The sequence below is a fragment of the Gobio gobio genome (genome assembly GCF_949357685.1).
Source record: "Gobio gobio genome assembly, chromosome: 2".
NCBI classification, from domain to species: Eukaryota; Metazoa; Chordata; class Actinopteri; order Cypriniformes; family Gobionidae; genus Gobio; species Gobio gobio.
In genome coordinates, this window is record NC_137098.1 from 63,666,979 (window position 1) to 63,739,067 (window position 72,089).

Sequence of the window (72,089 nt, forward strand, 5' to 3'; positions counted from 1 at the left end):
ATATGGTTTGAGTGATCTGAACGTTATATTTTCATACTTTTCAAAATATCTTTGAAGTAGACATCCTATTGAGAAGTAGTTTGGGCAGTAATGTTAATATTTGATTTGAATTCAATCTCTAAAATGCATAATGCATATAAAAAAAACATATGGACAGAGTCAAAACGTGCGTTATAGTTTGGTACCGCATCACAAATGACAAATCTATTGCTATTTATCTCCTGCTCTGTCATCTCTTTTGAAAATCAGTCACCAAATATGACAATTAGAGTCTGAAAGCTTTAAAATGCTATATAGTTGGTCAAGATTACTTTAGGTTTAGACTAAGATAGTATTGTTCTAAATGTATAAAGGCAAGTGTCCTAAGGGCCAATCTTAAAAATAAAAATGGTTAAAAGTATTTTTTTAAATCGTAAATTCAGATTATTATTCTTTGTAATGTGTGAAAAGTATTGATATTAAAAGTTAATTGTTTGTACCTGATTGTATGTGCTTTTTCATAGTGTGAGTTTTGGGGAATTGTATTGAATCCAATTAGGGTCAATTTGACCCGGACCATAAGGGGTGTAAGCAGAAATCCAACAGTGCACAAGGGTTAACCAGGGAGTCGCCTGTCGATGGCGTCATATCTGCGTTTCCCTCGGTTTCTGGTTTTATTCTGCAGAAACGCTTTACTCTAACTGCAGTGTGAACAAGTATCATAGCAGCCGCTGAGAGAACGCACAGAGTAACGTCATAACATCAACACACTCAGATGTGTCTAATTTGATAAACAGAGCTGCGTTACCTCATACTCATGACCAGAAAAGCAGAAGTGGTGCCGGTGACTGTGGCATAATAAAAGTCCCGCCGCTCTTCTCATTAACAATCAGAGATGTATAAAGTACTAGAGACACATACTTGAGTAAAAGTACAAGTTCCTTATCAAAAAAGTGACTTGAGTAGAAGTTGAAGTGCTCTTTAAGCACCACACTTAAGTAGAAGTACTAAAGTATTCAACATTTTTTGTACTTAAGTATTGCAAGTAGTTTATTTTAAAATGTACTACTCAAGTACTGAAAGTAAAAGTACAAGTATTGTGTTATGTAGTTATTAAAGAAAGTAGTCAAAAGTTTGAACATCATATTGTTTTTATTATTTCAAATGATTAAGCTAAAGGACAATCACAATGTTGGTAGGTAATTTTTCTACATATTGTCATATAAATAACCTGAAAATACTGTAGTTCATTAACATTAAAGGTCCCATGGCATGGCATTTTTCTATTATTTTATAATGTTTCCTGAGGTGTACTTATATTGTTAGTATGACTTTTACATCATAAAATGTCATAATTTAGAAATAAAAGGCATTTTTTCTATACTGCTGTTTGCCCTGTGGCTGAATGCCCTGCTTCAAGAGGCGTGTCTGCTGTGAGACTTCAGTAAAATCGCCCACTGTTGTGATTGGCTGACATCTTTGCATTTTAAATGAGCGGAGGGGGTGTGGTTTAACGAGGTCTACGAGGCACGAGCAGGCACGAGCTGCTGCCAGAGAGACGGATGGACCTGAGTTCATTTCACATCAGTTCTCAGCATGTCTGAACTGTTGTAGTTACAGCATATACTTCAGGTTATTAGTCTATTTCTAGTCGGAGGGACTGTCACTCATGTCAGAAAGTTAGTAACTTTAGTAAATTATGGATCAGCGCTGACTGGAGACGCGAACCCTTTAGAACGATTCAGTCCGATTTGGTGAACTGATTCGGTTCAATAAAAAAAACCGATTCAAAAGAGAGATTTGTTCGCGAACCGGACATCACGGAGACGGAGCGATTGCTAACAAAGTTATTTATAGTAACTACCGAGTTGTGAGAGCGCTGTCTGTCAGCGCAAGTTTATTGTGTTTGTATCTGAGAGTTCTGAATAAACACCAGTCCCAGTCACACCGAGTCCGTCTTCATCATTATTACCAACTTTGTAACACATGCAAAGTACCATTACAGCTGTCGAGATGAACGAGTTAAAAGTAAGTGTTGATAATAGCATTATTTGTAAAATAAAAGCGTCAGTGACGCGCGTTGAGTACACAGCGCAAACAAAGACACAACAGCAGTAATCGAATGTAATCCAGTTTATTGTGGGGCTAGGCTGGCTAGCCCGAATATGCTCACGCTTACCCCCCTTCTGCTTAATCTCACGCCGCGTTTGGTGCCTCTGCTGTGGGCCAGATGCAGTACTGGGGGTCGGGGATGTTGAAGGCCGAGTCAGTGCAGCCCGAGCTTCGGCGTGTGTGAAGTTTATCTCTAAAGATCTGACTCTGCCGATGTTGAGCAGAAACTCATGACTGTATGCACATTTTAGAACCGATAGACGCGACGAGGACGTACAAAAACACTGACTCACAAGATAGAAATCACCGTTCTGTCTGGAGAGAGAGAGAAGCCGCAACGTGTGCACGAATAATAAATAATTAGCTACACATCAGAAATCACTGATCACAGATCTGAAGGAACTGAAAAAAGACTTCTGTTTTCATTTGTACATCCAAACACTGAGAAACTGCCAGCGTTCACTTGTTCACAACCCATGATATCTCTCGAGCGTTTGCATGGGCGTGCCAGATTCTCTGGGCGGAGGAAAGGGAGGAAACCGTTCCTGCTTGGACGTCAAACCAGGAGACTTGAGGATTGGCTCGTCTGGCCTGTCATTTTCTCAAAGGCAGAGAAAGACAGCCAGAACTCGGGTTTACACCGATCAACATTTCTATCCACTTGGGGACAATATTCAGGCTAGGGGAACACATATTAATGTTGAAAAACCTCATAAAATGATAATTTAATGCCATGGGACCTTTAAATCTTACTATAACCACTCTTACTAAAAAAAAAATGGGGTAAGCACACTTATATTCTCATTTCAAGAGGTGTTCTGAGTAAATGATTTGTTTGTAACACTTTACAATATGGTTTGATTTGTTAACATTACATTAGTTAATGTATTAGACTAATAACTAACATGAACTAACCGGGGCTCTCTCGCGCGCTCTCTCTCTCTCTCTCTCTCGCGCTCTGTCTCTCTCTCGCACTCTCGCGCGCGCTCTCTCTCTCTCATGCGCGGTAATGTGGGTTTGGAATGGAATGATTCGTAACATTTTTATAATTGTAACGAGTAACGATGCAGCACATAAAAAAAATATCGGAGTAAAAGTATTAAACTCATCGAAAATATGTACTGAAGTAAAAGTGGAAGTAGGAGAAAAAAATAATACTCTAGTAAAGTACAGATACTGCCTTTTAGTACTTAAGTACAGTAGTGAAGTAGTTCTACTTCGTTACTATACATCTCTGTTAACAATCGCTCCAGCGGTTCCTCAGCTCCACAACACTCGCTTCTGCTCTGCTTCATATTACAGTAATGTTAATAAACCACATCCATCAACATGTTTCTGCCCGAGTCCTATCCTATCCCGGCGGTGAGGTGAAGACCACATGTCCCAAGAGTCTGCACTCAAACATGCGTCATCAAACTACGCCTTTGTTTTGAACAGGCGACTTCTAGTGGACGGAAATAAATGTTTACATAGTGCAGCGTTAAATGTTATTTAAAATTAAAAATGATGTAGTGTAAGGTCGCTGGAATCGCTCCAAGGATCGGTAGCGATAGCGACTGAAGGCCGTTTGCACGTTTGTGTTTCAGCTGGGCAAAATTGATTTAATTATAATATTCTCTATCTGACTCCATTTATCATATTGTCGAATTTAGGATAGAATGCCAATGGGTTGTTTGGTCATTTATATCTAATAGTTAATCATACATTTAATCATTCCGTTTTAACCTTTTGTTGCAGCTCCGTTCTGGAGATAGTTAATTATAATAATTACAGAGTAATTCAGAAAGGATCAAAATGTAACAATTGTATTAACAGTCAGGTAAATGTATAATGCCAATTCCATAATCAATTCAAAAGATAATTCATACATAACATCAAATATTCCGAAATAGCTTAAAGAGTGAAAGATTTCCTGACTTTTTGATTATTACGTAACGTTTTCTGTGTTACGGGACAACCTTGTTAATAGTATTGAGCCCCGAACTCATTGCTGCATCGATTTAACGCCGACCAGACCAAAAACTGTTTCAAATGGAAATACATGAAAACAAAGGGATTTTAAATTGAGTCTAATTCACATTTGGTTTGATTGAAAGGAAACCAAATGGCTCCAACAGCCACGCCCACCATCATAAGTAAAATAGGTCTAAGCTCTAAAAACACGTATTAACTTATTGTATATTTCTGTGCTTATGAGATTTTTGTAGACATTTCAAATGATACCAAACACATAATATTGTATAGTGAGAATTGACATTGAAATATACCCAAAATCTATTGGATTTTGTGAGCTCCCAGGAGAGGAGATCAGAGGCCCGTTGCACAAAGTAGAATTAAGACATCCAGGATAAATGACTGAGCTGAGCTCAATGAAGCCAAAACAAGTGCATCCAGGCTTAATTGGTTGCACAAAGACCAAGCCAGGATGAGCAGACACGGATTCATCAAGCCAGGTTAAACCAATCTTGGATAGGTGCGCGCTCACGGCTCACTCAAATAGACCCGCCACAGATCACAGATTCACTGATTCACCATGGCAACTAGAGCGGCGTACTTTTCCCCGTTGGAGGCTGGAGGCATACGAGGAGGTAAAATACATAATTAAGAAGAAAGGCAACACCGCCACAGTGATAAAGCAAAGAGAAAAAGCATGGCAAAGTATTGCAGACCTCCTGAATGCGTAAGTAGTGCACAATTCTACACACTCACCGCTCCGCTGAAACATCACAATTACAATCCAAATAGTTAATTCACATCTCCAAAAATGCAGTTGTACTCTGATTATGAAACAGTTTAACTTTTAATTGAAATGGACAACAGATATGAGTGAAATTGTGTAAAGTAACCCCATCACACGGTATAAGGCTTTGATAAATTATTATCAAAGGCTTACATAATTACTACGCTCAGTAGTAGCTACAGTTTAATCTTAGCCGTTGTACTCTGCTTCTTGTGCTGTCCACCGATTGTTTTTTTTTTTTTTTTTTTTTGGCCTCTTATGATGTTTGTGCTGTATACTGTGTGTAATACAAGTTTGCAGGGAGGCTACTGCATCCATTCATTTGTCTGTTCAGTTGATGTGTATGGATTTGTCCTGCATTTATTTCAGTGTGCAGACAAGCGGGGTGTGTTGATTTTATATATATATATATATATATATATAATCTCTATCTTTGAAAGTGTTATTTATCTTTTGTTGTATTGTTGAGTCACTGTGTGACTTCAGTTTCGAAAGGAGCTGATGGTTTACCTGCTTTGTTTTATCCTTATTCAATAAAGGAACCTAATGTTACACTTTGTGTTTTTATATTTATATGGAATGTGTATTTTATACGACCGAGTATTAGGGCCACACTGAGGAAGAAGGAAAAAGTCATACATTTATGAGGCTGGTTCTTTCTGCGGAAAAGATGCATATTCGTTTTACAGTCCTGATACTTATGACAATGTGACGCTGATGTGCCAAAAGATTAAGTATGTCCTTGTTTGTGAAACCATACTGAAGAACAATTCCACGAAATGCCCCACAGCTGTCATTTTAACAACCGTCTTCCTCTAAAACAACGGGTTACAATATTATGACTTAATTTTTCGAAGTCTGTGACTTTTCTTTTTTTTCCTCTGTGGCCCTAATATTCTATCATTTTTATATATAGCCTTATAGTCTATGGGAAACCGTAAATTATCTAATGATAGCAACATCATCTAAAAATCATAATTTCAATCATTTTGGATAAATTATGACCACAAACGTTTAAATAATGACAGTGGGTCTAGTTATATGTGATAGCAATGTATAGTGGGCAGTAGAATAACTATTGGTTTCCGTTTGTGGTGACTGCTGACTGACATAAGGGATGAGATTAAATAGATCCTGGAATTTAGCCTGGTCTGGATAAATCTCCATGGTAATTTATACCATAACATCCAACTGCCACCCTATCCAGCTTTAGTGCAACCGGATCACGGATAAATTGAGCCAGGATCACCAAGATATCCCGGCTTAATCCCTTATCCTAGTTTTGTGCAATAGGCCTCAGGAGTTTGGGGGAAGCTTGGGACACGGTAAATGCATGCAAATTAAGCCATTCTCAGTTGATTCACTCAGTGGGACGTTGTGTCGGATGAGAGTAATGATTGTATGAGTGGATTCAGAGGTTAATTTCTTTTCAGACAGTCTTTATGATCCAGACAATTTGGCCTGGTTCTTTACATTCTTACAGTAGTGTACATTTTAAACAATGTTTCATATAAGTCGGGTAGTTTACATTTGTCAAATCAAAATTTTTTTTTGCTTTTTTTTGTTGGTATTAATCTTTGCCGTTTTTTTTCCACACACTGTTAATATATTGTCCGTCATCATATTGCGATTTCATCAGCCCATTCCAGGCACGCTGTTATCTGCTGGCGAATATTTATCCTTGTTTATTCATCTCATGTTGTTTTTGTGTCAGGCTCATCCCTATCAAAGTTCCTTCCTGTACTTTACTGACGTGGGTTCAGAGGAACCAGAGCCCGTGGACTTCAGTGACCAGCTTCCAGCAACAGGCCCGATCACTAAACTTTGATAGAAGTAAAATGTCTATTTATCTGTGTAAGAGTGGGCTGGACGTAACGGCTGCAAGAGTTGAAATGATGGTCAGATACATCGAGCCGCTCACAACCACATCAACCACCAGGAGCTCATTTCAACTGCCAACAAACTATTTTGTAAAACATTATAATTCATAGTCAGGTATTGCAGAAATGTACTCCCGTGCAAATATGTAAGCAGACACGCATCCAAACGGACTTTGCAGTGTCGACACAAACTATTCAGGAGTTGGAAAAGGATATGCACTATGCAGAGGTTAACGTGGCGGATTTCCTACTTCCTGTAAGTACAGGAAGCTCTTTCCACCCCTCCTTTAACACATTGCTCAGTCTTTCTCCATTCAGAAAGCCAAAATGCAAATGCAAAGCTTGTTTAATTGATGCACACTAGTCTAAAGTCAAGGCGCTGACTGTAGTGGACTCAAAATTGTGCTTGCAAAGACATTTTTAGCCTAAAAAAATATTTATATGCAGTGGATACAAATATTTACAGCAAAAGTGATATTTTTAGGTAATCCTCAGACGTCTCAGTCAATCTCAAACACACTTTTATTATCATAAATCTCTTCACTCTTCCCCTGGTTAAGTCCTGTTCAGTGCTGAGCATTGCATATTTGCACAGGTTTTCTCTGTTCATTTTACCCGTCATGACCGCCCTCTTGCGTGAGGTCAGAGGTCAGCACCCAGAGGTGCAGAAACACAGTAAACACTACATCTGACGGACATGAACTGATCGGATCTGTGATTTCTACCAGAGACCGGCTCTTATCCGTGACGCAGCCAGCATTTACACCATCCCTCCCATCTGCAAACACTCCCTCTTCTCTTCATCATGAAGGAGAGCTGCTCCACTCCATCCTTCTTTCACATCTCGCAATCTTTCCTTGCCATCAGTTGTTTGTGATCTTTTCTGTTCTTTTCCCATGTGGCCTACAAAACTGCAGTCTGGATCAGCCAAATGTTCAACTCTAAACCATGCTAACCTTTAAAAGATATCCTTGGTCTGGATGAGGACCGTTAACTGGAAAGCTGGTCTTGCTCTTAAATATTTTTTGATAAATTGGTCTACAATAGTGGCCAAAAGTGATGTCCAGCCTAGGAACATTAACATTTTTTAATAATGTTTGAATTTGTCAAAGTTTTGTAGCATATTAGTTGTGTCAATTGTTTTCTGTCAATTGCTTTATTTGTGATAACGCAATTTAAAAAAATGTTGGCCAGGCTGTAAATAAAGAAATTATGAATATGCAAAAACCAACAAAAGAGAGAACCAACAAAATATTAATAACTGATTATGTTGCAGTCATTGTATGCTTTATCCTATGAGCTTTTTGTTTTTCTATGCATTTTTTAATTAAATAAAATCTGACTCTAGCTGTAGTTTGCCTTTTTTTGCCAACTAGTTTTGTCAGCTACATACCTTAAAGTTTAGCGTTTTAAACTATATAAAAAAAAGAAAAATAATAATATTTTTATATAATATATATATATATTTTTTTTTTTTTTTTTATTATTATTATTATTATTATTTATTTATTTAATCTCATATTTTAATCAAACATGTAGGGTCATTAACCCTTCTCCGGTCTTCGGGGTCTTTTCTGACCCCAAAGGATGTTTTGCTCAAATAAAAAATGTTTTTCCCTTTGTCCAAATAGCAAGAGACTTTGTACGGTGGTCAACACTCTCTAGATATACAAATAAAAAAATGAATTGGATTGATATCTGTTTTTACGTTTGTGTGACAAAAAAAGTCACACTCAGGGTCTTCTTAGAAAATGGACAAAATTCATCCTCAAAAACAGAAGCAACACAGAACACGCTACAGAAATGAAGTGGCACACTTCCAACAATGCATAAAACATCCACAATGCAACACACACACACACACACACACACAAAAATACATTTGATATTGTTTGTCATTGCTGTTCAGTTAATTTTGATGTTCATGTTGTGTATTTTTTACTCAATATGTAATATAACTGTTCATTTCTGTAATTTTTTGTTCTGTTAAAGTCCCTGTAAAGGCAATTCTGAGATTTGTTTCTAAACACATTATAAATGTTAGAAATGTATTGCTGAAACACATTACAAAGACTGTGAACTATGAAGTACTGAATTGTGAAGTTAGACCGTTAAACAGTTTTTCACCGTTGCTGTGTTCAGGATTTTCTGGGCGGGGCTAAACGGTGTCTCGATGACGCACTGGAGCCCCTGAGCCCGGCTCCTCCCCTAACACGATCATAACTAGAGCACATTCGCATCAGTTCGATCGCGAGTTACTGTTAGTACTGTTAGTTACTATAGTCAACAACTTACATAACAGCTTACAAAACAAAAACGATGAAGTGGATTAATTTTGTGAACAGCAACCTTGATGGAGAGCTGAGGATCATCAACACCTGCCTCTGCAGTGACTTTACACCGGATCGTTTTACAAACTTTCACCGGAGACAACCGGGATTCACTGATGATCCACTGCAGGATGGGGTCGAACCGACTATCCCCCGCCCCGGCCTTCATCCTCCCGTCCCGCCGACATCTGGTGCGTCGTGATCATAGACGCTCGTGATCAGTGAGTGTTGTCTTGTGTGCTACTGCCGCTTTCCCGCGAGTGGGTGTGGTTTCGGCACTGACAGCCGACACACCCCCAGCGTTTGAGAGCAGAGAATGCTGCTCATTTTTTCAGGTTTTTGATAAGCTATTTTATGTACTTCCCGGATTTTTTTTATGATTCAAATTTGGCTGGGCGGTTAATAACACATTTATCTGTGGTGTGAGGAACTCCGAACACATGTTTAGTTTTGACTTTACAGGGACTTTAAAGTAACTGAAGTGTAGATTAAATTTGTAGAATTATAAGAAAATCAGATGTTTGAAATAAATTATAAACTCTAAAGAACTCCAACTTTTCTCTTGTTCAGGTTTGATTCTAATCATAACTTAACATCATTGAAAAAATATTTTTTTCAGAACAAAAAAAAAAGGATTGCATTTTTAATCAATCTCTTTCTTTTCCTGCATTTTGTTAGTATACTTGTTCAGTTTCGGTCAGTGAACCGTTTCTCACCTCTATACAGATCTATTCGTTTTTCTTTCTTTTTTTATTGTACATTTTTCTTTATTTAAAATGTTCTTCTATTTATTGGATATAAAATGCTCTCCCTGCCTCAACATGGTTATCATAGATGTATTAAGGGTTTCTATTGTTATTCTGTAATATTTCAAGGGTGCTGATTTTCTTTGTTTTTGTTTTATCTTGGTGCTTGCCCCTTTAAATATCTTTTAATATCTCTAAGATTTTTTTCAGAACAAATAAAAAAAAAGCTAAACTTTGACAAAATTAATTAATCTTAATTGTTATAAATCTGATTTCATAACATTTAGATATGAATCCAACTAAAAAATCCTTGTGAAAAGATGTCTTTTAGTCAGTCAAATAGCACATATAGTGGAGCTCTGCAGCCATTTACCGTTATTTTTACTGTATTTTCCAAAAGATGGGCAAAAATCTTACACTAAACCATGTAAAATTACCCACGTTATCCCCACAAATAAAAGTTAGAAATTTGGGTCTTTTATAAAGTGAATTTTAGATTAAAAAAAATGATTTTGTGTGAAAGTCCATAAAAAAAAACCTTAATTATTATAAATACTCCAAAAACTGCACAGATGTTGAGTAAAAACATTAATAATCAGAGTAAAATTACATTTGTTATAAAATTACAAAAAAACAATTGTTTTGTCACAAAATTACATATTGTTGCCTGGGGTGTCAGTGGAGACCCCAAAGACCCTGAGTGTAATTCCCAAGCGAAGGCCGGAGAAGGGTTAAAAACAAACATCCCCTCCACACATCACTTTTGGCCAAAGACGAGAGAGAATAGAGGCCGAAGAGATTTAAGACTGGAAGTACTAGCGGTACACATGTCGACTTGCAGCAGTTATATGATGGATAGATGCACTTTTATGGACTTCATCAACAACCCATCAATTCACTCCCATTATAAAGCTTGGACAAGCCAGGACTTTTTTAATATAACTCTGATTGTGTTCGTCTGAAAGAAGAATGTCATCTACACCTAGGATGACTTGAGGGCGAGTAAATCATGGGCTAATTTTCATTTTTGGGTGAACTATCCTAGCTATACTAGCTGTGTATTTTAATTAAAATAGATGAGATGAATTGGTTCCAGGGCTACAACTTTCAAGTAGTTGAGGTTTCTTAGGGCCGTTTACACGACAGCGATTTCAACTAAAAACGGATAACTTAAGTGTTTTGGCCATTCATAAAATTAAAGCGTTTTGGGGGCCTGAAAACACAAACATTTGTAAATGTGTTTCAAAGTGCAATTTTTTTCAAAACGGCATTGTTATTGTTGCCGTGTACACTACAGAAACAAAAAATGGTGAAAATGGTGACATCATGCATCACATCTGTATGCAAAAAACACAAAGTACTACTGTTTTTAGTACATCGTTGTCATGTAAATGTAACCGTAATATTTTGGAGTAATCAACTTAAAAATTTGAGTTCATACATGCTATGATTTATTAAAGAAAGGGTTAGCAATAGCGAGCTAGCTTTGAAAGCATGAGATCTTCAGAGCGTCTCCAAAGCCACGCCTCCTCCAAAACACATGAATGCACACAGCAGGGAGCAAACAAAACCATCACGAGAGACGGCGTTAAACTACCTCGTGTCTCAAAGCACATAACTTTACAATAATAATGAACATAAACCACTTAAAGTGCACTGACCTGTCCCACCTGACTGCTGCAGATTCATGTCAGCGTTGATAGCGTTGCCTTTGAAGCGCATGAATTCGAGTCATGAACTGCTCCGAGTCTAACGTCACAGGTTTCCATCTCTTCCTAATAACTGTAGCTATGGTGTGAAGAACGCAGCACAAGCTGGTTGTTTTGGTTCAGGAGGAACTGTAAAAGGAAATACATATGTTGAAATACATAGGCAGGCAGGATTGTATAAATATATTAAGTCCACTTAGCTTAGTGATGGCTATCAGGATGTGAAGAGACTTTCAACCAGCAAAACAAATGTTTCTAGAACAAACAAACAAATAAGTTTCTCCAAGTCAGTCGTTTGTTGGTTGAGCAATTTCATTAGTTATCGTCATAACTCCAAAAAAATGTTTTGTTTTGTTGAGAGGCAACACATTTAAAAAAAAAAAAAAAAAATAGCCCTGAAATGTCCCCTAAAAGACTGATTGTTGCATAACAATTGCATTATGCGTGGAGGATGATGGATAGCATGAGTTTACACACAGATCACTTGGGCAATATCAACCAAACCACCACAAGACTACAGGACAAACAACACTTGGCACCATGTGGTCAGAGCAGTTTACGTCTTGAGCAGAGGAGAAAGGAGGTGTGGAAGATGTGGTGTAAATGTGAGGTGGTTTCTCTATCCATCAGCAGTAATTAAAGTCTTCACTTCGGCTCTTTAAATAAACATTCCTTCCCCCACACAAAAGTAAAGAAAGGGAGTGAGAGGAGAAGAGAAGGGTAAGGAAAAGGGGGAGGGGGCATGAGGGAGGCACAGAAAGGCACTGCTATAACTGCCAGGCAGGATACATCCATATCTCAGTCTGCCTCACCAAGAGAGAGCGAGTGGACTAACACACAGCCGACCCGAGATAAAAACCAGCCACACTTCACTGAGGACACAAGACATGAGAGCACGGATCAGCCGAAAGCGCTTTTAGAAAATAAAGGAACTTTTTGAACAAGGAATTCCCGAAAACAACAAGACAAGAAAAACCAACAAGGAGTGCATGTTGAGTTAGACAAAGACAAAAAGAAGAGGACTACTGGACTCACGGCATCGGGTGAGTGGGGGGGCAGAGGGCTTGATAAGGTGCATGTGAGACTGACCTATCAGAGCAGGGGAATGTCTGGAATTCATGCATCTGTTTGATTGCTTTCTGAATATTAATTCACATAACCGTTAGATGTGCACTTCTGCACAGTGTTGAGTGTTGCAAGTGCATACCTGCTACCTTTCATTAAAAGACCATTTCAATCATGGCAACTCTCGGAGTGAATTATTTAACCAGCATTGATTGGCATGGGCATGCCTGATTTTGGCGGCTTATATTAATAGTAGGGCTGGGCCATATGGCTGAAAACTGTATCACAATTTAAGGGTTTCATATCGGTCGATATCGATAATAATTGATATGTTTTATGACCCATTTAAAATAAGGACCAGGAGAAAATATATTGCATTTCATCATTTTTATTTTAAACGTAACCTTCCTCTGATTATAATCCCCTCAGTTATAAAGGCATAAATCACAACCATGGAAAACACTAAAATATATAAACAAGTCTAAAATCACAATGAACACTTAAAATTATCTCTTAACATTAAGGTGCAGTGCCTCCGTTATTTCTTTGTAACAGTTATCGTTTAGATGCTTTGTCATAAGGCACTGATGCAGAGTAACATTACCTCTCCATGTAGTTTCAAAGGCTGAATCCGAAATCGCCCCCTATACCCTTAAATAGGGCATTATTTGAGGGGACAGCCATTTATAGTGGTGTCCGAAACCATAGTGAACGTTTTTGAGTGCACTCATTCAATCCCACACTGCACCGCAATAACGAGTGCTCAGCTGATGTACAAACAATGGCTGTCCGAATTCACTCACTCGTTTTCATTCACTCCTTCAAGTGAACTGTATTAATGGACTAAAGTAGGGAACAGTGATTGAGGGTTTAGGGGGGCGATTTTAGATTCAGCCAAAGTCAAGAATAGCACAAACGAACGAGGCGCGCGCGCTGTCAGCGGAGGCGCGCGCTGACCAGTCTTGGTGGGGACGGCGGTCAGACTTATAAAATCCAAAAAACTGCCATATTGGCGAGCTGACTTGTTTTCCTGTTTTATCAACAATTTCCTCGCTCGCAGTGGCACTTATTTTCCACTGGTCACTCCACAGCGGTTCGGTTTACTGAAGAATGAATCCAACACAAGACAACGAAATGGCGCAACCAAACAAGATACAGTTACCTGATTGGCTGTTAGCCTGTCACTATGTTGCTTGGTTACCACAGAGCAAGTGCCTTTGTTCATGCAATCAAACTTGCTTCGCAACCTCTGGTTTCTCCCAACTAAAAAAAAATATTGAACCTTTTATCGAACGCATTTTTTATTGATATCGATTACGTGTCTATGGCGATACATATCGTTATAATCGCCCAGCCCTAATAAATATAATATAATATATATATATATATTAAAACCCCCATAGCAGAGTCTACAGGTGGTGCTGGGGAGGAGGAGGGGTAAACAGACGTTTTCATAATCTGCAGCAGGGCGATAGCAGGCTAAGTTATGAATATATGGAAGTTAATGGTTGGCTAATTTAATGGCAAGGGACCAATCAGTGCTCAGTTAGAGTTTCATAACTGAACTATGTATTTAACAGTGAGTTATGGTTTAATCAATTAAAATACCCCATCAAGTAGAAACAGGCATTGATAAAAAACCTTATGAATCCTTCATAATAGCAAAATAAACCAATATGAACTAGAGTTTAGATTCTCTGCCCGAGCCCAAGCCCGAACTTGGCCCAAACCGACCCGCGGGGGCCGGGGCCGGGCCCTTGATCAAGCGTTTGTGTTTTTTTCATCATTACTTTATTAGCCTAATTGGGTGGGCAGAAAGCTATGCCATAATCAGAAATAATATATATTTTTAGCAAAGTAAGAACTAATACTACAACTAAGAAACAAATGTGTCAGGAAAGTCAGGATTAGTCTAAAATACGTGTTAACTCACAGCACAGTGATGGAGCGCGCAGGACCGCACTGAGACGGCAGTCATGAGCTCGCGTGAACACTGCGCATTGCTTAACTAGCCTATTTCTTTTCGTTTCGAATTGTTTCGTTCAAAAGTGGACATTTCAAGCTTTCTATACACATATTTCTCATGTCTGTGAGGTAAGTAGATGCTGAGTTTGGGTTTTTTAATGAGATGCGCTCCAGTTCATGTGCAATGAAAGTGATCGCCTATTTGCTTCTTATTTATTAAAATCCAGGCAATTGGCAGACGAAACCTTGATTAAAATCAAGATACAATTTATACAAAACGAAATTCACTTTAAAGAAAGGCGTTCTACAAAACTTAATATTAAACAAAATATAACCATCAAAATCATTTCTGACCCCCTTGCATCTTTGCACTTTTCATTATCAGATGAAATGTAAAAATAACATTATTTAAACATAAATATGAAGAAAAAAAAAAACATTGTTTAATGGCTAGAACAAGTATAGTAGACTACAGTACAGATAAATGTCATGTCTGAGCGGGATTTGAGCGAACACCATTTTACCGGTGAGGGTTCATGAGTGGAGCGCCTGCATGTAGCGGATTATTGAGCGGAGCGTCACACCGGTCATTACAGGCTCGTTATCGTCAGAACACCCACATATTAAAAAATGGTCGGGTTTAAATTGGGCTCGGGCTCGGGCTCATAATTACAGATAATGTGTCGGACACAACGTGCACGGGCTCAGGTAGGGTCGGGCTTGATTTTTTTTTTTAGCCCGATCTAAGCTCTAATCTGAACCTATAAAGAGTTTTGAAGTTGCTAAATATTGGTAGCTCATTTCTGCTTTATACATACATAAACATGGTTGCGTCCAAGTAATATTTGCTCCAGGTTAATTCTCAATTGTGCGATTCCCAGAAAAGTGGAAACGGAGTTAGCGGGTGGAGCCGTCTGGTGTTCTCCAGGTTTGGCATGGTGTGCGCTTGTGTTCACGTTTCCTGTGAGTGGCGATCGAGTGTTTGTTATATGCGGAGTCACCTGCTGTACAGGCGCTAACAAACAGAATACAAAGGCAGGAAGACAAACACAACGGTCAGCAAGCGCACAAACGTGTGCATGTCACTCTCATCATGCATCACTGATGGCATATTCAGGATCTAGTGTTTAGGGGTGAGAGTGTATGTGTGTGTGTGTGTGTGTGTGTGTGTGTGAGAGAGTCGTAGACCATCCTGTATCCATATTTAGATGATTATCGTATGGCATTGAGGCCACAGCTGTCTGGTGTGTAAAGTATTTATGTAGTATGACCTCTGTCTATTGTTCTGGAGTCCTATCTGGATGGTGGTACTGGAGCCTGGATATGACCTCAGGTTCAAACAAATGTGTGATCCTGGACCACAAAACCAGTCATAAGTCGCACGGGTATATTTGTGGCAATAGCCAATTATTCATTTTTCTTTTATGTCAAAATCTTTACAATATTAAGTAAAAGATCATGTTACATGAAGGGATTTTGTTCCCGTAAATATATCAAATGTACTATTAGTAGTAATATGCATTGCTAAGGAATTCATTTGGACAACTTTAAAGGCAATTTTCTTAATATTTAGATTTTTTTGCACCCTCAGAGTCCAGATTTTCTTTTTATAGTTGTATCTCGGCCAAAAAATAAATAAAAAAAGGTTAAAAAAAATTATCAAAAGGTTAAAAATTGACCCTCATGACTGGTTTTGTGGTCCAGGGTCACATATTCAGTCATGCTCAGAATTATTTCCCCCCCTTGGTAAATATGATCAAAAATGGCTGTAAAAAATAAATCTGATTTGTTTATCCTTTTAACCTTTCATTGAAGTAAAACAACTATAATTATGAAATGAATGTTTTCTCCAAAACACATTGGACAATTATTGGCACCACTAGAATTTTGATGAGTAAAATATCTATTAAGTTTATTCCCATTTATTCCTCATTCCCACAATAGGAGCATAAAATTGTCCAGCCATGACGTCTTGTTTCACAGGAGTATAAATATGAGGAAACACACAGGCCAAATTCCCTTAAATCACTCATCACAATGAGCAAAACAATTGTAGAGCTTCACAAAATAGAAAGCGGCTGCAAGAAAATAGCTAAAGCATTGAAAATCCCCATTTCTGCCATCAGGACAATAATTAAGAAGTTCTAATCAACTAAAGATGTTATGAATCTGTCTGGAAGAGGACGTGTGTCTACTCTATATCGAGAGGAGGAGAGTTTGAGTGGACAAAGACTCTCCAAGGATCACAGATGGAGAATCGCAGATTAGTTGAGTCTTGCGGTCAGAAAGACTAAAGAAAAAATGTTCAAACAGCCCCTACATCACCACATGTTGTTCGGGAGGGTTTCAAGATAAATCCTCCTCGCTCATCCCAAGACAAACTCCAGGACACGACTGGACCTTCAAATGGGACCAGCTTCTATGGTCAGATAAAACAAAAACAAAAATAGTTGGCTTTGGTGCAAACAGGGATAAAGACGGTTAAATATACGGCTTTTGCTAGAAATCTTATAATGGGCCGTGGTTGGATCTTCCATCACGACAATGATCCAAAACAAACATCAAAATCAACACATAAATGTGTCACTGAGCACAAAATGAAGCTTCTACCATCGCGTCCCAGTTCCCAGAGTTTAGCATTGGGATATTTTCTATTTCTGTATTCCGACAAAATCTCATTCCCATTACCAATGAAAACAAGACATTTTACGTCACAGTAGAATTTGTTGTTCCACACATAATTAATGCTGATTTTATTTTTCAAACAATCATACTATTTGACAAATTATAATTATTATAAACTATTAAAAAAAAATAACAATTATAAACTAATTTAAAAGCGAAACAGTGATTGGGGGAGGGTGCTTAGTTATGAATAAGGGTAAACGTACCTATTAAGCTCACCAAAATCTACAGAGACATTTTTGAGTACAAGAAGTTATGTTAAAATAAAATATTAATCTCTCACACAATAATATTTTATTTTATTTTAAATGACAAAAGCATTTAAATTAATATAAACCTCATTAAATGCAAAAAGTCTGGCTGTGCTTAATGGGGACATGTTTTTTGCCATTAAACTCACATGTTTTGGGAAAATTCTTGTTTATTTTAAACAACATTTTTAAAGAATAATTTTATTATATAAAAATAATAAATATTTCCGTAACACGACTAATATGCAGAAACATTTTACGCGGTTACACTCAGAGCTGGAGAAACAGTAAAGATAAACTATGGTAGGCCTAGATGTTGAATATTTAAGTTCGTATTTAATTTGTCCCGTGCCGTTTTTCTTCTGCATTAGCCTATGTTTTAAAGAATTTTTTTTTAACTCTCTAACCAGAGAACAGCACTTTGGCATAACTCTTTTAAATGTGCTATATAAATAAAATTTGACTTGACAGTAAACTTTTTTTGTTAAAATATTCTCAAGAAACTGAAAAATAGTCACACTTGGTTGTAAATCGAGAACTGTTTTTCTTAATGATTGTTCTTTGCAATTGTATGGCTTACCATGTTTCATTCAGAGCTTGTTAATCCTGAATATAACTTTGTTAATAAAATAAAAGTATTGAAAGAAATCTTCATAATAATTTTTAATATGGCAATACTGTCAAACAGATATTCTAACTATAAACAAAAAGCAAAGTAACTCCAATTTTGGTTGAAATGTAAAGTCCATGTATTTGCACAGCATGGATAATTAGTTAGTTAAGTATGTTAAGAATCGTTTTGGGAATCGGATCGTTACTCCCAGAATCGGAATCAGATCATAAAGTGCCTTAAGATTCCCACCCCCATGACCCTATATTCATTATTTTCTTTAGAGACAATATAGTTATTTTTTTTTACTTTGGGACATCATATACATGATAAAAGACTGGAGGGAAAAGTGATGAAATCTCCAGAGGTGTGTGTGTTACTGCGATGTCAAGGCCTCCCGCTCTTCATCTCTTCATCATCTCGCCTGTGTTGTTCCAAACTCACTGAAACACCAATTAGTTTCCGCCACAAAGGGCCAATTGCCTTTCAGATAACAATCAGTCTCTGATTAAAGACCTAATTAAAAGATCATACAAAGCTAGTTTCCTGGCGATAAGTGATTTAACCTCGCACTGAACTTCAGGAGTTAGTAAACAGTGCAGAGCAGATGTCAAAGTCAACTCCACTGACAATACTTTATGCAACAACCTTTTTTAGATCTTTAAACAACTGCTCAGAGTGAAATAACCTTTAGTTTCTACAGCCGCTGTAGTTAGCAAACACAGATCACAATCACAGATATTTTTCAGGGTGTTGACAGCAGTTTAATCTCAGATTTGAAGAGGTCAGGGCCACATCGCTCTCAAATATGAGCTAGTTCACTGTTTAAATGAGGCTTGTATGATTAAATAGCGACACAATAAAATTAATAAGAAATGTTACAATTAACCAATTAATGGCTGAATGTTTTTAAACTGCTTTGCACAATAATGTGGTTCAAGCCTACAACTAAAAATACACAATTTATTTAACTTTTTTTTTTAAAACACAATTTAACCCTTAACGCATGCTGGGCCTTTATCGACCCGGGACATCATTCACTAGCCTCCCCTAATTTTAGACATTAAACTTCTTAGTATTCCTCAAGCTATTCATTATAAAGAATATAACAAGAAAAAAATATATAAAAGTATGTCTGTTTTCTTATTTTATCCAAAGCGACTTACAAAAGAACAACAACTATAATCAGTTAACATTAGTTGGCCGATTGATTTTTCAATTAATCGGATTTTAAAAAGCCCTATTTTCTTTTTTATTTTAATGACAAAACACACTTTTCCACATCCTGCACAATGCTGTCCTTCAGACAAGGAATGCTATGAAAACATAGTGAATCTGTATCTATGCTACCTGCAAAAGAGCTATAAAGCTAAATGTCACTGTTTAAATCCCTACATTTAAAATTAAGATAATAAAGAAAAAGAAAAACACAAACTGTTAAACAGATAAGAGGAATGTTCTGCAGGACGACACACAATCACTCTTCCTGTAGTTTCTTTATCCTGTAAATGTAGGAAACATTTATATTCAATTACACGCTGTTATCACTTTACAGTTACCACTCAAAATACTTGAATTACTTGTAGACTTTTAAACTTAACGTAACGTCGAACAACAGATATTTCAGCAAAATTTGCATTTTTGTCGCTAGTCTGTTTGACGCGCATGCGCATTTAGTAAAGTCTGAAGTTTTAACTGACCGTCAGGCAAAATGGAAATACTCGCGTGAATTTGTAACACTTAAAGATAAGGATATAACCAAAACATGAAGGTTTCACGGAATCACACCACACATTAAACAGCACACGCATCTGCCAAAACGCCTGACAGGACAAGCCCTGTTGTTAAACATTACGCTAACAAATTAGCTTGAAGTTTGAAATAAAGCTTGGATCACGTACCTTTCCAACAGCAGCTGACTCCGGTTCCTCCGCTATTTTTAGATGCATTTTGTCCAAAGAAATGCGTTATTCAGTGCTGTAATTTGACGCGACTGGCGACAGCTTTCCGTGCACGAGTGGCAGACGCGACTAGTGAGTCTCATTCACTACGCATGCGCACGCACACATTTGTGCGTGAAATGTGCGTACGAACGATTTTAAGAACTAATCACAGTTCACCAAAGTTTTCGTAATAATTTGTTTTCTAAATTTACGAAAAAAATACAGGAACAACAGAAACCACATGTACACAAAAATAACTTACTCGGAATGGTTTTAAAAACGTGTTAGTAAGTTATATTTCATCCTAACATGACTATAATTACATTGAAGTATATTGCATTAATTGTATTATATAACCCTTACATAAAATTATATAATGAAATTATTAAATAATACAATTTGATTTAATCTTAAATGCATTCGATCATATACAGTTAAAGAGGAAGAAAAGCTGCGTTATAGCTTCAGCTGTGAGGTTTCTCCGAATAACGCAGATATACGCGTATGTACAGCTGGCTAATAATCTGGGTCTGTATAAAAGGTATATTATGAGAACTGGTGAGAACGGCACACTTGGCATTGCTCGAGGATCCGGAGGAGAGCGCGACTGTGAACAGCGGCAAGTTTGACAAGAGTGCGTAAAACCCTTATATGGAGATAGTTTGTGTGGAAAGCCCTTATATGGAGATGTGTTTTTGTGGAAAGCCCTTATATGGAGATGTGTTTTTGTGGAAAGCCCTTATATGGAGATGGTTTGTGTGGAAAGCCCTTATATGGAGATGGTTTGTGTGGAAAGCCCTTATATGGAGATGGTTTGTGTGGAAAGCCCTTATATGGAGATGGTTTGTGTGGAAAGCCCTTATATGGATATGGTTTGTGTGGAAAGCCCTTATATGGAGATGGTTTGTGTGGAAAGCCCTTATATGGAGATGGTTTGGGCGTGTTTGTGTGGAAAGCCCTTATATGGAGATGGTTTGTGTGGAAAGCCCTTATATGGAGATGGTTTGGGTGTGTTTGTGCGGAAAGCCCTTATATGGATATGGTTTGTGTGGAAAGCCCTTATATGGAGATGGTTTGGGTGTGTTTGTGCGGAAAGCCCTTATATGGAGATGGTTTGTGTGGAAAGCCCTTATATGGAGATGGTTTGGGTGTGTTTGTGCGGAAAGCCCTTATATGGAGATGTGTTTGTGCGTACGAACGTTTTGTGAATCAGGTGGAGATTTTTCGAGAGAAGTTCTGCTGTGCATAAAATATGAAAGAATCCACGCAATTGTTTGTGAACGAGACCCAATAATTAAGTGCTCGTGGAAGAGGCGTGTCTTCAGCAGCTTCATAAAGTCCCCCTGTAGTCAATAATTTTATCCCTTCAAACTCTTTTTTGATCACCAAAATGACATTAAAAAAAAATTCCTACGAAAATATCTTCATGCCTTAAAACAACTTGAATGTAACTCTACAATCTTGCTTCATTTAGTAGCTATTTGCAGATTCATGAATATGCAAATGAGCCCCGCCTCCACTCACTCACACCAGCTCTCAGATCCACTCACTCAACTTTACTGTAGTAAACACCGCACAAAGGTATCACTCTTTACAACGTCGGACACATAGCGGTAATTAATTTGATTAGCCTTTTGCTTGACTACGTTATCAAACAGCTAATAATGTGTTGCTAATGTTACTAAAACCATGTCGGATATAGAATATAGGGATATAGAGTCATATCATAATAAACATAATATACATAATTCACCCGCTATATTGCTAAATGTACAGGGATAACCAGCTTCTCTTGAGACTCCTCTGCCTCAGAGAATAGTTAATGATATGCTAACGCTTTGCCCACATGTTGACGTTATTGGATACCAGTTAGTTTGTGACGTCAGAAACACCAGCGATTTCAAACCGTGTTTTTGAGGCTGTCTTTACTCTTTAGATCACTTGATTCTGCACAATGGGAGCCAGTGGAGTGAGAACAGGAGGGGTGTGACGTGGGTTCCTGATTAATGATCAAGAATGTGGCATAGCTCGTCTTGTCCTCAAAGTTATGTCTTTTGTAAAGTCTTTCATTCTCTATCGTCTTCAGATCAGGATGAGCATGAATGGCACACTGGAGAAGGGGGCTCATCACCAGACCCTCGACCTCTCTGAAGAGCTCCCAACCAACAGCCATCCTCACCATCACCCCAGTTTCCAGCACACAAACTCCTTGGCCTCCACTGTGGCAGCCGGGACCCCCGTAGGATCAGGAGTGGTGGTGCCTCCACCGTACTCGGCTGCGGAGGCTGGCGGAGGAGACGCTCCGCTGGAGCTCCGGGGCTCTCTGGACTGCTGGGCGTGTTCAGTGCTGGTGACCGCGCAGAACCTGCTGATCGCAGCCATCAACGCCTGCCTGGCTGGCCTGGTTTTCGGCCTCATCCTCACTCCTGCTATTGTTATGGTGGTGTTCGGCTTTCTCTGTCATTCAACGGTAAGAGTTGAGAGAAGTGCATCGAACTGGTCATGATATCAAAATAATATGCGATATACTGTTTATGAAAAGGCTGTTTTTGCAGGATGTGACAGCGAATGACAGCAAACACGCAGCTCAAAGTTGCTAATTTCACGTGATGAGGATGTATAGACACAGGAGCAAAAAACAGCCTGAAAATATAAGGGCACTGTAAGTCGCTTTGGATAAAAGGTTCTGCCAAATGCGTAAATGTAAATGTAAAACTGTCAAAATAAATGAAACAGTGGACAAAGCATGAACTTGTTAAAATAATTGTAAAATTAATTGGATAAAAGTTTATAGTTCGGATATAAACACTGATGTCTATGGTAGCGGAAATCCCCTTTTTGAATTTGAAACTTCCAATAAAGACCAGTGCCTAAGTAACTAATTGAGTTACTTAGTTACTTTTTAAGAAAAGTAATGCGTTACGTTACTTTTGCGTTACTTTTTATCACCTGGGCTGGGCTTGTTTTTGTTTTTGTTTAATAACAAAAAAGTTATATTTTTGTGCAACGGTAAAGACCTCTTCATACCAAAATTGAAATAATAAGCCCCAGGCTGAGGTAAAAAGGCGAATTCACGCATGAACAGTAGAGGGCGCAGCTCTGCTGCCATTCTGGATAATGGTAGAAAATGATGCAGGAGAAAAAAGTTTTACTGATAAAAACAAAAAAATCTAGTAATTTTCATCATCAAAGGTCAGCAGCAAGACATTGGTAAATTAAATATCAAGGTAGATTATGCATAAAAATAGTTGTTTTATTTAACATTTAATTATTGGAGGTTTGCATAGTACTCTATGCCAATTTTGCATTTGACTGATTTTATTCATTTTGAGGAGTACAGAATCTTTATTGTGCAAGTGAGATGAATAAATGCTCACATTTAGTCTGGAACTACAATAACCATCATGTTTACACACAACACCTCTGCACTTATTTTTCTGAACATGGGGGCAGGAGAGCTGTCAGTCAAATGAATGTGGAAAAGTAACTTGCGTTACTTTTTGAAAAAGTAACTCAGATATTTTGTTGTAAATTTGAAAAGTAATGCGTTACTTTACTAGTTACTTGGAAAAAGTAATATTACGTAACTCAAATTACTTGTAATGCGTTACCCCCAACACTGTATCATTTACAGCATTACACCAGTAGGTGGCGACAATATTGAATCATTCAAGAGATTCATTCAAAAACTCCATTAATGAAACAAATTAATTATTTGATAAGAAGATCTGACAGAGCAAACAGTTTCACAAGATCTTAAGTGCTCTGCGAAATACAGGCGCCAAACAAACAATGTAGTGCTTTATATTCAATTAATAAAACCTTAAAATAAAGTTTAATTGGCAGCTAAAACTTGAGTAAAAGACCTAGTTTGTGTCTCAATTCTGCCAGCAGGATTTTAAACTAATTGTAAAAGTGATGAAGAGTGTTGATTTAAAGTAGAAAACATGGCAAAGTTAGAGCCATTAACAACAGTCATATTGAAAGTTTTCTCCCTGAGACAAACAGTGTCGCTGCACTAAAGGAATGTCCTTTATAATCTGGGAAAAAGACTCTGAATAAAAGCTAATCATGACTCAGAGATATCCTCCTAAGGATTTATGGGAGTTTGGCCACGGTTTCTCTTTGATTCACCAAGTAATCTCTTAATCTTGGGCATTTCTCAGCGGTTTGAGTGCAGGAGTATTAGCAGGGCCAGGTCAGGAGTTGGGAGGATGACGTCAGATGAGAAGCGTTTCAGGAGTGGATCACTGGATTTTGATTAAAATGTTTTTCTCAAATTGTACAGTGACTACCCTAGGGGTTCTTGCACTTTGAACCACAGAAGAGTAGATCTACTGCTTCAGCTCTATTGGTTTGTGAAAAATGTGTCTAATTTTAAAGTCGTACCAAATGCAATCACTCTCAAACACCACTAAAGAATTAACAGGCACGATCCTGTAAGATACCGACCCTCCATCAGCTTAAGCTATCGTCACGTAGAGCCCATGGGTCAGAAAGGGTCAATGTGTGTAAATAAAGGCCGAATTCTTCCAACCTCTCCAATTACCAGACCTTAAGATCAAAGATCAATGGCCACTCAGACCAATTAGTCCCCATGTGACACACATGAACGAGAGGTACATTCAAAGGTCTGTAAGGAACCGCAGACCACCGTGGAGTCAATAGTTTGTCACTTCACATAAGCAGTCAATAATAGGATAATTGAGACGATTTGCATTGTGAAAAGAGCTTTACAACTCAACGTCATTTCTGAGAAACACGGTTGATGCATGAAATCGACAACCAAACAAACATTGCTCCACCAGAACATCAGCAAATATTCACTAAATGATTTGTTTAGGTGTTGATTTAGATAAATTGCGGACTGCACCTTTAAGTACGGCTGTATTCAGCTGTGACTTTTACAAGCATCTCCTTGAGTGAACAAACCTGTCAGAGTGACAAAGTGCAGCTCCAAACACAGATGGGCTTTATCAGTTTTTTCACCCTCCTACTCTGTTTACTCAGTCACTCTTTTTTAACTCTGCTTCCCTCCATCTCGCAGGGGGATAGATAAAGAATGTGAGGGTCAGTTTCATCCCGCAATCCCCTTCCTCCCATGCAATGCCATTTAACCAAAGAATGTGATATCTTTCTGAACATATATTACTATTGCAGCTTTAGGCAGGTTGATGCATCATCCAATGATAAATATGCAAGTCAGGACAAAAGTGAGCAGCTCAAAGAAGAAAAAAAAAAGTGCCCCTTTTATGCTTTTTCGAATATTACCTTTAATGTGTAATATCACTATTAGTGAATGTATAAGGTCTGCAAAGTTTTAAAGATCAAAATGCACAACGTTTTGCACCGTTTTGTCGGGGCTGAACGCAGCCCTGACCAATCAGAGCAGAGTAGACCAATCACAACAGACTGGGCCATCTGACCAATCAGAGCAGAGTAGACCAATCACAACAGACTGGGCCATCTGACCAATCAGAGCAGAGTAGACCAATCACAACAGACTGGGCCATCTGACCAATCAGAGCAGAGTAGACCAATCACAACAGACTGGGCCGTCTGACCAATCAGAGCAGAGTAGACCAATCACAACAGACTGGGCCATCTGACCAATCAGAGCAGAGTAGACCAATCACAATAGACTGGGCCATCTGACCAATCAGAGCAGAGTAGACCAATCACACCAGACTGGGCCATCTGACCAATCAGAGCAGAGTAGACCAATCACAACAGACTGGGCCATCTGACCAATCAGAGCAGAGTAGACCAATCACAACAGACTGGGCCGTCTGACCAATCAGAGCAGAGTAGACCAATCACAACAGACTGGGCCGTCTGACCAATCAGAGCAGAGTAGACCAATCACAACAGACTGGGCCGTCTGACCAATCAGAGCAGAGTAGACCAATCACAACAGACTGGGCCATCTGACCAATCAGAGCAGAGTAGACCAATCACAACAGACTGGGCCGTCTGACCAATCAGAGCAGAGTAGACCAATCACAACAGACTGGGCCGTCTGACCAATCAGAGCAGAGTAGACCAATCACAACAGACTGGGCCATCTGACCAATCAGAGCAGAGCAGACCAATCACAACAGACTGGGCCATCTGACCAATCAGAGCAGAGCAGACCAATCACAACAGACTGGGCCGTCTGACCAATCAGAGCAGAGTAGACCAATCACAACAGACTGGGCCGTCTGACCAATCAGAGCAGAGTAGACCAATCCCAACAGACTGGGCCATCTGACCAATCAGAGCAGAGTAGACCAATCCCAACAGACTGGGCCATCTGACCAATCAGAGCAGAGTAGACCAATCACAACAGACTGGGCCGTCTGACCAATCAGAGCAGAGTAGACCAATCACAACAGACTGGGCCATCTGACCAATCAGAGCAGAGTAGACCAATCACAACAGACTGGGCCATCTGACCAATCAGAGCAGAGTAGACCAATCACAACAGACTGGGCCGTCTGACCAATCAGAGCAGAGTAGACCAATCACAACAGACTGGGCCATCTGACCAATCAGAGCAGAGTAGACCAATCACAACAGACTGGGCCGTCTGACCAATCAGAGCAGAGTAGACCAATCACAACAGACTGGGCCATCTGACCAATCAGAGCAGAGTAGACCAATCACAACAGACTGGGCCGTCTGACCAATCAGAGCAGAGTAGACCAATCACAACAGACTGGGCCATCTGACCAATCAGAGCAGAGTAGACCAATCACAACAGACTGGGCCATCTGACCAATCAGAGCAGAGTAGACCAATCACAACAGACTGGGCCATCTGACCAATCAGAGCAGAGTAGACCAATCCCAACAGACTGGGCCGTCTGAACAATCAGAGCAGACTAGACCAATCCCAACAGACTGGGCCATCTGACCAATCAGAGCAGAGTAGATCAATCACAACAGACTGAGCCATCTGACCAATCAGAGCAGAGTAGACCAATCACAACAGACTGGGCCGTCTGACCAATCAGAGGAGAGTAGACCAATCACAACAGACTGGGCCATCTGACCAATCAGAGCAGACTAGACCAATCCCAACAGACTGGACCATCTGACCAATCAGAGCAGAGTAGACCAATCACAACAGACTGGGCCATCTGACCAATCAGAGCAGAGTAGACCAATCACAACAGACTGGGCCATCTGACCAATCAGAGCAGAGTAGACCAATCACAACAGACTGGGCCATCTGACCAATCAGAGCAGAGTAGACCAATCACAACAGACTGGGCCGTCTGACCAATCAGAGGAGAGTAGACCAATCACAACAGACTGGGCCGCCTGACCAATCAGAGCAGAGTAGACCAATCCCAACAGACTGGGCCGTCTGACCAATCAGAGCAGACTAGACCAATCCCAACAGACAGGGCCATCTGACCAATCAGAGCAGAGTAGACCAATCCCAACAGACTGGGCCGTCTGACCAATCAGAGCAGACTAGACCAATCCCAACAGACTGGGCCATCTGACCAATCAGAGCAGAGTAGACCAATCACAATAGACTGGGCCATCTGACCAATCAGAGCAGAGTAGACCAATCACAACAGACTGGGCCATCTGACCAATCAGAGCAGAGTAGACCAATCACAACAGACTGGGCCATCTGACCAATCAGAGCAGAGTAGACCAATCACAACAGACTGGGCCGTCTGACCAATCAGAGCAGAGTAGACCAATCACAACAGACTGGGCCTTTTAACCAATCAGAGCAGAGTAGACCAATCACAACAGACTGGGCCATCTGACCAATCAGAGCAGAGTAGACCAATCACAACAGACTGGGCCATCTGACCAATCAGAGCAGAGTAGACCAATCACAACAGACTGGGCCATCTGACCAATCAGAGCAGACTAGACCAATCCCAACAGACTGGGCCATCTGACCAATCAGAGCAGAGTAGACCAATCACAACAGACTGGGCTGTCTGACCAATCAGAGGAGAGTAGACCAATCACAACAGACTGGGCCATCTGACCAATCAGAGCAGACTAGACCAATCCCAACAGACTGGGCCATCTGACCAATCAGAGCAGAGTAGACCAATCACAATAGACTGGGCCATCTGACCAATCAGAGCAGACTAGACCAATCCCAACAGACTGGGCCATCTGACCAATCAGAGCAGAGTAGACCAATCCCAACAGACTGGGCCATCTGACCAATCAGAGCAGAGTAGACCAATCACAATCGACTGGGCCATCTGACCAATCAGAGCAGAGTAGACCAATCACAACAGACTGGGCCATCTGACCAATCAGAGCAGAGTAGACCAATCACAACAGACTGGGCCATCTGACCAATCAGAGCAGAGTAGATCAATCACAACAGACTGGGCCGTCTGACCAATCAGAGCAGAGTAGACCAATCACAACAGACTGGGCCATCTGACCAATCAGAGCAGAGTAGACCAATCACAACAGACTGGGCCATCTGACCAATCAGAGCAGAGTAGACCAATCACAACAGACTGGGCCATCTGACCAATCAGAGCAGAGTAGACCAATCACAACAGACTGGGCCATCTGACCAATCAGAGCAGAGTAGACCAATCCCAACAGACTGGGCCATCTGACCAATCAGAGCAGAGTAGACCAATCACAATAGACTGGGCCATCTGACCAATCAGAGCAGAGTAGACCAATCACAACAGACTGGGCCATCTGACCAATCAGAGCAGAGTAGACCAATCACAACAGACTGGGCCATCTGACCAATCAGAGCAGAGTAGATCAATCACAACAGACTGGGCCGTCTGACCAATCAGAGCAGAGTAGACCAATCACAACAGACTGGGCCATCTGACCAATCAGAGCAGAGTAGACCAATCACAACAGACTGGGCCTTTTAACCAATCAGAGCAGAGTAGACCAATCACAACAGACTGGGCCATCTGACCAATCAGAGCAGAGTAGACCAATCACAACAGACTGGGCCATCTGACCAATCAGAGCAGAGTAGACCAATCACAACAGACTGGGCCATCTGACCAATCAGAGCAGAGTAGACCAATCACAACAGACTGGGCCGTCTGACCAATCAGAGCAGAGTAGACCAATCACAACAGACTGGGCCATCTGACCAATCAGAGCAGAGTAGACCAATCACAACAGACTGGGCCATCTGACCAATCAGAGCAGAGTAGACCAATCACAACAGACTGGGCCTTTTAACCAATCAGAGCAGAGTAGACCAATCACAACAGACTGGGCCATCTGACCAATCAGAGCAGAGTAGACCAATCACAACAGACTGGGCCATCTGACCAATCAGAGCAGAGTAGACCAATCACAACAGACTGGGCCTTTTAACCAATCAGAGCAGAGTAGACTCCCGGAAAGGCGGGATTTAGAGAGACTGAATCTTCAATCGAACCGTTTTCACAATCTTCGAGATATGAGATGATGTGCGGTGTATATTATGAGAACATTAAAGTGTTTTTTGACTTGTAAACCCATAGGAGACTCTTAAAATTGCCTCGCCTTTAAAATTGCATTATAGGGGCACTAAGAGTTTTCAATGCATTCCAAGCCATGGTCACACAGCCGTACGTTAACGTTAGCGACACTTTCACAAGCACATTATTACAACGCAAAGGTGATATTCAGGGGTTTTAATGAATCAGACTAACAGAGGTGGTCTGTCAAACCAACCTCCCGACCTTGGAAGATAACAAACGATCGACTCACTAAAGAAAATGTGCTGTCGGCAAACATTCTTGCGTATCTGTTGTTTGTCTGTCCACACCTCAAGGCCTGTACACACCGGGACGAATATCGCACGCGCTTATCGCCAGCGTTTTTCGTGACGTTTTCCGCCGCGTCTTGAGTGTTCACACCCAAGCGATTTTCACTGGCGATGCGCAGAGTGAATGTGCACATTCAGTAGATGCGCTCCCGGTACACAAGGTGGCGCTGCGGCACTTACGCTTCTGACACTCGCTTGTCACACAGAAGAAGAGGAGAGACAGTATTTACGTGCTTGCCAAAACCACAGATATATTATGTCTATGGCAAAACCATTCACACACTTTTTGCTAACTGGCAAGCAGCATTAAAGAGCACCTATCATGGAATTTTGAAATTTACCTTTCATGTAGTGTGTAACATAGATCTAAGTGAACAAAAACATCCTGTGATAGTTTGAAATATGACAGTGCACCGTATATATAGTTATTTTCTTTCAAAAGTAAGAGTCGACTCTGAGTCATTTTTAAGAATCGTTAGAAGACTGAAGCTTTTTCTCTGACTAGATGACGTCAACTTGTCAAGTTATTTGAATACGATACGCCCACTTATTGCGCTCCAAGACGCCAGTGAAAACTAGAAAACATCATGGCGACGAGACGCCAGTGAAAACTAGAAAACATCATGGCGACGAGACGCCAGTGAAAACTAGAAAACATCATGGCGACGAGACGCCAGTGAAAACTAGAAAACATCATGGCCACGAGACGCCAGTGAAAACTAGAAAACATCATGGCGACGAGACGCCAGTGAAAACTAGAAAACATCATGGCGACGAGACGCCAGTGAAAACTAGAAAACATCATGGCGACGAGACGCCAGTGAAAACTAGAAAACATCATGGCCACGAGACGCCAGTGAAAACTAGAAAACATCATGGCGACGAGACGCTGTGTTCTGAAGTGCGACTCAAAAGCAAACTTTTTTCATCTGCCCAAGGATGAGCATTTGAAGACTAAGTGGCTTGAAGACAAACCATACATCGTCGCGATTGAGTGTTTATTATTAGTCGTCAAATGTATGTTTTGCGATCTCAGGAAGCTTTTATTATGGACTTTTATTATGGCACATGGTATCTTCTTCGTCTGTCTGTACCATATGGACTACATGTGCACAGAGCGCCCTCCGGCTGCCAGTATGAATTGAAAACAACACATAAGAGACTCAAGAGACATAAGAGACACGCTCATGATTAGGCTATTTCTGCCCATTTTGAGGAAGTATTGAATAAAAAAATACTCCTCTGTTTAGAAATTTGACACAGACATATGAGAATCTATCAATAGGTCTCCTCATCTGCACACTTTTGAACTAAAAGCCCTGAGGGATGTTGATTTGTCGCGAGTCTTCGTGAGGAGTTTTTTTATGAATGAGATCAGCTGAGGCTCATATTACAATCAAACAGTACCGACGCGGTTTTCATATTCATAACTCCTGACACATATTAACAAATTACTGTCATTATAAGACTTTGATGGGCGTTCCGTTTCCGAGAATATCTGCACAGACTAAACCAATCACAACTGACTGGGTCATCTGACCAATCACCGCAGATTAGCGTCACGTAAAGGCGGGGTTTTGAAAAGTGAATCACTAAAGGAATCATTTGAGAATCGCTGTCAAAACAGGTAAAAATAAATGCATATTATAAGAAAACTAAAGTCTTTTTTGTCATTGCATGCATGCAAAACTGTTGTTGGGGACTTCTAAAACAATATTTGGAACATTTTAAATGCCATGATAGGTGCTCTTTAAGGCCTGTTCACACCGGGACGATTTTCGCACGCGTTTATCGCCGACGTTTAACGCCTCGGGACTAAACAATGGGCGCCAATGTGAGTGTCCACACCGACGCGCAAAACGCCAGGCGTAAAAGCGTAATTTTTAAAAAAACGCCTCGGGTTTGTTTTTATATTTTGACGCAGCGCGTAAAAAACTGGCCGACCAATGAGATCGGCGCTTTTGTTCACGTGCCTGGAGCTGCTGAAGTGACAGTAAAACACTCAAGACGCGCCGAAAAACGGCACGAAAAACGCTGGCGATAAGCGTGCGCGATATTCGTCCCGGTGTGTACAGGCCTTTAGCAGCTCCTCTTCTTCTTTGTCTACTTACTACTTCTTCTTCGTATCAATGTTTGCTCGGCAAGACCGATTTTGTGCTTGAGCGCCACCCAGTCGTGTTTTTCTGTCACTTCAGCAGCTCCAGGCAGGTGAACAAAAGCGCTGATCTCATAGGGCTCGGGCGCTGCGTTGCATTCTGGGACGTGGCGGCCATGTTGATGGCCTCGCGAATGTAAACATACAGCAAATCGAACGAGGAGAAGCAGAGTTGGGAGAAAGAAAAACTATGTTAAAATCCCGAAAAGGATGTGGAATTTACCGGGATACGTTAAATAGGGAAGCCAGGGACCGGTATATGGACAAAATTGGAACTATTAACGGTTTGGATTCATATGAAATTTGCAGTTCACAAATGGATGGGTTCAGGAGCTGCAGACCATGAAGCCTATGTAACGTTAACCTTTTACCTTGAAGCATTCTGCACCGTTATGTGTTCTCGGGTTGCACTACTTGCAAATAAACACTGAAAAATATCTTATTGTGTGACACTTCTTGCTTTTGCACATTATACGGTTATTGCGATTGTGTGACACTTCTTGCTTTTGCACATTATTTTGATTTAAGTATATTTATTTTGAAGATTGTGGGTATGGATGCAACAGACACTTATGGCTGTATTTAATGCACATTTATTTTATTTCAACGCTAGGGCTCATGTTTGTCAGAGCACAACATACATACACAATCTTATAGAAGAATGTCATGTCTTCGTCCTTGCTTGGCAACACCATGTGAATCGGTACTTTATCTGACAAAATAGTGTACTTGTTGCGGACGGTTACAATCACCCTTTCCACGTGAATTCGGAGGTGGGCATTTTTTCTTGTGCTCCCCACATCTCTTGCATCAGCTGACAGCGTTCTTTTGTGAAAGCAGGGATCTTTACCTCGGCACACATAAGTCCCACACTCCTTTATGTCAAAGCCGCGATCAGCCAACACCATATCCCCAGGTAACAGTTTGTCTTACAAGCGCGATCCAAGCGAGCCGACGACTCAGTTAATCCATTTTCGAACTTTTTCCCATGGCGATTATGTGATCTAGTGTTACACCCCACAATGCAGCAACGGTTTACCATGGTTTCCAATAATAACGCCAAATTAAGACACACGACTGAGAGGGAGCACGTCTATAAACAGTGCGCAGTAGTCCGAGTAGCAGCAAATGAGGCCATCAACATGGCCGCCACGCAAAGTAATGACGTCATACGCCCGAGCCCTATTGGTCGGCCAGTTTTTAACGCGCCGCGTCAAAATAAAAAAATGAACCCGAGGCGTTTTTTTTTAAATGACGCTTTTACGCCTGGCGTTTTACGCGTCGGTGTGAACACTCACATTGGCGCCCATTGTTTAGTCACGAGGCGTTAAACGTCGGCGATAAACGCGCGCGAAAATCGTCCCGGTGTGAACAGGCCTTCAGAGACTCATTCCTCCAGGGAGACCCTCCTCAGCAATGCCTACACATTCCTCCACTTACCCTAAACCCCACCAGTCAAATGTCTCTGCTTTCAGGTGCGCCCGCACGCCTCCGCCCCGTACTGCTCAGACCTGCTGAATGACGGTGGCTGCGTGGCTCTGCTGGTTGTGGGTTTCCTGCTGGTGACTCCACTCTTGGTGCTGGCCTTGGCTGCGTACTGTCGGCTGGCTCGTCACCTTCAGCTGGGCCTGTGCTTTATTCCCTACAGCCGCGCCGTCTACAAGAACCTTCCCGCTACCCAGCACCGCCTGGCGGGAGGCTGCTGTGGACAGCAATCTGGGAAAAGACAAGGGAAGGGAAAGGTGTGGGTGTAGAAGGAAAAGACTCCAGTGTTAGAGCCAGACACACCATGCTCGTCAATTTGTTATATAGCACAACTTTTTACATTTCAGTACTTGACATTTATAGGATCAATCAAATTCAATTATCCAAAAATACTGTGTATGTATTCCATGTATAACAAACACTATTCACCTCATACTATACGCACAAATCTATTAAGGCATTGTCAAACATATTTTGTTATACATTTTCTTGTAACATGTACAGTGTTATGTATTTTATCTTTTCCCTAAATATGCTACATTAAAATATCAAATAATGTAATGTCACAAAATTCACGGGCTCTTCTGCAATTTTTTCTTCTTCACAAGATTGTATTTAGACAAGAAACCAATTCCTCAAAGCCAGGGGGTCGAAAGAGATGCTACAAATGTTATGTCAATGTGGATTGAGGGCAAACACAACCGAGCTGCAAAATGAGTTATCTCTCCTGCTTTCTGAGGTAATATGAACTGTGACTTAAATCATTTTCTGAATGAATGACACTTCTACAGAAAATTGGTAAAATTGTCAGCTTGCCATGAGAGATACGAAACACACACCAACTCCTTTATCTAAACCTTTCTAATTAACCGTCGGACTCGCACGTCCGCCATGTTTGTAGTTTTTGACACTTATTTCGCGTTTGTAGTTCTAATCGAATCCTAGTCCAACGCGCAATGGGTTGTGGGAAATGTTAGCTGCAACTTCAGATTCTAACCAGAAAAAGTAGACCATCCGGTTATCATTTGAAACACTATTTTCAACATACTACGATTCAGACACACTATATTTAACAGTGTTTAGGAAAGATGATATTCCAGTTCTGTCTTTTGACCAGTAAATCAGGGAAATTATGCAGTCGAGATTCCCACATTTGGGGGACGTCAGCCCCAGCAACATGCAACGATGTAGACTGTAGACAGTTCGGGCTTCCGATTGGTCAAAAGTCTACACACTGTAGACAGTTCGGGCTTCCGATTGGTCTAAAGTCTACACACTGTAGACAGTTCGGGCTTCCGATTGGTCAAAAGTCTACATTGCCCACGGTCACTGTAGACTTTCGGCCAATCGGGTGCGCCAGAAAGTGCACATTTGCACATATACTGCCTACAAAACATTTTTGACGACCTGTCGTTCAGCGTTTGTGGTAAGTTTGTATAAATTATGTATTATAATATACACACAAGGTTAGAAAGTGAAGAAATACATTTATTTTCATTGATTTTATTTAGACAAGAAACAAATTCCTCAAAGCCAGGGGGTCGAAAGAGATGCTACAAATGTTATGTCAATGTGGATTGAGGGAAAACACAACCGAGCTGCAAAATGAGTTATCACTCCTGCTTTCTGAGGTAATATGAACTGTGACTTAAATCATTTTCTGAATGAATGACACTACAAAATTGGTAAATGTCTGCTTGCCATGAGAGATACGAAACACACACACACACACACACACACACACACACACACACACACACACACACACACACACACACACACACACACACACACACACACACACACACACACACACACACACACACACACACACACACACACCGCCCTCTAGTGTTGAAAACACAGAAGGACAAAAATACACACAACATTATCCAAGTTGAACTGTGTGAACGCCATTGTTTAATCATTAAATATAGAATATTTATAATAAGCATTTGCTATTGTATTATGTTTTAGGATATTGAGGGTTATAAGGTAAACGAGTTTTTTAATGTCTTTCAGTTATTAATTGTATCGTGATGTTGGTTATTGTGTGGGAGTTATACAGTGTTTGTTTTGTTTGTGTTTGCTGTAGCTCTTACGGTGTCTACATGAGTGTCACGAATAAAACACTAAAGGAAACATCAGTTCAAGGAGTATTCGACCATCATTCCAGTGGGTTAGCAACACTTTTGACCAGTAAATCAGGGGAGAGCGCGAACGCAGTCCCCCACCACCAGAAATTATGCAGTCGAGATTCCCACATTTGGGGAATTCAGACGTTCTCTCTAGCGAAGTGCAAAAGTCTACGTTGAACGTAGACAGTTACGGCCCGTCATTGGCCCATAGTCTACGTTCACTGTAGACTCTAGGCCAATCAGAGAAGCGAACTGTCTACGTTCAGCCGGCGAACCGTCATTGGCCCAGAGTCTACGTTCACTGTAGACTCTGGGCCAATCAGAGAAGCAAACGGTCTACGTTCAGCCGGCGAACCGTCATTGGCCCAGAGTCTACGTTCACTGTAGACTCTAGGCCAATCAGAGAAGCAAACGGTCTACGCTCAGCCGGTAGAATACGAATCAGAGCGAACAGCGAGATCGGAGTTTTAGATCGCAAGATAACAGTTTTGACAATTCAAAGGTAAGTAACAATGATATATTATCGTGTAAAACCAGATAAATACGATTTTATATGTTAAAGTCCAAGCTTAATTTGATGCGTGACTATACTTAACTATTTGTGCGCTGATATGCGAGAGCGAAGCGTCCGCTTCATTCATTAGATATTCTATATGCATTCTATGATAAAACCATGATTTCTGCACCTTTACTATGATAAAACCATGATTTCTGCACCTTTACCATGATAAAAACCATGGTTTCTGCACCTTTACTATGGTAAAACCATGATTTCTGCACCTTTACTATGATAAAACCATGGTTTCTGCACCTTTACTATGATAAAACCATGATTTCTGCAAACTGACTATAATAAAAACCATGGTTTCTGCACCTTTACTATGATAAAACCATGGTTTCTGCACCTTTACTATGATAAAACCATGGTTTCTGCAAACTGACTATAATAAAAACCATGGTTTCTGCACCTTTACTATGATAAAACCATGGTTTCTGCAAACTGACTATAATAAAAACCATGGTTTCTACACCTTTACTATGGTAAAACCATGGTTTCTGCACACTGACTATAGTAAAACCATGGTTAATTTTCATTAGGAAAGCATGTTAGTAATGCGCCCTTACTCCTTCTCAATTTTAGGCTTGGACTTTATTTCATCCCCATGACCAAATGTTTATAGATCACATTGGGTAAAATAATCGTCAATGTTTTTTTTCTTCATTAAAAATATATTTCCTCATTTAACTTTGATATTTACTCAAAAAATACGCATTTAAAGAAATCCAAATACTATAGTCCATAAATGTGTAAGTTATGTGTAATAAAGATAAGCCTTTGTTTGTGGACATATTCAGTTTCTGGTAAAATTACAACCCCAAATCAGAAAAAGTTGGGACCGTATGGAAAACGCAAATAAAAAAAGAAGTGATTTCTAAATTTACTTTGACTTGTATTTCATTGCAGACAATATGAACACAAAATATTTCATGTTTTGTCTGGTCAACTTCATGTCATTTGTAAATATGCATCCTTTCCTGTCATTCAGACCTGCAACACATTTAAAAAAAAGTTGGGACAGGAGCAATTTAGGGCCAGTAATGAGGTAAAATGGTTAAATAATGATGTGATTTGAAACAGGGGATTGTAATTATGAATTGGTACAAAAGCAGCATCCAAGAAAGGTCTAATCCTTTAGGAGCAAAGATGGGCCGATGATCGCCAGTTTGCCAACAAATACGTGAGAATTATTGAAATGTTTAAAAACAATGTTTCTCAAAGAAAGATAGGAAGAGATTTGGATATTTCACATTCAACAGTGCATAACATAATTAAAAGATTCAAGGAATCTGGAGGAATTTCAGTGCGTAAAGGACAAGGGCGCAAGCCTAAGCTGAACAACCGTGATCTCCGATCCCTCAGGCGGCACTGCCTCAAGAATCGTCATTCATCTACAAGCGATATCACCACATGGGCTCAGGACTACTTTGGCAAACCTTTGTCAAGTACCACAATACGTAGTTACATCCACACATTTTTTTATTTGCGTTTTCCATACTGTCCCAACTTTTTCTGATTTGGGGTTGTATATTTTTTGTATTGTGTTTATCATGATGATGATGATGATGATGATTATAACAGACTGTTTTCTACAGGTGTGTTTAAAATGGACCACTATTTCCAGCATTGCATATTGCAGATACAAGTGTGCCACAAGATAGGCAACAATTCCTTCTAAAGGCTTCCAAGGAGGCCAAGGCACTGGCTTCTCATAACACCTGCTACGAGAAGACCACAGCCATGGATAAAAGGACGGCTTGTGAGGAAGGTCTGTGTGAGGAATATCTTGGCACTTGAACTGTTGATGTGTTCCCACCCTTTGTTTACACAGTAGCATAGATGATTTTTTGCTCGTCATTAAAGTCATTACAATTTCTGTTTTCAGCCAAAAAGAGATGCTTTTCCGTCACCTCAACACCGTCAGAGGTGCAGTACCTTGGCCAGCTTTTTTTGAACTTTGGCAAGTATAACGGCCAAAGTTTGAAATGGCTGGTGGAGAATGATGTTGGCTACATTAAGTAGTAAGTGTGTTGCACTAAACGGAGTCAAAATGTTCATGATTTGTTCATTAGTTTTTTTATAAACAAATTATCTTATTTGATGTTTTAGTCTCCTTGATCTCCATGTCAAAGAAAGCCGCCATGCCAACAAAGCAGGCCAGGGTGACTGGGTGAAGGATCTCCTGCTGCGGTATGTGCAGCTGCTGCCACAGGTGTCCTGCCACCTCCAGATCAATGTGGACAGGGCCATTTATGGGCAGGGACGCTTCAGGTCGTTCACATTCATGGAGATGTGGCAGTGGATCAGCTGCACAAGACCCTTCAGGCAGATCCGCAGGCAGGGACGGATCACGAAAGGAGGATGGCACAGGAGGCAGTGGCTGGCGATGAAGGAGGAGGACATCTCCACCAAGTCACTGAAGCGCTTCAGGCGGTATATTCTGGATAGAGAGGTAGGTAAAGGTGACTTTAAACAGCCGTGATTGTTACTGGACATGCGATTTTAATACAAACTTTAAGAGCACAAATCTGAAATTCACTGAATCCTCCACCGAACGCCACTTCTAGCTCTTCAAGAAGAGAATCAGAAAGAGCTTTAGTGCCAGGTATATTTGCAGATACAAGGAATTTGTTTTGTTGATAGACGCTTCTTCTACAGCACAAACAGAATAACAGTGACAGGACACAGATAATAACAATAAAATTAGAACACACAATATGCAAAAAATAGGTTCATATTCTTCTTCTTTTTTATTTTTTAAGAAACTATACAAAAAAGTAGACGATGGTATGTACAGGTATGCATGTACAAATGCAAGGAAATGTAAATAAAATAATGTAAATAAGAAGTGTGGTGTGTAAAATAAATAAAGGTTAAATAAATCAAGGTTTCTTGCAGCAGCTGCCACCTCCCACTCATCATGGTCCGATGACGCTCTGGACGACACCATCTTGGTGGATGCCCTAGTCACCTTTGAGAGCCATGGGGAGCTCTTGCCCATCTCCAGCCAGCCTGTGTCCGCCGGGGGTTCCGAACAGCCGCTGCTCTCCACCAGCGTGCCAGCAACTGCAGAGCGTCCTGAGCAGTCTCCTCTGTCTACCAGCAAGAAGGCAAAGCGCAGCAAGCAGAAGAAGCCCCTACTGTCCTCGCTGCCCTCCACCTCCAGCAAGGCTGCCTCTAGTGAGCGTCCCGAGCAGCCAAAGCAGCAGACGCTTCTGCCGTCCTCAGCCACTGGTCAGTCTCCCTCTGATGCTCGCCCCGAGGAGCCACCGTCGACCTCCAACAGCCAGCCTGCGTCTGACACCACCTTGCCGCAGAGTGACTCTCCTGTAAGTGTAAAATCACAACATGCCCAAGCGATGTTAATGCATTTCACAAAATCCCAGCACATTATGGAAAATAAATAACTAAATGTGTTGTGTGTTGTGTCTTGCAGGTGGAGCTGGAAGGCTGGGTGCGGCTGTGGTTAGACTCCCATGGCATCCCATCTGCAGACATCCCCTGGCTGAAGGAGGACAGTGAGAGAGGCCTCTTTACATCCGGCCAAATGTACAAGGACATCAAGGGCGTCATTAGACGGCGGCGCGTCCTGAAGTCTGACCGGATGTGGTTTTACCCCGCCGAGCCACCCGGCTTCGTTAGTGGCAGCATCCCAACTCCACAGGCCTTTTTTCGCGGCCGTTTTTTCTTCTGGCGCCCCATCGGAGTGTGGCGGTGCTCACTGAAGTGTCCGTGTGGTGATAAGTGCTCTGGGGCCGGAGGCAACACACACCTCTCCAAGTCTGGTTACCACACCCGGGTAAGGCTGAGTCTCTTCACACCTGTGTTTAGAGTAATACATACATTAGTATTGACTACTTAACACACATGAATGTTGATCCGGGATTGATGTGTGATCTCTCCTCCCCCTTTCCTCGCTATCCCTCTTTCTCTCTCTCTGATGTTTTAGGTACGTCACATCTGCGACGTGTCCGGTTGGTACAACATGGCGACAGAGGTGGTTTCCTGCGGACCATGCCTCAAGGCTGCCAGGGGTGGAGCGAGTGGTCCCATGGGTCGATGGCTGGCATGGGACGACGTCATTCTGCAGCAGCTTAGCGAGGCTCATCGGGCCAGGTTTCCGGCCGTGCTGACTGCAAAGCGTGGGGTGGACAAAACTGTAATTCGCCTCTTGCGTGACCGCACAGAGGGCAACACCATGATTAAGGTGTGGCGGCAGGTGCAGGAGAACCACATTGAGGACTACAGTCAGAAGAAGGATCCAGCACCGGGTCTTGGTGGATGACCCATTGCTGTGCAAGGCAGGCATCCCTCTCTCAAAAATAAACACTAAAACTGTGAGGGACTTCATCCGCCAGCAGGAGAGGCTGGTGAACCTGCACGCCATTAGGCAGCCAGTCGTCATCTCCAAGCGCACCTCAGTGTCGTCTGAAGAGCTGCCTCCTGCCCCGCACCAGCCTGCCATCCTCCCTCCACCTGACTACCCTGTGATGGAGTACATCACCACGCCCAGCACAGCCGGCACAAAAGTGTTGAAGGGACGGACCAACATCCTGGTGGCGACGCCACAGCCTCCTCCACAGCCACCACTGCCTCTGCCGATGAGGAGAATCCCGCCACCTCCACCATCACCAGGCCTGTGCTGCCCTTCGACTCCTGGTCTGCGGGCTCCTCATCCACGCAGCCCATGCTGCCTGCTGGTCAGGCGTCCATCCCAGTCGCTCCGCCTGTGCCCATCAGGCCAGCTGTTCTGCCTCTGGACAGAACCCTGTGGTAGGATCGTCGTGGTCTCGATCCACACAGTACAAGAGGAAGCTGGCAGACCACCCCACAGGGCGTTAAGCTGACGAGGGTGCAGCATCTCCCGACCTGCAAGGCATGCGGGCAAAAAATCCAGGGATACCAAAAATACAAAAAAAAAGACATTTTGCCCTGCGATAAACCGTTCAGCCTCCAATGAACTGGAGAACAGAGCATTCACAAACTATGAACATTTTGTCTCTGTTGTGGATGGACTGGAGGAGTGAACGGCTGGCCTGTTGTAAATAGTGTAAATAGTTCTTGTGGACAAGTTTTACTATTCTACGTTCTGTGTGTTGTGGTCACCTTTAGTTCTCGGCACTGTTGCCCTATTAAGCCTCCTCTAACACGGCACATTTAGTTCATTCTTCAAAATATCTCTTGTGTTAAACAGAAGAAAGAAACTTGTGTAGGTTTGGAACAATTTGAGTAAATGTCCCTTTAATATATTCTATTCTATGGTGAAGATTTGTTTTATCATTAAAAAGTGTCATGTGTACAAGTTACATGTGTATATATTCACAATGTTTAACTAAAAGGTTTACGTTGCTTTTATTGAAAAAGGTTTGTATTGATTATTACGTAATATGTTCTCTTTTATGTAACTTAATAAAGTGATCACTTATTTTATCGTTAAAAAGTGTCCTTTTATTTATATGAATTAGGCAACTTTTGAATGATTACATCAAATCAAACTTTCATCATCATTGTAAAGGAACAACTACATGGTGCTAATATATATTAAATAATGAACATCCACAGTAAACTGATATAGATACTGTACATTATTGGTGTGGAAAATTTGGGTACATAGGAAAATGAATTATAACATTAGGTTATACACTGTACAATAAAGCAACCACAATGAAAAGTTATTTGTTAGTCAAATGAATATACTAGTATATACTCATGCAAGTAAGTAAACGACAATCATTTACATTTTAACAATTTACTTCACAATCAGTTGACATACTATTATTAGAAATGAACCAATAGATGCCGTCGACTTCATCATCATAGCAGCTCGAATAGATGAAGGTCATTGACTGGAGAGTCTGTAAAGTAAACACAACATTCCCACGTGCTTTATCGTAGACTATTGACCAATCACGTTCACCATCAAAAAGCACTACGCTTCGGCAGCCCCAGCAACATGCAACGATGTAGACTGTAGACAGTTCGGCCTTCCGATTGGTCTAAAGTCTACACACTGTAGACAGTTCGGCCTTCCGATTGGTCTAAAGTCTACACACTGTAGACAGTTCGGCCTTCCGATTGGTCTAAAGTCTACACACTGTAGACAGTTCGGCCTTCCGATTGGTCTAAAGTCTACACACTGTAGACAGTTCGGCCTTCCGATTGGCCAAAAGTCTACATTGCCCACGGTCACTGTAGACTTTCGGCCAATCGAGTGCGCCAGAAAGTGCACATTTGCACATAAACTGCCTACAAAACATTTTTGACGACCTGTCGTTCAGCGTTTGTGGTAAGTTTGTATTAATTATGTATTATAATATACACACAAGGTTAGAAAGTGAAGAAATACATTTATTTTCATTGATTTTATTTAGACAAGAAACCAATTCCTCAAAGCCAGGGGGTCGAAAGAGATGCTACAAATGTTATGTCAATGTGGATTGAGGGAAAACACAACCGAGCTGCAAAATGAGTTATCACTCCTGCTTTCTGAGGTAATATGAACTGTGACTTAAATCATTTTCTGAATGAATGACACTACAAAATTGGTAAATGTCTGCTTGCCATGAGAGATACGAAACACACACACACACACACACACACACACACACACACACACACACACACACACACACACACACACACACACACACACACACACACACACACACACACACACACACACACACACACACACACACACACACACACACACACACACACACACACACACACACACACACACACACACACACACACACACACACACACACACACACACAGCACCCTCTAGTGTTGAAAACACAGAAGGACAAAAATACACAACTTTTTATTTTTTTTATTTTTTTAATTGAAACAACAGTAGGGGAATACAAAGACATTTGAATATATAAAACAAATCAAATGTATCATATTAAAATTCAATCATTTTTCTAATACATTAAGTATCCTTTTCAACAGCTTAGATGTCTTAACAGCTTTTCGATTGTTCTGTATTGATGTTAGGGAGTCATAAAAAATCTTCAAATCAGTGGAAAATAGTCTACCATTTGGTACAGTCGATATACATTTTGCTTTATGTATATGATATTTCCCTAATAGAATAAGAAGTTTAATTATATTATCCATTTCCAATAAACCAGTATCACAATCCATAAACAATACCATTACATCAGTTATAGTGACAAATTTATAAAATACGTCAAAAAGAACATTAGAAACTTGGGACCAAAATAATCTGGTATAATTACAGTTGAAAAACAAGTGTACAATTGTTTCTGTTTCTTGTTTACAAAAACTACATAAAGGCGAAAACCCTTCTTTAAATGTACTAATAAAATTGTTACATGGATAATATCTATTTATCTATTTTTAAAGTGGGTTTCTTTGACTTTGTTAGGAATTACAAATTGATTTATATCTGACCACAAATTCTGAAAAACAAGGGAGTGATAATCCTGTTTCCACCTCACCATTGCCTTAGGTGAAACACTTTTTTCTTTGATTAATATTTTTCTGATATACATATTATTCAATTTTTTTTATCACAAATGGAAAGGCCCTCAACAGTCAGAGCAGGAAGAGAACCAATTACAGGATTATACATCTTTTCGTTTTTTATAAGATAGAGTAATTTTGGTGAGATACAATGAATTAGTTTTAAATACTCTTTAAAAGAAATATTTGTCCCAAGATAATTAACTAAATCATTATAATTGTATAAGTCACCTGACTGATTTATTAAATCTGTAACAAAAATTAAAAATTAAGCCTTTGTTAAACCAATCGTTCCAAAAAATTGTTTTGTTTTTAAATAATATATATATTGGTTGTTCCAAATTACACAGGAATGGGGAGAGAAATTATGCTTGTAGACTAATTTCCAGGCATTCAAAGCTTGTTTGTGAAAATTGGACAACTTAATTGGGAGTTTAGTGCATTTAAAATCACAGGTAAGTAGAAAATTAAGACCACCACATTCTTTGAAAATTAAATTGGGAATAAAAAACCATGGAAAGTTGTTATCACAAAGACAGTGCTTGATCCAGTTAATTTTAAATATATTATTGATAGTGTCAAAATCTAAAGCATTTAGTCCTCCTTCTGATAAACTTCTGATTATAGTTTTCCTTTTAATATACTCTGTCTTGCCTCTCCAGATAAATTTAAATACAATTTTATCAACTGCGGCACACATTTTAGAATCCACATAAAGAGATAATGCAGGATATACAAGTCTGGAGATCCCTTCAGCCTTGGAAATCAATACACGCCCTTGAATAGATACATTTCTTTGGAGCCAACAGTTAAAAATATATATCTTGTTTTTAGTAATCTCTGCGAAAAATTCTCTGTGATTCTCTCTGAGGCTGATTTACTAATTACAATAGCCAAGTATCTAACTATCTGTTTAACCTGTATTCCAGATATGCATGAGTCTTCTAGTTGGTGTAGAGCCATAATCTCACTCTTAGATTGATTCACAGAGCATCAGAGAATAATTCATAAATCATAAATGCCTCCATAATCACAGGGACCTGATCTTTGTTTTTCAAAAATAAACAAGTGTCATCAGCAAGTTGACTTATAGTTAAAGTGAAATCTCCTATCTCAATACCTCTAACTTGAGAGCAATGCAGAGTGTAAAGATTTAATGTTTCAGCTGCTAATAAAAATAAAAAAGGGGAAATAGGACATCCCTGTCTAATGCCTCTTTGGATAACAAAACGAGAAGATGTACCACCAGATAAGGAAACACTACTTGAAATATTATTATAGAATGTGTGCATCATATTCTTAAAGGTTGGGCCAAAACCAAAGTAATTAAGGGAATGGGAATGGGCGGCTAAAAAAAACACCGCGGGAATCGGCGGGATAGGGAGGTTGCCTAACGACATGATGGAGAAGATGTCAATAGATGATGTAGAAAAGAACCTCAAACGAGGTATTTATAGCACAAAACCTAAGCAAGGAAAGTCTGACATTTGGAGAAGTTTCTCAATTGTTTTGGTAGGCAAAATCATGCGGTATAACGTTATATGTCTCCACATATTGCGCAGCTGGCAAATAGCTACTTGATCATACCTCACCAAAAACGCTCAGCACTCCCTGCAGGTCAAGTTGACTGTCTGGGTTTTTTTGACAAACAATACATAGAAGTTTAGTGAGTGGAAATGGATTGTTTCTAAATGTCCGTTTGCTATTTTGTGTTCACATTACGTTCTGTTGAAGCATGTTTTCTCAGGTTTCCTTTCAGTCGGTCACGTTCGACGGAATTGGGATCTGTTTTTTGTTTCTCAATCTGTTTTTCTGTTTTGCAAAGCAGTCTATTTTTATGTGCAAAGTTTTTGATAAAAACGAAATTATATTTGAATGTATTTGTCTTTTTTTTTTTGGACATGCAGGCCAGGGAAACGAAACAAACAACCCCATGAATCTCTTTAATAATATCAATACAAATACGTGTTCTTTTTTTTCCCTGCGGGACATGAGAAGACACAAAATCAATGCATCTCTATTATTGTGCGGGAATAAATTTTCAGAGTTTTGCGGGAGCGGGCGGGAGTGTAACACATACGTTGCGGGAGCGGGCGGTAATGGTCAGAAATTCTGCGGAAGCGGGATGAAGAAAACAGTCCCGCGCAGGGCTCTAGTTCCCAGTGCATTAACTAATGTTAACAAGATTTTAATAATGCATTAGTAAATGTTGAAATTAACATTAACAAAGATTAATAAACGCTTTCTAATGACCATTATTCTAAAGTGTTACCCATATCTTCACAAAAATTCATAATGTTGTTGTAGATGTAATGTGGATAACATTGAATAAACATCTTTTCGGTTAGACACTGATAATTAAATCACACAACTCCTTTATCTAAACCGTCGGACTCATACGTCCGCCATGTTTGTAGTTTTTGACTCTTCAGTCGGGTTGTAGTTTTATTCGAATCCTCGTCCAAAAGAGCAATAGATTGCGGGAAAAAATTAGCCGTTACACAAATCTGAACTTCAGATTTTAAATTGGGACTATTAAAATTATGGATGACATTATTAATATGCAAATAAACGAATTTATATCCAATGTTATTAAAAGTATAAATATGTTTAGATTACGATATATTTTGATTCTATCATTGACCAGTAAATCAGGGGAGAGCGCGAACGCAGTCCCCCACTACCACAAATTATGCAGTCGAGATTCCCACATTTGGGGAATTCGCAGGGGTCAGCACAACCGGAGTGCAATGGCTGAGCCTCGCCCTGGGTGAACCACCTTCATGATCATGGTGTCTCCCCTGCCAGGTAAGTATGAGTTGTACACGCTCCCTGTAGAGGGGCCACTGAAGGGAACATCATTCTCCACCACGGTGACACTCACTTCACTACATTCATGATGAACGACACTTCAACTCAACTCAACACATACAAAACAAATCCTGTCGCCTGTTCTTGAAAATGTTCGCCGCGAATCTCTCTTTAAACAAAAATGATATATATTTTGATGTGCTAGCGAACGTCTTCCCGTGATGCAACAGAAGATTCGACCAGCCAATGGAATAACAGATGCTTAAAACCATAATTTTAAGACCACAATAATCAGCGTGGAAACCAGTTTGGAAATGATACGTTAGTTATTACATATTTTTGGGAACAATATTTATAAAATATTACAGTTTTTAGTAGTTTTATTGCTAAAAACGAAACAATGACGTACGCATCATCGCCCACAATCACTTCCGGGAAATTTGGACAAAGGGCGCAAACACTTCTCAGCTGCTTGAAAATACATCATCGTCGTGATATGGTGTAAATGACAGTACATTTTCACACAATCACGGCAGTTTGGTATAGTTCTTATTGATACACTAATGCGAAGAAAACAGATTTAATTCATAAGCCCTTTCCGCCACAAATAGAACATTTACATTTTTTCGGCGGAATTGTTTATAGCCCACATTTTACATCCTCTTAAACTACAAAACGAAGCATAAATATCACTGAAAATACAAAGGAATCTAGTATAAAAAAAATAAAATACAAAATCCTACAGACGGAACATGACTGACTTCGTCCAGTAAACAACCACATCAAATTATACATTTACTTACAAAAACATCTAATTAAATGTATATGGTTACTATCCAATATAAGCCTAAATATACCGTGTATTGTAAATGCAGTTTACTCCTTTAAATCTATTAACAGAGAAAGGGTGCACGATAGGATAATAAACTGACCAGAATTGATATAAACTAATGTATTAAAAATTTATAACACCGTTTCCCTGATTCTACTTTATAAAATAAAGTGATTAGAGTCGCTAGTTTTGTTTATAGACAGCTTCTTGAGCCTAAACTTGCTTAATTAAAAAAATATATAATTACATAAATATTAAAAAGGGCGTTTTGAGAGCAACGTGGTGTGTTCCAACGATTTAAATATTAACGTCATAATCAAAGTACATTTAAATTCTTCTTTTAGTTTCTTTTTTTATTATAATGCAGTCGAGATTCCCACACTTGGAGTCGACTCTACTGTAGTGCAATGTCTACAGTGAACGTAGACAATAAGGCCTTCTTATTGGCCGAGAGTCTACAGTCGCTGACCGTAGACTGCCAATAATAACGTAGCTTTCAACCGTAGACTGCCAATCATAGACCATAGACGCTGCATGCGCTAATTTTGTGAATGGGGCTTTCTGATTGGCTGGGAGTCTACAGTCACCGTGGACTCAGACTGTAGACTACCAATAACATCGAGGAATTCGACTGTAGGCAACCAATCGCAGAACAGAGACGATACAAACTGCCCGCGTTGTGTCGTGTTCCATCTTCCGGTTTGTTTCTCCACAGTATTTTACGGATTTATTGAACCGTTCGTTTTAAAATCTCCCCGCTCTACTGGCATTTGTTATGAGATCCGCTTTAAACATCACAATGCTCATGATAAATTTCGTTAACTCTACAATAAGTAAATCCACTTCACCGGCGATACCATAGAAATACACAGAGCTGCCGCAAAAACGTAAGTTCAAACACACAATTCTAACCATAAGGACAACTCTCAAAATGTGTTCCGCCAAATCACAATAAGTTTGGTTTAATAAAAACCGGACAGACAGCATTAAACAGAAGCCCCTGACAAACTGATAGCAGATATAATAACTCTTATAAACATTTAAATATGAATATATGAAATAACATTAAAATCAACCATTCATGGTGTTACTATTATATGATGGTATTTCAACTTATTTTGAAGCCTTACATTAATGTTTTTAAAGTTATTACAACTCCTAAACTTCCTCATTTATAACTGGAGTCTGCTGCTGTCCTTTAAAAGACTTTGCTAATAAATATAAATAATGCTACATTCACCCAGCAGGCCTTGGCCTACTTGCTAGCAGAAAGAAATTCATTACTAATTAGCTGGTAAATAATTAAACCCTATTATTATGGGTCAACAATATACTAATCCTCAATATGGTTTTTAATGTCAGTGTACCTCGAGATGGCCACGCCAGTAACCTGCGGTTTTAATCCAGAATGCTCCACCAGGTCGTCAGCAGGCCATATCCTGACCTTGTGACCCCTGTGCCACTGCTGGACGAGTCTGCCTTAACCCACGGTGAAAGTCTAAAGGGATCCCAGCAGCAGTGACTGGGAAAGCTGGTGGTGCCATTTGGCCAATATATTAATTCCCACTGGCTTGTGGAAAATAATGTGGTCTACATGAGGAGGTAAGCACCATTTAGTGTTGTATTTATATAACAATCATGGTAATTAGACGCTGAAGGCAAATCATTTCTTACAACAACAGGTTTCCTGAGGTAGGCCGAGGTGAAGAGCCACCAGCAGCTCTTAAACAGGCAGAGGCTGCAGGTGTTGGGAATAATCAGGCTCCAATTGGCAACTATGCTCAGAAAAACAAGAGAAAAGGAAAAACCAGAGAAAGAGCAAAGGCTCAATTTCATTAAAGAAAATCTAGGTGCATTACTTGAGATGTTTTATATTTTATTAAAGGTGATTGAGTCAGAGTCTACGATTACATCAAAGTCATCATCATCTCCGTCATAGACTTTCACTATTGACATGTTCTCTGTAACTCCACATCCGCCATTACCTCGACTCCATCAGAGGTGCAGTACCTTCACCAGCTTAATCTGACCTCAGGCAAAGTTTTAAATGGCAGGTGGAGAATGACGCTGGATACATTAAGCAGCAAGTATGTTGCACTAAACAATCAATTTGTTTTTCCATAAATTAATTATCTTGTGATATTGTAGTCTCCTTGATCTCCACATAAAAAAAACTCTGCCATCCTGACAGAAAAGCGAGCCATGGGGATTGGGTGAAGGATCTCCTGCTGAGGAATGTGCAGCTGTTTCTCCTGCCACCTCCAGATCAACCTGGACAGGGCCGCTTCAGGTCATTCACGTTCCTGGAGATGTGGCAGTGGCTGGTGATGAAGGAGGACGTCACTGAAGCGCTTCAGGCGGTACATTCTCGACAAAGAGGAAGTTAAGGTGCCTTTAGTAAAAATCACAGAGCAACACTAATACAAACTTCAAAGCTGAAAGTACCCAGTGGTTGTTACACAAGGTTTTGTCTTTGTTGTACTACCAGGTGACATTTGAGGACTGGCACAAAACTGGTCCTAATTGACAGATCTGCCACATGTCTGACTCCATGCTGACTGAGGTGCTGGCATGTAATGCAGGCAGAAAGGCTTTGTCAGAGGAACACGCCATTGGTCGTTTCCTGTCATGGGATGCGTGCATCATCGACCAGCTCAGTCCAGCTCACAGAGAGTTTCCCCTGCCGTCTTAACATTACAGTGAGTCTCTGCATAATCTCACAATAAAACAATAAGATTCACAGGCATCCAATGATTGTGCTTTAATTTTGGTGTGGTGTGGACAAGCAGGTGATCCGCCTGATGAGGTGTCGCACTGAGGGCAACACCATGGCCAAGGTGTGGAGACGGGTCCTGGAGAAAAGAGTTCCTGCAAAGGATGGACCTCGGCCAGTACAGAAAACCTGGGAAGATCAGAAGTAAGTCAGAGTTAAAAGTGTTTAGGCAAAGACTAACATACATATCAGTGCAGATTTCCAGATTTTTTTTAAACCATTAATAATGAAGTCTGAGTCTGTGTCTATTTTCTCTGCTTTCAGGGAATTTGTGCCAACAATTTCAGCATCACCACTAAGGAGAGAACTGCCATCACCAAAGCTGCTGAGGAAAGCCTTTCTTCTTGCTGAACACAGATCATGTCCACATTTGGGAAAGTCTTTAAGTACGACTCCACCAAGAAGGTAAATTTAACAGTCGGCAAATGCAAAACAATGTCTGATTGTAAACACAGTCACTGAATTTAGCAGGGATTATTGTCCACAGCAGTTCTGTACTCATGACTTGGTATGCACAATGGAAATTCTTAATCATTAATAAATAGTAATAACTGCTATGATAATAATAGAAATAACACCTGACTAATCTAACAAGTCAACACTGTGAAAAACACAAATGTTTCAAACTCTTTGTTTTGTATTCATTATCAGATCTGCAAGAAACTTTTCCTGCCCTGTGAGGAATCCCTGGACAAACTGCGGCTGATGGCTGAAGGCCTCATGGAGAGGAACAGAGGGGTCATCAGTGCCTGGAGCAAGCTTGACCTCCATGATCACAGCATCCAGCAGTTCGACAGCTTTACTCAGCACACTGGGGTAAAAACAATAAAGACAAAGTGTAACAATGACAATAATGCAGCAACACTTCATATGATCAGGCACAATCACAGCTCAGAGTTTGGGGCTTCACATGTTTTTTTAGCTGGGGATACTTTGTGTTACACCACCACCCCCCTTATTCTCCATGTAAAATTCAGTTCTATCTTTTGACCAGTAAATCAGGGGAGAGCGCGAACGCAGTCCCCCACTACCACAAATTATGCAGTCGAGATTCCCACATTTGGGGAATTCGCAGACGTCAGCCCCAGCGGCGTGCAACGGTGTAGACTGTAGACAGTTCGGCCTTCCGATTGGCCAAAAGTCTACATTGCCCACGGTAACTGTGGGCAATCGGGGTGCGGCAGAAAGCGGCTACGCAAACAAATGCAAATATACTACGATCCTGTCAGTAGATCATCTTTCACACGCAAATATTTGCAAATATAACGTTACTGCTTTCAACGACCTGTTATTCAGCGTTTGTGGTAAGAATTATGTATTATAATATTAACGCAATGTTAGAAAGTAAAGAAATGCATTTATTTTCATTGATTTTATTCCGTAAATTGTCCGAATGAGAATGAATGAAGCGTCAGCTAATGGTACGTTACTACTATTATGGCCGCAAGCCTTAAGACAATTAACCGTACTTTTAATTAAAATATACTTAATATAATACAATTAAACCGTGGTAGGATATAATAAACCATGGTTTCTGCACTTTTACTATGATAAAACCATGGTTTCTGCACTTATACTATAATAAAACCATGGTTTCTGCACCTTTACTATGATAAAACCCTGGTTTCTGCACTTATACTATAATAAAACCATGGTTTCTGCACTTATACTATAATAAAACCATGGGTTTCTGCACCTTTACTATGATAAAACCATGGTTTCTGCAAACTGCATATAATAAAACCATGGTTTCTGCACTTATACTATAATAAAACCATGGTTTCTGCACCTTTACTATGATAAAACCATGGTTTCTGCAAACTGCATATAATAAAACCATGGTTTCTGCACTTATACTATAATAAAACCATGGTTTCTGCACCTTTACTATGATAAAACCATGGGTTTCTGCACCTTTACTATGATAAAACCATGGTTTCTGCACTTATACTATAATAAAACCATGGTTTCTGCACTTATACTATAATAAAACCATGGGTTTCTGCACCTTTACTATGATAAAACCATGGTTTCTGCACTTATACTATAATAAAACCATGGGTTTCTGCACCTTTACTATGATAAAACCATGGTTTCTGCACTTATACTATAATAAAACCATGGTTTCTGCACTTATACTATAATAAAACCATGGTTTCTGCACTTATACTATAATAAAACCATGGGTTTCTGCACCTTTACTATGATAAAACCATGGTTTCTGCACTTATACTATAATAAAACCATGGGTTTCTGCACCTTTACTATGATAAAACCATGGTTTCTGCACTTATACTATAATAAAACCATGGTTTCTGCACTTATACTATAATAAAACCATGGTTTCTGCACTTATACTATAATAAAACCATGGGTTTCTGCACCTTTACTATGATAAAACCATGGTTTCTGCACTTATACTATAATAAACTATGTTTCTGCACTTATACTATGATAAAACCATGGGTTTGCATGTCTATATAGATCACCTTGGGTAAAATAATTGTATCGTCAATGTATTTTTTTCTTCAATAAATATATTTCCAAATTTAAATTTGATATTTACTCAAGAAATACACAAAGAAATCAAAACATTACAGTCCATTAATGTGTAAGTTATGTGTAATAAAGTGGAGATAAGCAGATGTTTGTGGATCAACCTTTACTATCAAGCCTCAGTTTCTGATAAAAAAATATTTTCTTTGCCACTGTGTGTATCATTATGATGATAATAACAGACTGTTTTGTACAGGTGAGTTTAAAATGGACCCACTTTTACCAGCATTGAATATTGTAGATGCAAGTGTGCCGCAAAACAGGCAACAATGCCTGCTTAAGGCTTCCAAGGAGGCCAAGGCACTGGCTTCTCGTAACACCCGTTAAAGGACGGCTTGTGACGAAGGTTTGTGTGAGGAATATCTTGGCACTTGAGCTGTTGATGCGTTCCCACCCTTTATTTACACACCAGCATAGATTTTTTTTTTTTGCTCGTCATTAATGTCATTAAAATTTGTCTTCAGCCAAAAAGAGATGCTTTGTCGTCACCTCAACACCATCAGAGGTGCAGTACCTGGGCCAGCTCCATTTGAACTTTGGCAAGTATAACGGCCAAAGTTTCAAATGGCTAGTGGAGAATGATGTTGGCTACATTAAGTAGTAAGTATGTTGCACTAAACAGAGTCAAAATGTTCATGATTTGTTCTTTTTTAAAAAAATAAACTAATTATCTTATTTGATATTTTAGTCTCCTTGATCTCCACAATAAAGAGAGCCGCCATGCCAACAAAGCAGGCCAGGGTGACTGGGTGAAGGATCTCCTGTTGCGGTATGTGCAGCTGCTGCCACAAGTGTCCTGCCACCTCGAAATTAATGTGGACAGGGCCATTTATGGGCAGGGACGCTTCAGGTCGTTTCACATTCATGGAGATGTGGCAGTGGTACAGCCTGCACAAGACCCTTCAGGCAGATCCGCAGGCAGGGACAGATCACGAAAGGAGGATGGCACAGGAAGCGTACTCCTCAGCGCGACAGTGGCTTGTGATGAAGGAGGAGGACATCTCCACCAAGTCACTGAAGCGCTTCAGGCAGTACATTTTGGATAGAGAGGTAGGTTTAAGGTGCCCTTAGTAAAAATCACAGTGCAACACTTAATATAAACTTCGAGGCTGAAATGTACCTGTACTTCACAGAAACCTCCTCAGGACAGGTCCCCTCCCTCAGCAGCTCCAGCTCATCAGGGCCCAAAGACGATGACGGTTGGGCGGATGACGCTCTGCTTGTGGAAGCTCTCGCCTCCTTTGAAAGACAAGGTATATTGGTTTAGTAATGCCTTGAATTATTAATGTGTTCATAGCATGAAATTGTATTAATGCATAATCTGTATCTAATAAGACACCATAAAGACGCTGTGTGCTGATGTTCACTTCAGGATGAAAGTGTTGTCTTGCTGCTTTTACACTGACTTTTGCAAACCTGTGTGTCTGTCCTCATTTAGCAGCAGGGGATGCAGGGGGTAAAAAGAAGACAAAAAAGAAGTCTCCAGAAAAAAAGGGCCATCCAGCGCCGCAACACAAGCCACACACAGAAACTGCTACTCCACCGCCAGCTGTAAGTACATAGTTTATTCATTATAATTACCGTTACATCCTCCCTGGTTCCTGGTGGGCCAGAACAAATGGGGGTGCCCTCAAAAGTATGCTTAGGTAAATTAAAAAAGCTTTTACTAACACACAGGCTCCTGCATCAGCTGGTGCTGATGTGGCCGGTGCAGATGTAGCTGGTGCTGATGTGGCCGGTGCAGATGTGGCCGGTGCAGATGTGGCCGGTGCTGATGTGGCCGGTGCTGATGTGGCCGGTGCAGATGTGGCCGGTGCTGATGTGGCCGGTGCAGATGTGGCCGGTGCAGCACTTCAGCCATGCCTGGGCATGGCGACATCCTCAGCAGCGACTCTACAATCTGAGGTAACTGTTCAGTGGTTGTAAGATAAGGAAAATGTTAAGGTGCAAGTAATCAGTGGCTGTTACATAATGTTTTGTCTTTGTTATACTACCAGATTACATTTGAGGGTTGGCACAAGATGTGGGAGTCTGCTCCTTACGGGCTCCTCACAGCAGATATCGGCTGGCTAAAGGAGGATGGAGAAAGGGGACTTTTCCAGAGGGCAGCGTCCTTTAAAGACAAGCACGGAAACACCAGGTGGAGGAAAGTTCTGAGGGATGGCAGGATGTGGTTTCATCCCCCAGAGTTTCCTGGAGTGGTGGAAGGGAAAGTCCCCTCAGCAGACTCCTTTTTCCACAGCCCTGTTTCTTCTGGAGACCAGTTGGAGTGTGGCGGTACAGTCTGCGCTGTCCAAGGTCTGACTGCCCTGCCCGTTCCACACCGAACACCTTTCTGTACCGTTGCAGCTACTCAAAGATGGTCAGACAGATCTGTCATTTGTCTGGCTGGTACTCGATGCTGACTGAGGTGCTGGCCTGCAATGCATGCAGAAAGGCTGCAAAGGAGTCCGAGGAACACCCCATTGGCCGTTTCCTCTCATGGGAGGCATGCATTACAGATCAGCTCAGTCCCGCTCACAGAGCTGTGTTCCCAGCCGTCTTAACATTACGGTGAGTCTCTGCATAATTTCACAATAATTGGATTTCTAAATGATTGCACTAGGGTAAAAAAATACCAACGATTCACAGGCATCCAATGATTGGGCTTTCATTTTAGGCGCGGTGTGGACAAGCAGGTGATCCGCCTGCTGAGGGATCGCACTGAGGGGAACACGATGGCCAAGGTGTGGAGACGGGTGCTGGAGAGCCACTGCGAGGAGTACCTGCACAGAAAGGACTTGTACACCACCCTCCTCAGCCAGTACAGAAAAACTGGCAAGATCACAAGTAAGTCAGAGTTAATCGTTTAGTTCAGGGGTTTTCAACCCTGTCCTGGAGGAGCCCCAGCCCTGCACATTTTGTCTTGCTCATCTAACACACCTGATTCAACGCATCAGCTCATTAGTAGAGACTGCACGACCTGAAGTCAAATAAGGGCGACATACAAAATGAGCAGGGCTGGGGGTCATCCAGGACCTGGTTTAGTTAAGTGTTTAGGCAGACTAACATACACATGAGTGCAGATTTCAAACGGACACAAACACAGCAGGAGCCCTCACTGTAGTAGGGACAAAAAATAAGGTTTTTAAACAATAAACAAACACAAATCAGCACACTGCCACTATAGATACCAAATCCCAAAGATCAATTTATTAAAATAGACAGTAATAGACAATAAACACTTTGACTGAAAAGGTCTTCAATTAGGCAAAGCAACAAGCACAGAAAGATACAATTTATATAATTATGATCAAATCACACACCTCATTAGTAAACTAAATGATGATTACCTAATATTAAAAAAAACCTCAATCTCATTAATTGAGTTTTTTATTTATTTTATTTGATGTTGCTTTGCCTGACAAAGACCTTTTGGGTCGAAACATTGTCTATTTTAATAAAGTGATCTTTGGGAGTGAGCTGATTTTAGTTTATTTTTGCTGTGCTTTATCTGATTGAGCACCTGGCTAAAGTTTCTATGGATGCGCACACATTTTTGTCATTTAAAAACAAAACAAAAACAATTTTACCATCACTAATGAAGTCTGCGTCTGTGTGTCGTTTTTTTTCTGCTTTCAGGAAATTTGAGCCAACAGTTTCAGCTTCCGCCACCAAGGAGAGAGCTGCCATGCCCGAGGCTCCTGAGGAAGGCTTTTCTTCTTGCGGAGGCTGAAAACATTGAGGACTACCGGACGCAGATCATGTCCACTTTTGGCAAAGTCTTGAAATACGACTCCACCAAGAAGGTACATTTATTTAGTAAATCACAGTCTGCAAAATGCTAAAGAAACACTAGCAGGGACAATTTCTGTACTCATTAACAAATAGTAATAATAACTTATGAAAATAATAGAAATAAAACTTCACTAAACTAGAAAAAAAAAAAACGTATGTAAATGTTTGAATCTTTTTGTTTTGCATTGATTATCAGATCTGCAAGAAACTCTCCGGTGATGGAAAAGGCACTGCGGAATGGTGCACCAACATGGCCAATGAGCTGGGTCAGATCCTCATATCGGTCCTGACCTGTGAGGAATCCCTGGAGAAACTGCGTCCAATGGCGGAAGGCCTCATGGAGAGGTACAGAAGAGCTGGTGAGGCACCTCCTGAAGTCATGTACGTGGACCGCGGCTGCTGTCGTGTCCACGGCGTGTCTTCACTGGAACAGCTCTTCTGTGAGTGGACGGACAGGGGTATGCTGGTGCGGCTGGACATCTTCCACTGGATCCATCGTTTCGATGCGGCCGTGAGGACGGATCACCACCCAAAATACGCCCTGTTTAAGTCTGCCCTCTCTGCTGCGGTCTTTGCTTACAACAAGGATGACATTGCTCTTCTGGTGCAGGCGATACGCGCAGGTCACCCAACCAACTATGCTTCCCTGACTGATAGCCAGCTGATCGAATTGCACGTCAGCAAGTCAGATCTGAGCCATCATGTTAGGAGAATCACAGTTGGCGCCCAGGAAACCTGCGCACGTGTCCAGAGTGCCATCGAGATCCTGAAGGGAGCAGCTGGGATGGATGAGAACCAGCTGCATCTCTTCAAGGACTCTGCGACCATCGACCACGTCTGGGACAACCAGCAAAAGCACCTCGAATGCATCCAGGATCCACCGGGGAGGAACATGTACACCATCACAAGGGTTGTGACGCATAATGGTGTGCGCCTTCTGCGGTACAGCACAGTGAGAGGGAGCAACAGCCTGGAAGGTTTTCACTCCTTTCTGCCGAACATGATCCCGGGGCCCCACTGCGCTGCCGTCCCCTTCCAGGTGTATCTCCTGGCTGGCATTGCACGCTGGAATTCTGACAGGGAGTCAGCCAGTGTCAAAGGCCAGAAAGGACGAAAACACATGGTCTATACGTCTCCTCTGGTTCATTGGATAAACCTAAGGTGCCAGGAACTGTTTGGGGAGGTGGAGGAGTCGAACTACAGGCCTCCGGCTCCTGCTGGTGATGAGCGGATAGGTTTGGAGTATCTGTTCTCTCAGTCATCAGTGCCTTTCAGTGCTCCTGACCATTACGCTCAGACCAGAGAGACCCTTCAAGCAGATGGCGATGAACATGATGAGGTTTCTTCTGACGTGACAGAGGAGGAGGAGGAGGAGGAAGAGGAGGATGTGGGCTACAACTCTGACAGTGACAACCTGACACCACTGAGAAACAACCTGCGCCTCACTGACCAAGTAGTGGCTACTGAGAGTTTGATCCCTGTGAGGAGGATGTGTGTGGTCCGAATCATCTGCCTGGGTACCAACACGTAGAGGAGCTGAGCAAAGTCCTCGTTGAGATTGCCTTGGAGGAGGGAAAGCTTGCTCTCAGGTTCCCTACAAGGCAGACGGGTCATCAGCGCCTGGAGCAAGCTTGACCTCCACGACCATAACATCCAGCAATTTGACAGCCTCTACTCGGCACGCTGGGGCAATGCTCTCTTCAGCCGCACGAATGGAGATCCGGCAGAGTCTTCCTTAGTGCAAAAGCTGAAGTTCAGCAAACGGTACTCGGCTGCCCACCTGCTGGACTCAAGGAAGAACCGCCTTATGTATTGCCTCATTAAGCAGCTGTGGCTTCACCCCAACTGCGGAGCCAAGACTCGTGGGTCGCCGCAAAAACAGGAGGTCACAGGAGGTAGCAGTGTGTCCAACAAAGGGTGACTGTTGATGACCCTAAACTGAGCAAGCTCGGGATTCCCATCCTGAAAATTAACACCAAAAGTGTTGCTGAGTTCATCAGGAGACAGGAGGCCAGAAATGTCACCGATCCTACGCCATCAGCAGTCTCTTTCTGGCACCAGCCAACCCCCGGCACCGGAGCTTCCTGATGAACGGCCCCACACCAGCCGGCCTCAGGTTCAGTATGAGGTCACTCCGTCTCTGACAGGAACCAGGAGACTAAAACAGAGAGTCCCTCTTAGTTTGGCTCCATCCTCCACTCTGCCACACATCTTTGCTGCCTGACTCTAGCCCAGCTGCACATCCAGTCAGCAGATGGGTGCACCACCCCTAACAGGACCTCCTGCCGTTTCCCTGCCGCAGACATCCATTCCTCCAACATCGCCAGCAAGGTCAACCTTCTACAAGAGGAAAAAAGCAGAGCACAGTGGCACCAGACATCCGGCTACAGTTAAAGTGCATATCTGTGCACTGTGTGCCCAACCCACTCAAGGCCACAAGAAGCACAGAAAAAAGACAGACTGCGAAATCTCAAAATCCTCCACGTCCTCAGAGCTTGCTGGACAGACGTTTGAGAATTCTGAAGGCTTTAAAAAGGCAGTGGATGTTCTCTTGGACTCTCAGTCCCAGGCCCGTGAGTCTGTCTAAGCAGTCTAATACAATCTACACTTTTTAACGAATAATATAATCTGATAAAAATGGGGGTTTATATTATATTAATTATATGATATTATATTTAGATTTATATTATTATAATTCACTAAATATTTCTATTGTGTTTTTATATCAAGCAGGTCAAACAACATGTTCATATGAATGTTAAGAACGGTTCCCTTTGCACTTTTAACAAAGTTATTTTAGATAATTCATTTGGGTTCATTTTTACAGCTGGAACACAACAATGAAAGGACTTGATATATAAATACACCTACAGATGAACTAAAACAATGCACTGCTGTTTTTTTTTGACATTGCAGGTTCGTCACATTGGTGATGTATCCAGGACTGGGGTCCTGTGCTGTGGACCATGCACTAAAGCAGCCAGAGGTGGTGGCAGTGGCTGGCATGGGATTCAGTGAGGATCACCAAGCCACGTTCACTGCTGTCCTCACCGAGAAGAATTAGTTGCGCTAGCGACTGTTATATTGATTATCACACTTTACAGGCGTGGAATGGACAAAAACATTGTGTGGCTTCTGCGTGAGTGGACTGAGGGGAACACCATGATAAAAGGCACCGCAAAGACCAGTACACCACACTCCTCATGACACTTATGAAGCCTGGGGGGATTGTGTCTGCTCTTGGACATAAGTTTGAAGCTCCACTTCCTCCACAAGGGCTGCCTTCAGCTCGTCTCCATCACGCCTTCCTGCTGTAAGAAGCTAACAACATGCAAGATTACAGGAGCCAGATTCTCTCTACTTTTGGCGCGGTCTTAAAAATGGACTCCACTAAAAAGGTGCGCAAAACAATGTGTAATGCACAGCCAATAAATAACCGTATTTATAATTTATTTTAAACTTTTGTCGTTTCAAAGCTGCATCCTTTCTTTTTATTAGTGGAAGGCGTGGATAGAGTAATTTAGTAGCACTCTGTAATTTTTTGTCCATAAACTAAGGTATTGTTAATTAACCTATAACATGAACATTGAAAAAAAGTGACCTAAAAGGCCAGGAAGTTTTAAGTAATATTAGATTCAGTAAACAATGACTTAAACTCTACCTTTAAACTTGTCAATTAATTTATATTCAAAATAAATAGTATGCAACATGACCATTCACAATCTAAATCTCAGTCTGGAAATATGTGAGTCTCTCCCATCTCACAGATGTGTTGCGTTTTGCAGGTGGTGAGGAAGTTGTCTGGAGAGGGTAAAGGCACAGCTGAGGGGTTCACCGGTATAGGCAATGAGCATTCCCAGATTGTCTCATTTGTTCTTACCTGTGAGGAGTCCGCTGAGTGTTTGGATCCCATGTGCCGTGGAGTGATGGACCGATTCCAGCAGGCCAATCAGTCTGTGCCTAAAATCCTGTATGTCGACCGCGGGTGCTGTCGAGCACAAGGCCGAACTGCTGTGGAGACCTTGTTCAGAGATTGGGTGGACAGTGGCATGATCGTACGTCTGGACATATTTCATTGGATTCATCGTTTTGATATAGCCATTCGCACTGACAGCCATTCCAAGTATGCTCTGTTCAAGTCTGCCCTATCAGGAGCAGTGCTGGCATACAATCACGCAGACTTGGAGCTTCTCGTCAAAGCCGTCAGAGAAAAGAAACCAGGATCTTTTAACTCTGTCACCGATGAAGACATGACGCGACTGTGTCAACAGAACAACTGAAACACCATGTTTGCAGAGTCATACTTGGTGCCCAGGAGACCTTCCGGCTCGTCCAGATAGCCATAGACGAACTCAAAGGTCTTGCTGGACTAGATGAAAGTGGAGTCAGCCTCTTTAAGTCGCCAGGTATGAAATGTGATGCAAGCGTATGAAAATTGTACATTGCATTTTGGCAGAGGATCCAGTTCTGAGCAGACTGGGTGTTCCTCTACCCAAAATTAACACCAAAACTGTGAGTGATTTTTTCCGTCGTCAGGAGAGACTCCTCAACCTTCAGTCAACGAAAATGCCATCTGCCATGATATCGAAGACCAGGTCAGTCTCTTCAAAAGAGTTACCTCCAGCACCATGCCAGCCGTTGGTCCTCCCTCCACCTGACTACCTGCAGATGGAGTATGAACATATTCCCAGCGAAGCAGGGACCAAGATTTTAAAAGAACGAACAGACACTTTGATTCTTGTTCCAAAGGCTCTGTTACAGTTAAAACAGAGGAAGCCCCAATTACCACTGCCAGTGAGAGAACCTGGTGTTACTGCAAGGAAAACACTGGTCACTTCCACCATCACCAAGCTTCCAGCTAGAGTCACTTCATCTCCCTCACAAATGACCACAGGTACTTCCACCAGCGACTATGTCTGCCAGCCAAACTGACACAACACAGAGTGCTGACACCCCTTCAGCCTGGGCCAAGGCTACAGTTCAAGTCTGCCCTATCAGGAGCAGTGCTGGCATACAATCGCGCAGACTTGGAGCTTCTCGTCAAAGCCATCAGAGAAAAGAAACCAGGATCTTTTAACTCTGTCACCGATGAAGACATGGTGCGACTTTATGTCAACAGAACAACTGAAACACCATGTTCGCAGAGTCACACTTGGTGCCCAGGAGACCTTCCGGCTTGTCCAGATAGCCATAGACGAACTCAAAGGTCTTGCTGGACTAGATGAAAGTGGAGTCAGCCTCTTTTAAGTCGCCAGGTATGAAATGTGATGCAAGCGTATAAAATTTATATTAATGTATATATAAATGTGTGTGTTTATACGATTTCAAAACACTGCATCATGAAGCTTCAAAGCGTTATGAATCAGCGAGTCGAATCCATGATTCGGATCGTGTGTCAAACCGCCAAACTGCTGAAATCACGCGACTTTGGTGATCCAAACCGCTGAATCGACTCACTGATTCATAACGCTTCGAAGCTTCATGATGCTGTGCTTTGAAATCGGTCATCACTATATAAGTCGTTATTTAGGGTTTTTTTGCACACAAAAACTATTCTCGTCGCTCCATAAAGTTATTGTAGAACCACAGTAGTGAGATGGACTTTGTAACGACGTCTTTAGTAGCTTTTATGGGTCTTGAGAGTGAACCATGCATTGTGCCAATGGAGGCCTTTCAGAGGCATCAGATTTCAACTAAAATATCTTCATTTGTGTCCGAAGATGAACGGAGGTCTGACGAGTGTCGAACGACATGAGGGTAAGTAAATAATGACAGAATTTTCATTTTTGGGTGAACTAACCCTTTAACACCCGATGCCAGCAGTTCTAAACAAGGGGGTAAATCCAACACCCGGAAACCGTACCTTCCATAGGCGCGGCCATTGCTAACCAAGCCATCACCTGCTGTTAGCATCCCATTGACTCCTATTCATTTTGGCGTCACTTTGACAGCGAATAACTTTACATCTGAGGCATTTAAAGACTCCATTATTTCTAAAGAAACACGACAAAGGCTCCATTACCTTGTATCTTACACTATCGACCCGTAGAAGCCGGTTTTGTAAAAATAGGCTAACGATTGCGTCATAACCACCCGACTGTGTCGCGTTGTTGAGCAAATTACCGTATAGACAGGAGGAGAAGCTTGTAGGCAATCTTTTACTGTCTGAGGCAATCGGGGGGACGTGGAGGCATAAAGTCCAAAAATTGCCTTCACTTTTCCCCGTCGAATGGGGTCGCTGTGTCCAATGCTTTTACTGTTTAGAACGCGATGAGCAATCCAGTCATTTATTTAGATCAGTGGTCGTGTCCTGTCTTCCGATTTGTATCTCCACAGTATTTTTCGGATTTATTAATGACCAGCTCGTTTTTAAATCTCCTCGCTCTACTGCCATTTATGACGACATCTGCTTCAAACATTACAATACTCATTATAACTTTCGTTAACTCTACAATAAGTAAATCCACATAGAAATACACAGAGCTACCGCAAAAACGTAAGTTCAAACACAATTCTAACCATAAGGTCTATTGACAACTCTCAAAATGTGTTCCGCCAAATCATAAAATCACAATAAAAGTTTGGTTTTATAAAGACTAATGAAGCGGTAAACAGCATTAAACAGAAGCCCTTGACAAACTGATTTTTAAATATGAATATATGAAATAACATTAAAATCAACCATTCATGGTGTTAATATTATATGATGGTATTTAAACTTATTTTGAAGCCTTACATTAATGTTTTTAAAGTTATTAAAACTACTAAACTTCCTCATTTATAACTGGAGTCTGCTGCTGTCCTTTAAAAGACTTTGCTAATAAATATAAATTATGATACATTCACCCAGCAGGCCTTGGCCTACTTGCCAGCAGAAAGAAATTCATTACTAATTAGCTGGTAAATAATTAAACCCTATTATTATGGGTCAACAATATACTAATCCTCAATATGGTTTTTAATGTCAGTGTACCTCGAGATGGCCACGCCAGTAACCTGTGTTTTTAATCCAGAATGCTCCACCAGGTCGTCAGCAGGCCATATCCTGACCTTGTGACCCCTGTGCCACTGCTGGACGAGTCTGCCTTAACCCACGGTGGAAGTCTAAAGGGATCCCAGCAGCAGTGACTGGGAAAGCTGGTGGTGCCATTTGGCCAATATATTAATTCCCACTGGCTTGTGGAAAATAATGTGGTCTACATGAGGAGGTAAGCACCATTTAGTGTTGTATTTATTTAAGAATCATGCAGGGTTCCCACGCTTCTTAAAAGTACTTGAATTTCAGACACATGGATTCAAGGCCTGGAAAGTATTGAAAGTACTTGAAAACAAATATAGGTCCTTGAAAGTGCTTGAATTAAATTTGAAATAAATTTTGTTTAGAATGGTGTCATTTCAAAAATTGTCCTACAGTATATGTGCTATCAAAGACAGAACGAAACGTTGCTTATGTTCGGGGGGTGGAAGGGTAGCGGGGGAAAATAACTTGAACCGATGGAGAGCAGTATACACTTGCTGAATATGAAAAGTTGTGATTTTCTAGGCCGATATGGCTAGCTATAGGACCTATTCTCTCATTCCTGCGTAATAATCAAGGAACTTTGCTTCCGTACCATGAGTGCAGCGGCGCAATGATATTACACAGCGCCTGAAAATAGCTTAACTTCCGCAAACATAACCAACGTGAAAACCTGCTTAAACAGAGAGCGCTGGGGACTATTTTCAGGCGCTGTGTAATATCATTGCGCCGCTGCACTCATGAATAGTTCCTAGCCATATCGGTCTAGAAAATCACATCTTTTCATTTTCCGTCAGTCTTAGTACACGATGTAACTATCCACATCACAACATGTAAATAGGAAAATGTTGGCGTTATTTAGTCACTTATTGAGCAGTAGGCTAGCTGGAGCCGTTTACCTCCAGTCTTTGTCTGACACACACACCGCTAGCCTAGCTTAGCACAGAGTTATGGCACACACATTAGAATGGTGTGTATGGACTTATCTAACTCTGGGGGATATGGTGAATAAGCAAAAGTCCCAAAAAGACAGTGTGTTCCTTTAAGTAGCCTACTTTAAAGCTACACTGTGGGATATTTTCCCCCATCTAGCAGTTAAAATGTATATGACCATCCAGTGAATATTAGTTTCTCTTCCTCTCAATACCGATTTCGTTTTAACTCCTACAGTGGCCGATTTAGTTCAAGATTAATATGGCTTCCAGTTCGACCTCGTCCACATTCGACACGGTGCCATCGAGTGTTTAAACGCGAAAGGCGAAGCTTGAATTTACGGGTATGTCCCTCTGTGGGTAATGTACTTTCAAGATGGAGGGGCAACATGGCGACCCGCATTCGAACCCCTCACGTATGTATTTTCAATGGCATATTATAAACTTACGAGAATACTTTATTACTTGAAACAAGTAAATATACATTAATCAGCACATATATTTTTGAAAGAATAATATAAGTTTTTAGCTAAGAATAAACTAAAAAAGTTACACAGTGTAGCTTTAAGAAGTCTTTCGTGATGCTACATATGCTGGGTTATGAATCTGATAGGTGCTTGAAATAAAATAAATGGTGCTTGAAAAAGTCCTTGAATCTGGTTTTCATGAAAGAGTGGGAACCCTGATCATGGTAATTAGAGGCTGAAGACAAATCATTTCTTACAACAACAGGTTTCCTGAGGTAGGCCGAGGTGAAGAGCCACCAGCAGCTCTTAAACAGGCAGAGGCTGCAGGTGTCGGGAATAATCAGGCTCCAATTGGCAACTATGCTCAGAAAAACAAGAGAAAAGGGAAAACCAGAGAAAGAGCAAAGGCTCAATTTCATTAAAGTCCCTGTAAAGTCATAACTAAACATGTGTGATCCTCAGCTCTCCATCAAGGTAGCTGTTCACAAAATTAATCCACCTCTTCTTGATCATCGTTTAGTAAAAATCAGTGCAACACTTACTACAAACTTCAAGGCTGAAAGTACTCAGTGGTTGTTACTTAAGGTTTTGTCTTTGTTGTACTACCAGGTGACATTTGAGGACTGGAACAAAACTGGTCCTAATGGACTCCCCAAAAAAGACATCATGTGACTAGATGGCAATGTCTTATAAAGACAAGTACGGCAACACGAGGTGGAGGAACGTCCTGAAGGATGACAGGATGTGGTTTCATTATCCTGGAGTGGTGAAAAGGGAAAGCCCCTCAGCAGACTCCTTTTATCACAGTTATTTTTTTTTCTTCCGGAACACCAGTTTGAGTGAGGTGTTACAGTCTTTGCTGTCCAGCACGTTCCCGTCAGAATGTACCGGTGTGGCTACTCTAAGACAGTCAGACAGATCTGCCACATGTCTGAGTCCATGCTGACTGAGGTGCTGGCATGTAATGCAGGCAGAAAGGCTTTGTCAGAGGAACACGCCATTGGTCGTTTCCTGTCATGGGATGCTTGCATCATCGACCAGCTCAGTCCAGCTCACAGAGAGTTTCCCCTGCGGTCTTAACATTACAGTGAGTCTCTTCATAATCTCACAATAAAACAATAAGATTCACAGGCATCCAATGATTGTGCTTTAATTTTGGTGTGGTGTGGACAAGCAGGTGATCCGCCTGATGAGGTGTCGCACTGAGGGCAACACCATGGCCAAGGTGTGGAGACGGGTCCTGGAGAAAAGAGTTCCTGCAAAGGATGGACCTCGGCCAGTACAGAAAACCTGGGAAGATCAGAAGTAAGTCAGAGTTAAAAGTGTTTAGGCAAAGACTAACATACATATCAGTGCAGATTTCCAGATTTTTTTTTTACCATCAATAATGAAGTCTGAGTCTGTGGGTCCATTTTCTCTGCTTTCAGGGAATTTGTGCCAACAATTTCAGCATCCACCACTGAGAGCTGCCATCACCAAAGATGCTGAGGAAGGCCTTCCTTCTTGCTGAACACAGATCATGTCCACGTTTGGGAAAGTCTTTAAGTACGACTCCACCAAGAAGGTAAATTTAACAGCCTGCAAATGCAAAACAATGTCTGATTGTAAACAGTGGAGATGGTGGTCCAGTGGGTTAAACCACTGAACTGATACGCAGAAGGTTGCTGGTTCGATCCCAGTGGTCACCACCAGTGTCTCCTCTCCTTTACTTCACGTTGCTCCAGGGGGATTGTCCCTGTCCCCGTCTGCCAAATGCATAAATGTAAATGTAAACACAGTCACTGAATTTAGCAGGGATTATTGTTCACAGCAGAGCAAGATTTCTGTACTCATGACTTGGTATGAACAATGGAAATTCTTAATCATTAATAAATAGTAATAACTGCTATGATGATAATAGAAATAACACCTGACTAAACTAACAAATCAACACTGTGAAAAACACAAATGTTTCAAACTCTTTGTTTTGTATTCATTATCAGATCTGAAAGAAACTTTTCCTGACCTGTGAGGAATCACTGGACAAACTGCGGCTGATGGCTGAAGGCCTCATGGAGAGGAACAGAGGGGTCATCAGTGCCTGGAACAAGCTTGACCTCCATGATCACAGCATCCAGCAGTTCGACAGCTTTACTCAGCACACTGGGGTAAAAACAATAAAGACAAAGTGTAACAATGACAATAATGCAGCAACACTTCTTATAATCAGGCACAATCACAGCTCAGAGTTTGGGGCTTCACATGTTTTTGTAGCTGGGGATACTTTGTGTTATGCTGCGTTCACACCAAACGCCAATTGAGCGTCTGGCGCGAGTGATTTCAATGTTAAGTCAATGGAAAGGCGCGTTGACGCGCGTCTGGAGGTCCCGCGGCGCGGAAGGCGCGTTACGCGCGGCGCGAAGGACGCGAATCCGCCTCATTCGCGCATCCATGGTGCTTTTGTGCATTCACGCGTTTGAAGCGAATTCGCGTCTGACACCCGAGTTGAAAAATTTGAACTTTGGCGTCAATTCGCGCCGCGTTAACCAATCAGGAGCCTGCTTGCTGCTGTCACGTGGTAAAGTGACGTGTATGAGAAACCCTGCATAAATTAAAAATAGTACTATTGTGTCACAAAATGTAGTTTTAAGACTTTTTCAGGTGGGAATGTAGTTGTTTAAAGCTCAATCTGTGGTTTTTTTTATAAAGAGAGCGCCTATTGAAAAAAAAATTCTTGTGTTTTTGGAGTTGTGAGATCCAGGCGATCACCGGGCAATTACCGCTCATAACCCCGGCGAAGGCAGCCTTTCCTCGGCCAGTCCTTCTGGCGTCTGCCGCTGGCTCTGATGTCCTGTAGTGGTTCGTCTTGTGTGGATCTAACGGGCGAGCTTTGCTCTCATGAATATTTAATTTGTTGTCTGCCAAATCGTTTTGACTGAGGGCAAAGAGAAGTTTCATAACTTTATATTTTAAGGATATTTAAACATACATGCAGTGAAGATAATGTAGGAGTTGCCTGGACCACATTTGTGTGGCTATTAATGCTTAATATATGTGTTTAATGAAAATGAAAAGAGGCAGAGTGGTGTTTTATGACATATTTCTCCTGGAGTGCCTTGAACGCGCGTCAATTTCGCTTCCAGCGCTCGATTTCTACGCGCGTCCAATTCTCTGCTGACGCGCAAATGCATTCAAAATGTACGCGCGTGAAACTAGACGCGGTAGACGCGATTTTGACGCTCAATTCGCGTTTGGTGTGAACGCAGCATTACACCACCACCCCCACTTCCTTCTGTCGCACTTTGATAAATCACTGTCAAGTTAAATTTATATTCTTCACATCAATTAATTTATTAAATATTTGCATTCACAGAAGCCTCCTGTTTCCCTGACTCTACTTAAAGTGATTGAGAGTCATTCAGCAGCTCCAAACAAAAAAGGAACAAGTTTTGTTTATAGACCAACATAAAGATAATTAAATTCAGTGTCCAACATTTCATAAATTAGCTTTATAAATGCAATTTATACATTTAACAAAACTGAAAATAAAGACAGAATTGCATTTGAGCACAAATAAAAGACTCATTCTCCATGAATAATTCAGTTCTATCTTTTCACCAGTAAATCAGGGGAGAGCGCGAACGCAGTCCCCCACTACCAGAAATTATGCAGTCGAGATTCCCACATTTGGGGAATTCGCAGGGGTCAGCACAACCGGAGTGCAATGGCTGAGCCTCGCCCTGGGTGAACCACCTTCATGATCATGGTGTCTCCCCTGCCAGGTAAGTATGAGTTGTACACGCTCCCTGTAGAGGAGCCACTGAAGGGAACATCATTCTCCACCAGGGTGACACTCACTTCACTACACATGGCTCAGCATCACAATCTATTCCAAACCCTCAATCTATACTCTAAACTCTGTAAAAACAACACGACTGATGATTGAACAAGATCCAGTCATACAGTCTACGCTGACTGTGACAATTAGACCTTCTGTTTAGCCGAGAGTCTGCATTCCTTGTACACTCGACTGTAGATCTCTCTACCAATCATAGTGAAGATCTGACTCGACTCCACCAATCAGGCAAGAGACATGCATTTTGCATGTTAAACGGTGCAGTTACAGCATCCACCAGCAGGGGCAAACAGGACTAAAAAGCCTGATTGTGACTCACTGCTTTTGCACACAAAAGTTTATCATTGAATAAAGCCTACGGTTTCACATGCAGTTAAAATAATGAAAAAGATGGTAGCATTACTACACAGCATTTAGTAAATGTTACACTAGTATTCCAAACATAAATCATTCTACCTTTACTAATATTTGATCACCAACAACAACTTTACATATCCCATAAATAACAATAAACTCTACTTCTATTAACCTCTGCCACCACACAAAAGTAAATAATTTCTTATTTTAAACTCTTTAGGGGGTGCACCGTTCCAGGAGGTACTGCAATACCGGGTCGATGCGTGGAGTGGACGGAGCAAGCCCCTATTCCATCTCCCTGTGCCAAAAATCAATTTAATATATGGTGCCCGGGTAGGGCACGTATCAGATATTAAACTGATAAGAACAGATACTACACTTGATCTTAGCCAAAAGGCCGAGAAGCGATGCCCACAAATGGTCACCAGTAGCAAACACATTCTTGGAGACAGTAAATCCGATGATGGTGAGCTTCATTCTTTTTTCTCTTTTTACTCAGTTATTGTACTGAATGTAATTGTTAACATTACTCAAGTAAGGCTTACAGGTTCATAACCTCTCCTCCCCTTACTTTAGATTTGAAAACGGCTCAAGAAATGGGTGTGTAAAGCTGTGGTAAGGAGGGAGGAGTAAAGGGTGGGAAGAGGGGAGGGGACAGTATGAGGGGGGGGGGGGGGGATTCAAGCAATAGACCTACGTCACACTCACTACAGACATGAAAGAACATTAAAATGTGACTGGAGACAAAGATAAAAGAGTGGGGGCAAACTACATTTTAAATATCTGACCATTTATTAAGAAAAACTCAGAAGCACCTTTATCAGAGAAACATTTACTTTTCTGCCCATTCAACTTTGAAGTTTTATTTTTTTTTTCCGGTTTATTTGAAGTCATATCAGAGATACTGCTGTACCAATTTGTGATTTAGAAAGAAAGATGAATTGAGAGCACCGCGGCATGTTCAAATGAAGTTCAAATTAACTTAATGCTCGAGTGCCCCGCGAACATGATTTCTAATTTCTACCGGAGACAATTTAACCAACTAACCCCCTATTTTAAGTAACTTATTCCAAGTAATGATCAGAACATGAACTATCTGTAACGTATAAGGCTCTGCACATGAACATTAGTTATGGTGGTGATGTTTGTGAGGTTTATTTATGAGGCATAACTAATTGGCTGAAAGGGAATACATTGCTAATTAGCTGGTGAATACAGAAATCTTACTGTTGTTAGTTGTTGAGTACAATATAGTTACAGTCAATGTGGTATTTTTATTGCAGAGCTTCTTGATATGGCAACGCCAGTCATCCGTCTTCATAACCCTCAACAGGCCACATTGGTGTGTACAGAGAGAGAGAGAAGGATGACATTTCCTCTACCCCTCGCTCAGCTGCTGAACGAGTCCACTGTACTAGCCCACGCTGAAGGGATCCCAGCACCATCACGACAGCAGTGTCTGGAGAAGTTGGTACTAACTTTTGGCCAGTATCTCAATGCCCTGTTTCACTGGCTTGTGTCACATGATGTGGGCTGCTTACAAGAAGCATTTTAAGTTATTTAAGCTGAAGTCATAATTTAAAAAAAGATGCTGACAGCAAATCTCTATATACATTTATAGAAGTATATGGTTGTTATCATTGTGTAGCCTATAATCTTTCCTATTTTGCAATTGATGTGTGGAATTGCAGTTTGGATGACAAGTACAGAAAATAACTAACAAACATGGAAAGGGAGCACAAAATCACTGGATAAAAGCCTGTCTGGCAGAGTATGCAGAGAGCTTTCCACAATTATCAATTGTCATGGAGGCCAACATCCACCAATGTGTTTATGGACAGAAAGGGTTTGAGAACCATACCTTTCAGGAGATGTGGGATCTCTATAGCCAGCATTCTGCCCAGCAGGCCAGACCAGATGATTTTTGTGTGAGTCAGAGCTGAAAGACTTCTGGATTGAATCCCTCTATCAGCCGGTGAAACACATGTCCCTTTTGCATCATTCTGATAATACCTATTGTTGTGATGTTCAGGTCCCCACTGTGCGGAACGGCCTTACCAGGTCTACCTCATCAGTGGGATCGCCAGGTGGAACTCCGACCGCAGCTCAGACGCTGTGTTTGGGGGCAGAGGCCGGCACAACCGAGTCTACTCTGCGCCGCTCATTCACCGCCTAAACTCCGGCAGCCAGCAGCTGTTTGGCGAGACGGTGGAAGAGAACTTCAGGGCCCCGGCCAACGTCCAGTCGGACGAGCTGCTTGGGCTGGAATATCTGTTCAGCCAGAGCACAGGGGAGTCCTTCTCTCTTGAGGGCATCGTCAACGATGGTCCTGGGCCGGAGGAAGAGGTCATTCAGCCTGGCCAGGCCGAAACAGACGCCGAAGCAGACGAGGCGTACCAGAGTGATGAGGACCATCCTGCTGTTGAGCCCCACATCACACTAACCAGCAGTGAGACGGCTACGGTCAACCCTCCTGCCTTTGTGAGTAGAGTACCTACTTGTCTGATAGAAGAGAATACAGTGATAAATATGTTGAATGAAAAACAAGACACTGGATGCATTGGAACTTCCCTACTTTTCTCTGTGTGTGTCTCGTTCTGTGTATGTTTTACAGGAGGATGTCTGCAGTGACAATCCTCTGCCCGGTTTCAGAAGCTGGAGGCCTTCTGTACTGCGCTAGTGGAGGTCTGCTTGACCGACCAGAAGCTACTCCTCGGAAAGGAACAGGGTCCTCGATGCATGGGATGCAGTGGAGGAGCCCGACAAGCAGCCAAAGAAGTACCACCAGCTGTACCGCACACACTGGGGCAACACTTTGTACTGCCGTACAAAGAGGGATGATCTTGCTGATGCTGCCATGGTCCAGAAAGTGAAGATGGCCAAAAGGTACGCGCCAGCACAGCAGGACATCAGCCCACAGCACAACCGCCTCATGTATGTGATGGTCAAGCTGCTGTGGCTGAGCTCCCCTAAGGCCTCTCACTCCAGCCCTGAGAAGGCCAGAATCCTCAAGGCCTATGGCAGGATCCAGCACCGGGTCTTGGTGGATGACCCATTCCTGTGCAAGGCAGACATCTCTCTCCCAAAAATAAACACAAAGACTGTGAGGGACTT

At 41.3% G+C, this 72,089-nt stretch overlaps 2 protein-coding genes across 8 annotated transcripts; both read left to right on the forward strand.

Annotated features, from left to right (window-relative positions):
• The first annotated feature begins 12,296 nt into the window (after nucleotides 1-12,296).
• tmem88b (transmembrane protein 88 b) lies at nucleotides 12,297-41,557 on the forward strand. Of its 7 annotated transcripts, XR_013815962.1 has the most exons (9): nucleotides 12,297-12,539; nucleotides 22,102-22,485; nucleotides 33,417-33,683; nucleotides 34,035-35,057; nucleotides 35,522-37,891; nucleotides 38,009-38,144; nucleotides 38,233-38,575; nucleotides 39,022-39,452; nucleotides 39,560-39,818. XR_013815962.1 is itself a non-coding variant. In XM_079809220.1 (6 exons), the coding sequence occupies exons 5-6, from the start codon at nucleotides 39,671-39,673 to the stop codon at nucleotides 40,406-40,408; spliced, it is 588 nt and encodes a 195-aa protein (XP_079665346.1). In that variant the 5' UTR covers nucleotides 34,119-37,891; nucleotides 38,009-38,144; nucleotides 38,233-38,575; nucleotides 39,022-39,452; nucleotides 39,560-39,670; the 3' UTR covers nucleotides 40,409-41,557. The 7 variants fall into 6 exon arrangements, 3 of the variants coding, with proteins under 3 accessions (XP_079665344.1, XP_079665345.1, XP_079665346.1); XR_013815964.1 differs by lacking the exons at nucleotides 12,297-12,539; nucleotides 22,102-22,485; nucleotides 33,417-33,683 and adding an exon at nucleotides 40,073-41,557 and having other exon boundaries at nucleotides 34,119-37,891; nucleotides 39,560-39,922; XR_013815965.1 differs by lacking the exons at nucleotides 12,297-12,539; nucleotides 22,102-22,485; nucleotides 33,417-33,683 and adding an exon at nucleotides 40,073-41,557 and having other exon boundaries at nucleotides 34,119-37,891; nucleotides 39,025-39,452; nucleotides 39,560-39,922.
• Nucleotides 41,558-59,685: 18,128 nt separating this feature from the next.
• On the forward strand, nucleotides 59,686-60,646 carry LOC307118538 (uncharacterized protein; the record flags this gene model as incomplete). Its single annotated transcript, XM_079804183.1, has 2 exons — nucleotides 59,686-59,764; nucleotides 60,152-60,646. The coding sequence occupies exons 1-2, from the start codon at nucleotides 59,696-59,698 to the stop codon at nucleotides 60,644-60,646; spliced, it is 564 nt and encodes a 187-aa protein (XP_079660309.1). The 5' UTR covers nucleotides 59,686-59,695.
• Nucleotides 60,647-72,089: the final 11,443 nt, after the last annotated feature.

Bases quoted from the DNA above. Each gene is read 5' to 3' on its own strand.
- tmem88b (XM_079809218.1), top strand. From the start codon at position 22,108: ATGAGCATGAATGGCACACTGGAGAAGGGGGCTCATCACCAGACCCTC. The intron at 22,486-33,416 runs GTAAGAGTTGAG...CTCTGCTTTCAG, and splicing joins GCTTTCTCTGTCATTCAACG to GTGCGCCCGCACGCCTCCGC. The intron at 33,684-34,034 runs GTGTGGGTGTAG...CTTCTTCACAAG, and splicing joins AAAGACAAGGGAAGGGAAAG to ATTGTATTTAGACAAGAAAC.